This window comes from Malaclemys terrapin, chromosome 7 (assembly GCF_027887155.1).
Source record: "Malaclemys terrapin pileata isolate rMalTer1 chromosome 7, rMalTer1.hap1, whole genome shotgun sequence".
Taxonomy (NCBI): Eukaryota; Metazoa; Chordata; order Testudines; family Emydidae; genus Malaclemys; species Malaclemys terrapin.
The window spans coordinates 56,189,016-56,259,985 of record NC_071511.1 but is presented as its reverse complement, the minus strand read 5'-3'; the positions used below and the strand labels follow the sequence as shown (position 1 = coordinate 56,259,985).

General features: G+C 49.9%; 2 protein-coding genes across 2 annotated transcripts in view; one reads left to right on the top strand and one right to left on the bottom strand.

Moving 5' to 3' along the window:
* The window catches only part of SCD (stearoyl-CoA desaturase), a 21,398-nt gene extending 19,800 nt beyond the window's left edge, over positions 1-1,598 (bottom strand). The window contains exon 1 of the mRNA XM_054034504.1: positions 1,141-1,598. Within this exon, the coding sequence (XP_053890479.1) occupies positions 1,141-1,167 (27 nt within the window). The 5' untranslated portion in view covers positions 1,168-1,598. The remainder of the gene's footprint in view (positions 1-1,140) is intronic.
* A 33,282-nt stretch (positions 1,599-34,880) lies between these two features.
* Positions 34,881-61,780, top strand: PKD2L1 (polycystin 2 like 1, transient receptor potential cation channel). Its single transcript, XM_054035572.1, has 15 exons — positions 34,881-35,175; positions 42,037-42,150; positions 45,271-45,398; positions 46,447-46,700; positions 48,434-48,658; positions 49,802-50,030; positions 50,405-50,575; positions 51,857-52,038; positions 55,360-55,480; positions 56,536-56,634; positions 57,687-57,808; positions 59,359-59,476; positions 59,732-59,868; positions 60,740-60,887; positions 61,562-61,780. The coding sequence occupies exons 1-15, from the start codon at positions 34,881-34,883 to the stop codon at positions 61,778-61,780; spliced, it is 2,562 nt and encodes an 853-aa protein (XP_053891547.1).
* Positions 61,781-70,970: the final 9,190 nt, after the last annotated feature.

Below are 70,970 nucleotides of genomic sequence, written 5' to 3'. Positions count from 1 at the left end.
GTGCAGAACAGATGTTCCCACCCCCCACCCCCAACATTAAGCACCCAGTAGGCGAACCGGTATACAGCCAGACCAGACAGCCTACTAGAGTTTATGTGCTCTGTAGAGCTGGACGCAGGACCAGACCCCAGTAATACAATTTCAGGCCAGTATAGGGCAGCACCCCACAAGCGACATAGCGCGGGGCCATTCACAACCTTGAGAAAAAGAGAGAAGGCAGATGTGTCAGTTAAATCTAGTCCCTAAATAAATATTTAAAAACGAAAGGAAAACATCAGTCCTGGCATGCATTTCTGCTGGAGAGAGGGCAGGGCTCTCCACATCCCTGCACCTCGTGTAGTCCTCCACACCCTGCCATTCTGAGCTGGTAGCATTTCCCTCCCACTTTGCACAGACGGGCTGTGGATAGGAGGCGTTAGATGGGAGAATCAGCTAAATCCGTCTAGAACGGAAACTGCCCGGAGATCATTCATTTTTAAAAGTCTAATTTTCCCCCACCCCAGGTTATTATTAAAAGCTGAGGATGACTGAACACTGGACATTTGCAACCTCTCATTTACTCTTGCCTTGTTCACAGCATAATCAATTTCACTTTGCTTTCTAGTCAATTTCACCTTGAGTGTCCTAGGCTAGCACAGTGCTGCAATGTTTGGGTTACAAACACTGCAGGAGAACGTCGGTTTAAAAACAGGAAAAGATTTCCAGTGGGAGTTTTAATAAAAACCATCGGCCATCTGCACAAGAGACTCGCATGGAACCATTTCTATGGTTCTGAAGGCTTTGTTCAAAAAAATTCCCCGCAAAACCAGCAGTTGATGATTCACTCCTCTCTCCACACACCCCCTTCCTTAAGGAGATTTCAGCGGCATACTTAACTATTTAAGATCTTGCGCCACCTCTGTGGGCTCAGTCGGTCTCAGGTTAGCAGCAAATTGCGTTTGTTAATGCTTTGAGAGTAACACAAAAGCAACGAGATTTTAACCCCGCCCCCCAGAATTTACCAGTTCTAGTTAACTAAACCCCCTGTGAAAAAGAAATGATTCGAGCTGGTGGCATCAGGGATCTATTCAGCAGAGCTCACGTAGCAGGTCTCTAGAAGTTAGAGGACACAGCCAGGGCTCTTTCTTGTGATGAGCTTACCTCCTCTTGGAGCACGCTGGCAGGCATCTGGGGACTGCGCGCGTGTGTGTAGAGCTGTATGTATAGCTACTGCCGGCGGCTTCCTCTGCGGAGATCCGCTTGTGATCCCCTCAGGGAGAGCTGCGTGCTGCTGCTGGCAGAGCCGCTCTGCGCTTCAGTGAAGACGCCGCCTCTGCTGGTGCCCGTGGTAACGTGATCCCGGGAGATGGATCGTGCTTTGCCGCGGGGAGCTCTCGCAGCACTTCAGCAGCGTCCCCCTCCTTGGCTTAGCAGGCTGCAGCTGCCAGGGCTGAGGTAGTAAAGCTTTCCGGTGCCCTGCGCCTGCTGCTGTTGTTATTTTCTTCTTGGGACTGGCAGAGCAATACCAGGTGAGGAGAAGGATGCTGATGAAGAGGATGAGGATGGGAGAATCGCTAATGATGCCTTTAGACTTGCTGAGGGAATTCTATTGGTTGGCGGAAATTTGGTGCCACCTAAGGCTGCCCTCGCCATTGGCTGTCAGCAATCTGCTGTTCGCTTTGCTGTTGGACTGTAGCGCTCTGTCCTAGGCTCAGCTCCGCTGCAGGCTGGGAGCCGGGGCCCTCCCCCAGTGGGAAGAGAAACGCGCAGCTGCCAGCCTCAGCTGAGCGAGATGGCGATGACCTAGAGTTACCTTGCCCTGGAAAGTGGGTCAGGAGGTCTCGCCTGTGCTGGCTCCTAGAACTGAACCCTCTGCATCCCTCTGCTTGTGGCTGGTGGAAAGGGGGCTGCTGGGGAGTGGGGGTGGGGGGCGAGTGGCTCGTACGAGGGGGCTTCCCTGGGGGGATTCCCAGGAAACAGCTGCCAGTGAAATGCCATGAGTTGCCTGGGGGGTGTTTTTCGTGCTAACCCTGCCAGGTAGCTGGGCTCTCAGTATCTCCCACCGCCCTTCTTCCAGCGCCTGGGCAGCATCCCTCAGCTGCCTTCCCTGGCAAAGCCCAGCCGGGGGGAGCCGGTTTGCATCCTCTCTGATGCGCCATCCTTTCTAGCTGGTTTGCAAAGAGCTGCCTCCCGCTAACAGGGCCGCTGCTAAAGGCTTCCTGCGCCCCTGAAGGGGCCACCTGGGAAGCAATGGACACAACCTAGGCAAGGGCAGCTGGCAGACACGGGTGATGGGTGGGCGTGTAGCTGGAAGCCTTGGGTCTCTAAACTGCGCTGATCAGGGTGCAAAGCTGGCTAGGACATTTGGAGCCAAATTTTCCATAGAGCCCAGCTGCATTTAGTCACCTGATACCAGTATTGCTGCCTTTCCCAAGCCGCGAGTCACGCCTCCAAATCGCGAGATTGGCTCTAAAATCATGAGAGGCTTTTAAATGCTATATTTGGGTTTCTTTGTATCTGTCTCTGGTGTTCGAGCCTTGGGGGTCCCATTTCTAAGCTTTCCTCAGCAATCACGAGGGCTGGACACGTTCTTTTAAAGAGGAAGGCTGGGATTCTTTTGAAATCACCTGACTCCAGGAGCTGGGGCTTTAGGAGAAAGCCCAAACATCATGACATTTGCAATGGAATCACAAGCGTTGACAATCATGAGATGTTAAAAGCTTGCTCCACACCCAGGAGCTCCCACTTATCACGTTTCTCAGCTGCTGTCAGCAGGCGCTGCGGAGCGAGGAACAGAGCGAGGCAGAAAAGGAGTTGGAAAGCAGTCTGTTGAAAATACCAACTTTGCCTCAACAAGAAAAACAAACAAAAAATACACAAAAGTTCTTTTGGCTGAAAACTGGAAATTTTCATTTTTTCAACAACAAATCTAAATGTTCCATGAAAAGGAGACATGTTTTGTGAAAAGTTTTGTTTAATCCAAAAAGACAGTTTCCAGGGGAAACTCTCAACCAACCCTAGTATAAATAACAATGCACTGCTTTTATCTAGCATGTGTCATCTCTAGATCTCAAAGTACTTTACACAGGAGGTCAGTATCATTATCCGCATTTTACAGGTGGGGAAACTGAGGCACAATCACCCAGCACCCCAGAACGGTGGAATTCATCACCTGACATGAGTGACAACACAAGTACAGGGTGACGGTCAATTGGGCCCATCCAGGATCTGTCTCTGCCTGGGCTGATCTCTGCTCAAACTCAAAGGTGCTGGTTCCTAGAAAGACAAAACCAGATTTTCTTCCCATGTCCTCCAAAGAGGAGCTGTACTGAACTCTTTGGGGGAAAGTGACAGGAAAATAACAGCATTATTATCTGGCTTTACATTGAAAGGTGACCTGCAAAGGGGGAAAGACTTGGGCCTGTGTCCTTTTTCCTTTCATTTTGATGGGGAACAAGACCTGAGAGAAGAGTGTGTTGGTTTTTTAATGAGAATTTCTGATCTCATCTAGCCTGGAACACTCTGTGGTTCACAGAGAACTAGTGAAATTGTGACATCCCAGGAGACAAGAGAGCGAAAGCTAAGCTGTGGGGGTGGGGGGAAAAGATACCTTTAATCAGAGTCTTTAAAACTCTTTGTTAATTTTTTCAACAACAACTTTGATGGCTAATGAAGGAAAGAAGTCTTTGTTAAAGATTCAACAGCCTCACCCCTTGTGAGGTGTCAGCACTCACAACAAACATCTAAAAACTCTCATAAGTCCTCCTGGAAAAGCAAGGAGATCTGACTTGACCCTTCTGGCATTTCAAAGATAAAAACAAGAAGGAAATTAAAAAAAAAAAAAAAAAAAAAAAAGCTTTCTGGTCTCCTTTATCCATTGGATAGAAGGGAAAAAAGGGAATATGTTTAATTTTTAAAAATTATTTACATCTGTAAAATGGGGGGAAGTAATACTGACTTTGGTGGCTAGAGACAGAATTAATGAGTGTTTGTGGGAAGGGCTTGGATCTCTGCCTAGTAAATGGCATACAAGTGCAAATCTGAGGCTATTGGGACCTTGGTGTTAGAAATGTCTTTGTGACTTGGTGGTTCAGATAACTTTGGAATTGATCCTGGATTTGCAACTTTGCAACCACCTGAGTTTGCTGAACCCCCTTGAACTTCTCAATTTCCTCCTTGGACACCTTAATCACAAAGAAGCAATTTAAAGTGTAGATAGTGACAGTGACTCAAAAAATGATAACGTATTTATCATCTCTCAGCAGTTCCCAGATCACATGTGCTCAGTTATACATCAATAGATAATTTTCTAAGTGCTCCACTACAAAATCACTCAGGGATCAAGCAGGTATTCTTACTGTTTCCTACACAGCACGCAAAAAGGTATTGGTCATCTGTCAAGTTCAGTCCACTACCCAAGCTCCACCCTCTTCAATGCCAAAAGGAGACACCATTCACAGCAGATAGTGCAGATCTTCATAATATGATTCACCCTCTTCTCTAGTATGTGCTTTGATCAGCTGTGAAATAATTCTCTTCACACTATATTGAGCATCACTATGCTTCAGAGTTAATACCACAATGTGATAAGTGGGGCAGTTTGTTCTCTCAGAGCTTTGTTGCAGGCTGTCTGCAGTCATTGTTGTGTTAATCACTTAACCTTCAAAAAGTGACATGAATGCATTCTCCACAATAGTCTGCAGTATTGTAGTCGTGTTGGCCCCAGGATGTTAGTGAGACTAGGCTGGTGAGGTGAGATCTTTCATTGGCCCTACTTCTGTTGGTGAGAGAAGCTCGAAAACTTGTCTTTCTCACCAAGAGAAGTTGATCCAATAAAAGATATTACCTCACTCACCTTGTTTCTCCACAACTGTAAGGGCTGGAAATGTAGGGTCGGATCCTCAGCTGGTGTTAAATCAGCAGAGCTCTGCTGATTTCAGGGACCCCCCATCCTGCAAGCTGCTCTGCTGGGGTAGGCCCCATAACCCACAGGGAGCTGTTTGCCTGATGTCACAGGGAGCCGTATTACCCAGATTTCCTCTTGGGAATGAGAAGTGAATCATAGAGTGTATCCCCTGACTTCTAGCCCTCTCTCCTGACTCCTCTGGGTAAACTGATCAGGCAGTCTATGTCTGGTGACTCCTGCCTGTGGATGTCATGGGGTTTTACACAACAGGGCCTGATGCAATCTTCTGGGTTGTGTGGCAGTGAACAGATCTCCTGTTGCTGAGGGGCAAGGACAAAGTGGCCATGCAACAGAGAGCTGCTCATCCCAGCTTTCAGCATCCACTTTCCTCCACTTAGAAACGTGTCCAAGCTCATTGAAGGCTGGTCAAAGCTGCCCTGCGTGGGCTCAGCCTGGGCAGCTCCAGGACAACAGTAATAATAATCTGTAGCTCTTCTATAGCACCTGTCAGCAGTAGCTCTCAAAGCACTTTATAAAGGAGGTCAGTATCATTATCTCTATTTAAAACATGGGGAAACCGAGGCACAAGGAGGCAAAGTGACTTTCCCAAAGTCACCCAGCAGGCCAGTGGCAGAGCCAGGAATAGGAATCAGGTCTTCTGAGATCCAGTCCAGTGTTCATCCACACTGCCCCCATGCTGCCCCAGCAACATGCCCCACCTCTGCCCTGGAGGAACTCATCTAGGTTTGGTTGAAAATTTTTCATCAAAAAATGCATTTAATTAAACCAAAATTTTTGTGGGAATGTTTTAATTTGCATTGACATTTTTTGGCGTTTTCAATGACCCCTCCCCCGCAAACACTGAAATAGCTGAGAACTGAAATGATGTTGGGTGTCAAGGTTAGTTTTGCATTGTTTGGGCCCCCCACCTGACCCCTTTTCTCTCCTCTTTTCTCCTCTTTTCCCATCTTTTCTAGTTTCCATTTTGTCAGTGGAAATGGAAAAAAGGCAAGGGGAAAAGACGGGAAGTGGGGAGGGAACTGAAAACCCAAAAATAACAATTTTTTTTTTTTTAAAACAAAAATCTCTGCAGAAAATTTTCAACTTTTTTTTTTCTTTCTGCTGAAAATGCACCCTTGTTTTCACCACGTCCAGGAGCCATCTTGAGGAAAAAAGGGTAAACAATGAGGTCGCAAAATTTGCAGATGATGCAAAATTACTAAAAACAACTAAGTCGCAGGCAGACTGTGAAGAGCTACAAAAGGATCTCTCAGAACTGGGTGACTGGGCAACAAAATGGCAGATGACATTCAATGGTGATAAATCCCAACTGTTCAGATAAAATGAAGGGATCTAAATTAACTGTTACCACTCAAGAAATAGATCTTGGCGTCATTGTGGATAGTTCTCTGAAAACATCCACTCAATGTGCAGTGGCAGTCAAAAAAGCAAACAATGTTGGGAATCATTAAGAAAGGGATAGATAATAAGAGAAAATATAATATTGCCTCTATATAAATCCATGGTACGCCCACATCTTGAATACTGTGTGCAGAAGTGGTCGCTCCATCTCAAAAAAGATATATTGGAATTGGAAAAGATTCAGAAAAGGGCAACAAAATGGTTAGGGATATGGAACGGCTTCCGTATGAGAAGAGATTAATGAGACTGGGACTTTTCAGCTTGGAAAAGAGATGACTAAGGGGGGATATGATAGAGGTCTATAAAATCATGACTGGTGTGGAGAAAGTAAATAAGGAAGTGTTTTTTACTCCTGCTCATAACACAAGAACTAGGGGTCATCAAATGAAATTAATAGGCAACAGGTTTAAAACAAACAAAAGGAAGTATTTATTCACACAATGCACAGTCCACCTGTGGAACTCTTTGCCAGAGGATGTTGTGAAGGCCAAGACGAAAACAAGGTTCAAAAAAGAACTAGATAAGTTCATGGAGGATAGGTCCATCGATGGCTATTAGCCAGGATGGGCAGGGATGGTGTGCCTAGCTTCTGTTTGCCAGAAGTTGGGAATGAGTGACAGGGAATGGATCACTGGATGATTACCTGTTCTGTTCATTCCCTCTGGAGCACCTGGCATTGGCCACTGTCAGAAGACAGGATGCTGAGCTAGATGGACCTTTGGTCTGACCCAGTATGGCCATTCTTGTGTTCTTACTTTATGTTCAGTCTTCATGGGCCAGTCAATCCACCCAGTTGCAATGGTGGTTTCTGTGATGTGGATACTTGCCCACTAAGACGGGGTGGGCAAACTATGGCCCGGGAGCGGCATCCGGAAACTTCAGATGTTTTAATCTGGCCCTTGAGCTCCAGCCGGAGAGCAGGGTCTTGCTCCGCTCCATGCATGCCATGGCTCTGCATGGCTCCTGGAAGCAGCGGCATGTCCCCCCTCCGGCTCCTACGTGTAGGGGCACAGGTGGCGCTGGACACTTCCCCCGCCCCAAGCACGGCTCCCGCAGCTCCCATTGGCCAGGAACTGTGGACAGGGCAGCGCGCAGAGCCGTCTGGCTGCGCCTCTGCGTAGGAGCTGGAGAGGGGACATGCCACTGCTTCCGGGAGCTGTTTTAGGTAAGTGCTGCCCAGAGCCTGCACCTCTGACCCCCTCCTGCATCCCAACCTCCTGCCCTAGCCCTGATCCCCCTCCTGCCCTTCGAACCCATTGGTCCCAGCCCAGAGCACCCTCCTGCACTCCCAACCCCTCAGCCCCACCCCAGAGCCCGCATCCCCAGCCACAGCCCTCACCCCCCACCTGCACCCAAACACCGTGCCCCAGCCTAGAGCCCCCTCCCACACCCTGAACTCCTCATTTCTGGCCCCACCCCAGAGCCCACATCCCCAACCAGAGCTCTCACCCCCTCCCACAGCCCAACCCCCAATTTCATGAGCATTCATGGTCCTCCATACAATTTCCATATCCAGATGTGGCCCTCAGGCCAAAAAGTTTGCTCACCCCCTGCACTAAGAGATGTGCCGAGACCCACTGAATCATTTCACCCAACCCTCCAAACAGCCATCCTACAGCATCTATCTATCCTGGGTACATCCTGCCATCCCCACAGCATCTGAATGCCCCTTGGGTCCATCATTCTGATCACATACCAGCAGTTTGGAGTTTATTGGCTATGTGGTTTTCAAAGGGGTTGATTTCTTTGCAAAGTTCCCCACTGCATACAGCCTATTCCTGGTGCCTCTTTTCACAGGTGAGGAAACTGAGGCACGGAGAGGTGAAGTGATTTGCCCGAGGCTGCACAGTGAGTCAGTGGCAGAACTGGCCTCAGACCCCAGAAGTTCCTGGCCCCTTGATGTTTCATGCACTACTCAATACTGTCACTCAATAAACTGTCCCTTCCACGAGCAATAGATACCTATCCACACACCATGAATGTATCTCCATGACATAGATGCACATCCACTAGTATGGCCAACTCACCCATTCACACATCATGAGCCAGGTCCCACAAAAGCATGAGCTTATTAAACACAATACAATGCTGGGGGCTTTTCATGGGCTTTCTGGGTTTTGAGTCTTTGGGGTGGACTCGGGTCCCATTTTCCAGATTTTATCTGCAGCCACGAGGCCTAGAAACTAGCTTTTTAATAAGAGATGAGATTCTCCGGGATCTCCTGACTCCAGGAGCTGGGGCTTTAAGAGAAACACCAAATATCATGAGATTTTCTATCAAATCACAGGAGTTGGCAACATGGCTCCTGCCGCTCTCTCCCATACCACATGTGTGCTTCCCCACTAGACAGAACAAACAGCTGCCCTATTAACGCCCTGGTCCCATAGATCCATTGGGCTCCAATGAGCCATGAGCCAACTTCTCTCTGGCAGCGTGGCTGCACTGGAGTTGTGTTACTAACTAGGGCTTCCCCAGCAGACTTACTAGGGCTTCCCCAGGGACCACCCTTAATGGAAGCTCCCCGAGCAGAGGCTGCCTGTGAGGGGCTTTGCAGGGCTGGTGCGGGGGCAGGAGCTGGTTCCCATCTCCCCCAGCCTGCCCACTCCTCTGCAGGATCCCAAGGCCGCAGACTGGCTTGGGATGCAGCCCAAGGCTCTACAGTTCTCTGGCAAAGGGCTGCCAGGTTTGCAGCTAGATAAGGGATGACTTAGAGCGGATGAAATCATCAGTCCCACATTGCAGGGCCCTGGGGGAGTAGCTCTGACCCAGGTGCCAGGCTGTCCCTAGCCAATGTGCCCGATGTGTCTAAAGTCCCCACGATCCACCCTGTTATCTTATCAGCACCTATAATGTGCAGCGCTAACAGACGGGTTATCAGAAAGGACCTTTATCTCTCTGCTTTCCCCTGGCTCATTCCAGTCCCCGCTGCCTGACTCCCTTCCAAGCCTCCCGCCCCGACTGGCCCCGCTCCCAGCCCCGTTCTGGGAGCAGAAATAACCCTGCCACGGTGGACAAGCACAGCTCTACAATGGGTGGCATTGTTGACACTGCATTTCTGCTCTCATTAAGGATGACCTCACAACCCACCCTTAGCCGCTTCGCCCAGCCCCGCAGAGCAGCGAGGCTGTCTTTTGACTTGGGCACATGAATCCAAGGGGAACAGTGCGCTCATTGTAGAGCCTGGCTCTGTCCCTCTGTCCGGTGTCTTTCTACCCCCAGCACGCACATCAGGATGCTGCCAAGGACCCAGCGTGCTGGGCAACCACCAGCAGCCGCCTTTGGCCTTTGCTGGGAACCAGCATTGCATTGACTGCTCCCAGGCAGGGTCCTGTAGCTCCGGGAAGATGCTCACAGGGCGGTGAGCGGCCCCTCAGCTGCGGGCCAGGCAGGGCAGGGCAGGGAGCAGCCCAACACACGCCAAACTATCTCTTAGAGCAGCGTCTGCCTCTGCTGTCTGGCAGCACTTTTGGTCACCGTTGCATTTGCACCTGCAGCACCAGCACGTCCTCCCTGCAATTAGTCACAGTCCCCAGGACGTCTGGATTGCTGCTAACTGCCAGAGCAGTGCCCATGAAGCTGCCTCCTGCACCAGTTGGGCGCAGGAGAGGGGAGCATGAAATTAATCTGACAGGTCTATTTCACAGTTATGCTCTTATGCAATTGTACTTGGATTCTCTCTTCCGCTCTGGTAAACCAATACCCTACACCCGTCCCAGCTGGAGTTGGGGGGGAGAGGCGGAAGTGCGGGATCTGCCACGGTGGGGGAAGAGAGAAAGAGGCTGGTAGAGAAGAAGAGAGAGGGGCCTTCCCCAGCCCTAGAGATGCTCCACTGAGCGCTCGCTGAAGCAGCGGCCCTGGCTGACACCAAGCCACACAATCTGCTATGCCATCCCAACCCAAGGCTGCAGGGCCGACATGGGGGAATTGAGGTGTTTCTAACTCCAGCCTGACCAGATATGTTTTAGTGGGATCCTGCTCAGTATCAGGCATCCACACGTCCCTCCAGTGCCCTTGAGAGGAGCTCCCTGAGAGAACAAGTCCTAGCACAGCATGGGTGGCAAGTGCAGAGGGAGCTGTTGAGTGCTGTATGTGACAAGCTCACCTCCCTGCTCTCCCTGCAGGGATCGTGTGTCATGGATTCACTGGGGTCTGTGCTATGCCCCACCCTTTAAACAGTCTCCTGGGAGTAGCCTTTAGTGCGCCAGACAGACCCACAAGGGGCCATGCTGCTTCACGAGGGGAGGCCACGCAGCCTCAGTGTCTTTCAGACTGGGCCTTCAGCCTGCCACACACCTGTGTCACACCCTGAGCTCTGAGCAGCAAGTCGGAGACTGATCCCGCCTTGCAGGTGCATATGTGCAGGGACCCCAGGCAGCCCTTACAAGACAGATGGTTTCAATAGGCCCCAGGGCTACAGTGCTGGAAGCCCCAGGGTAGCTCAGGGAATGGTTCAGACTGGCGGTAAACGGGGTGCCACCAGCCACACTGCTGTTGTAACCACCTCGCCTTTCTCTCTCTGTCCCTGAGTGAGATCTCGTGTGTCTGTGAGCCCAGCTCTGCTCCCAGGCCCCGGACCCCTCTGGTCTATGGGCACGTCTACACTGCAGAACTCACCCATGGTAGTGAGTCGCAGAGCCTGGCTCAGCTGTCTCTGGCTCACAGTACAGGGCTAAAACTAGCAGAGTAAGACATCTGGACTTGGGCTGGGACCCTGGCTCCCAGCCCCTCCCCCTCGCTGGGGTTCAGCGCCTGGGCTCCCAAACCTCCCCCGCCTTCGCCAGGGTTCAGCAACCCGGCTTCAGCCCAAGCCCCAACCTCTACACTGCGATTTTTCAGCCCCGTAGCGCAAGCCCAAGTCAGCTGACTCAGGCTCTGAGACTTGCTGTCAGGGGGGTTCTGCAGTGGAGACATACCCTGGGCTCTGCAGACACAGCCCTGCTGCATTCACAGGTTCAGCCTGTCTGAGGTCCTGCTGGGAAGCGGTGCAGTTCGGGTGCAGGGATTCCCATTGTCTTTGCCAGATCCTTCCCTGCCAGGCCTTCATTCATTGCATCCATAGCACCCCGGGACCCAAATGCCTCCTGCTCTGGCCAGGAGAAGCATTTTAACCCTGCTCCATCCAGCAGGTAACAACACTCAGGCCTGTCTACACTACCACTTATGTCAGCAAACCTTATGTCGCTCCAGGGTGTGAACAAAACACATAAGTGGTAGTGTGCACAGTGCTATGTCAGTGGCCAAGTTTCTCCCACTGACATAGCTACCACCGCTCGTTGGGGTGGTTTAATTAGGTCGATGGGAGAGCTCTCTTCCGTCAGCACAGAGCATCTACACGAGAGATCTTACAGCAGTGCAGCTGCATCGGTACAGCTGTGCCCACTGTAAACTCGCTAGAGTAGACATGGCCTAAGGTGAGGGGGAGGGACCAGCTTCTGGAGGAGCCGTGAAGCCAAGGCACTCACCACTTGTGATCGTTACAGATCCCTGGGCAGACCCATGAGAGAAGGGGTGTCTGTCCAAACCCAAACTCCCCAGTGTAGGAATTCCCCCTTCACTATCAGGAGGACATGCTCTTCCTTTTCACATCCTACCTCAAGCTCTTACAGCATGTTGCAGTGCGTTGCTAAACAGCTGCCATGTTCCTCCCCAGAACTGACTGCAGGATGGTGGGCTCAGGCCTGCTTCCTGGTGGCTGCAAACGGAGCATCAGGCTTTTGGACACGGGCTCTGGAACTGGCACCCACAGGCCATTCCACTCCTGCTCTGGTGCACACAGGCCAAGCCTGCAGCTCCTGGCACCCACTGCACGGAGAAAGCAGGCAGGATGGGAGATGGGATCAAGCCGATCAGCAGCTCAGACTCTTGGTTTAAGTAGATAACGAAGCTTTAGAGCTGCTCACCTCCTTGTAACCCTTCCATTTCCCTAGTCTGCCCGCTTGCAAACTGAACTAATGTAGGAGGCAGGGCACCTCCCTGGTGCCCTACCTGGGAATCTGTGAGGGCCACACACCAGGGATTGGACAGGAAGATTCAGAGCTAGCAGCATGAACTGCTACAGCATGAGCTAAGCTATGTAGCTGGGGCAGTGACAGACCCTCGCCTATGTGGATCCGCAGAGGAGCCCTGTAACATGCCCACCAGGGGGTCACAAGTTCACAGCCAGAGGGACTGTGGTTGGCTGTGCCTCAGTTCCCTGGGTGGCATCATCCCAGCAGCCACCTGCCAGGGGAGGAGAGAAGGGATGTCTCTGAGAGGGTTGGGAAGCAGCTAAAGGCGTGCACCCTCAGTCAGGGAGTGGGCAACTCCCACACTGCAAAGCCCCCCAGCACCGGGGAAGTGACTGGCCCCTGGTGACAGGGAGCTGACTGATGAAAGCAAGATTCGATATTAATGAGGCTCACAGCCAAGAATGTTATTGCTCACATCTGCAAGGCATGGATCCAGCCCTGACTCTGTTCCCGTAGTCCTGTCCTATCATGCACTGGGCTCATCTGCCATGACCCCTCCCTGGTTGTTCCAAAGTCCTGGGGGCAGGGTGGCCTCACAGCACTGCACCCTCATTGGCAACTCACCAGGAAGGTCAAGGAGTGACTGAGCCATGAATTATAGAATCATAGGATTAGCAGGGACCTGGAGAGGTCATTTAGTCCAGTCCCCTGCACTCAAGGCAGGACTAAGTATTATCTATACCATCCCTGACAGGTGTTTGTCTAACCTGCTCTTAAAAATCTCCAATGATGGAGATTCCACAATCTCCCTAGGCAATTTATTCCAGTTCTTAACCACTCTGACAGTTAGGAAGTTTTTCCTAATGTCCAACCTAAACCGCCCTTGCTGCAATTTAAGCCCATTGCTTCTTGTCCTTTCCTCAGAGGTTAAGAACAATTTTTCTCCCTCCTCCTTGTAACAACCTTTTATGTACTTGAAAACTAGTGTGTTCCCCTCAGTCTTCTCTTTTCCAGACTAAACAAACCCATTTTTTTCAAACTTCCATCATAGGTCATGTTTTCTAGACCTTTAATCATTTTTGTTGCTCTTCTCTGGACTTTCTCCAATTTGTCCACATCTTTGCAGATATGTGGCACCCAGAACTGGACACAATACTCCAGTTGAGGCCTAATCAGCGCAGAGAAGAGCGGAAGAATTACTTCTTGTGTCTTGCTTACAACACTCCTGTTAATACATCCCAGAATGATGTTTACCTTTTTGCAACAGTGTTCCACTGTTAACTCATATTTAGCTTGTGATCCACTATGACCCCCAGATCTCTTTCCGCAGTACTCCTTCCTAGACAGTCATTCCCCATTTTGTATGTGTACAACTGATTGTTTCTTCCTAAGTGGAGCCCTTTGCATTTGTCCTTATTGAATTTTATCCTATTTACTTCTGACCATTTCTTCAATTTGTCCAGATCATTTTGAATTTGAATCCTATCCTCCAAAGCACTTGCAACCCCTCCCAGCTTGGCATTGTCCGAAAACTTTATAAGTGTACTCTCTATGTCATTATCTTTATAAGTGTACTCTCTATGCCACTGATGAAGATATTGAACAGAACCGGACCCTGAACTGATTCGTGGGGGATCCCACTCGTTATGCCCTTCCAGCATGACTGTGAACTACTGATAACTACTCTCTGGGAACAGTTTTCCAACCAGTTTTGCACCCACCTTATAGTAGCTACATCTAGGTTGCATTTCCCTAGTTTGTTTATAGAAGGTCATGTGAGACAGTATCAAAAGGTTTACTAAAGTCAAGATATACCATGTCTACTGCTTCCCCCCATCCACAAGGCTTGTTACCTCGTCAAAGAAAGCTATCAGGTTGGTTTGATATAATTTGCTCTTGACAAATCCATGCTGACTCTTACTTATCACCTTATTATCTTCTAGATGTTTGCAAATTGATTGCTTAATTATTTGCTCCATTATCTTTCTGGGCAGAGAAGTTAGCTGACTGGTCTGTAATTCCCCAGGTTGCCCTTATTTCCCTTTTAATCGATTGGCACTATATTTACCCTTTTCCAGTCTTCTGGCATCTCTCCTGTTATCCATGACTTTTCAAAGATAATTGCTAGTGGCTCAGATATCTCCTCAGTCAGCTTCTTGAGTATTCTAGGATGCATTTCATCAGGCTCTGTTGACTTGAAGACATATAACCTGTCTAAGTAATTTTGAACTTTTTCTTTCCCTATTTTAGCCTCTTCTGATCCTACCTCATTTTCACTGGCATTCACTGTTAGATGTCCAATCACCACCAACCTTCTTGGTGAAAACCGAAACAAAGAAGTCATTAAGCACCTCTGCCATTTCCACATTTTCTGTTATTGTTTTTCCCCCCTCATTGAGTAATGGGCCAACCCTGTCCCTGGTCTTCCTCTTGCTTCTAATGTATTTGTAGAATGTTTTCTTGTTACCCTTTGTCTCTAACTAGTTTGATCTTGTTTTGTGCCTTGGCCTTTCTAATTTTGTCCCTACATACTTGTGTTATTTTTTTATATTAATCTTTTGTAATTTGACCTAGTTTCCACTTTTTGTAGGACTCTCTTTTTGAGTTCCAGATCACTGAAGATCTCCTGGTTAAGCCAGGGTGGTCTCTTGCCATACTTCATGTCTCCCTTTGAAAAACTGCCAACTGTCTTCAGTTGTTTTTCCCATTAGACTTGCTTCCCATGGGAATTTACCTACCAGCTCCCTGAGTTTGCTAAAGTCTGCCTTCTTCTGAAGACAGACACAACGGTGATGGGTACGGGTGGAGAACCAGAGCAAACTGCTGGCCCCAACAGGGCCCTTCTAGGCCAGGGCTGAGGCATGCTGGAAGCTTCTCCTGGCACTGCCTGCACTGTACTGTGTCTGTGCAGAGAGACCTTCGGGCACTGGGGCTGCCAGGCCAGCAACATGTTCTTACTCCCCTAGCAGCAAGGCCTCCCACAGTGCTTGAACTCAGCACAGACAAACACAGGACAATGGGACCCAGCCCCGAAGGCTTTACAGCCTCACGCTACAAAGAGGTGCAATCTGCACCAGTCAGCACAGGGAATGTGTGGGCATTAGGATGCCCTGGCCTGGGGGCTCTAGCACTTTCCTTTCATCAGGAATCTCTAGTACAGTCTATGCAGGAGGGGTTTGGAAAGGACAGAGGAAAGTAAGGGTTGCTAGGAAGGGTGTCCCAAGCTTGGAAGTGCCATGGAAAGAAACGTGGGGCCAGGAGGGGCTAGGAGGATAGAGGGTTGGGCAGACACTTGGAAAAAGTGAGCTCAGAGGGAATGACACGGCTTAGCAAAAACAGAGTGTAATTTATAGAGGGTCACCAGCTGGAGCTGTTCCAAATGGGTTTACAAAGTGTGCTGGTCTGAGTGTGTAGGCAGTTAGTTCATTGTAGTTCTTTAGAGACGCAGTTCTGTAGACATCAGTAAAAGTTTGTTCAGTGCCTGAGGCCTGGTCTACACTAGTCGGTTATTTCAGAATTAGCCGAGTTAATTTGAAAAAAAAATGATTCCATCCACACGACCAAGCCGGTTTTTTCGATTTAAAGGGCTCTTTAATCCAATTTCTGTACTCCACCTCAGCAAGTGGAGTAGCGCTTAAATCGAGATCGCAATCCCGGGTTAAAGGTATTGTGGACTCAATTCGACGTTATTGGCCTCCGGGAACTATCCCAGAATGCTCCCTTGTGACCGCTCTGGACAACACTCTCAACTACAATGCACTAACCAGGTGGTCAGGAAAAGCCCCGGGAACTTTTGAATTTCATTTCCTGTTGGGTCACCATCAGCACAGGTGACCGTCAGCACAGTCCACTATCACAGGCGACCATGCAGAGTCCACCATCACAAGAGATCACGCAGTCCCGGATTTGCAGATGAGCTCCAGCATGGTCTGAATGGAAGGTACTGGATCTCATCGCAGGTTGGGAAGATGAATCTGTTATGGCAGAACTACAATCCAAAAAAAGGAACGCAAATACGTATGCTAAAGTCTCCAGGGCCATGACGGAAAGAGGCTACTCCAGGGACACAGAGCAGTGTCGTACAAAATCAAGGAGCTAGGCAAGCGTACCAAAAAGCCAGGGAGGCGAACAGGCACTCTGGGTCACAGCCCCATACATTCCGCTTCTACCATGAGCTGCATAATATTATGGGGGGTGATGCCACCACTACCCTACCACTGTCCGTGGACACCTGCAAGGGGGGAGTTGCACAGAGCAAGGAGGAAGAGTCATTGGAAAATGAAGAGGAGGAGGAGGACAGTGTACAGGCGGCAAGTGGGGAATCCGTTTTCCCCCCTAGCCAGGAACTATTCTTAACACTGGAGCCAATAGCCTCCCCCCACTCCCAAGGCGGGCTCCCGGACCATGACCCTGGAGAAGGTACTTCTGGTGAGTGAGAGCCTGATTGGAGCCACCCGGTGGGGGGCCTGGGGGGGAAACCCAGCCGCGCTGGGCTGTTCGCGTTTAGTTTAAAGGGCTCATCCCTGCTCAGAGTCTCATCGGAGCCACGCGGTGGGTGTTGTGGGGGTGTTGTGTGAAGTGATCATCTCAGAGAGCCCACAGGCCCTCCTTTTATATGGCAAACCCACCAGGCATTACCTGCTATGGAAAAGGGGGCCCGGCAGTTTGAAAGCACTGAAATGAATGTGGAAGAAGCAGAACCCCGCGTGCCCCTAGGGCTTACCATGGCTGCCTGTAAGCTGAATTCTGTTGCCCGGCCGTGTGTGATAGCTTACTCACACCAAAGTGGCAGGCACTTCAGTATAAAAGGCAAAATGCTAACTTGTACTGAAAGAACATGTGCTGTGTATTATGAATTGCCTGTTTCACTGAGAAAGAGTGTCCCCTTTGTTCTCTGAAATGTATCTTTTAAAATACTACCCTCCCTTTTTCTTCTCCCGCAGGTGCAAATGTTTCAACACAGCCCCTATCTACTCCGTCCCAGAGGCTGGTCCAGATTAGAAGCCAGAAAAAACGAACTTGGGACGACATATTCGCCGAGCTCATGCAGTCCTCCTGCACTGATAGGCCCTAGCTGAATGTGTGGAGGCAAACAATTACGGAGTCCCGTAAAGCATTACAGGAACACGAAGAGAGGAGGGACGCGCGTGATGAGAGCAGGCAGGATGCTGTGGTCAAGCTCATGGGGGAGCAAACTGACATGCTGCACTGTATAGTGGATCTAATGCGGGAAAGGCAGCAAGACTACAGACTGCCACTGCAGTCCCTGTATAACCGCCCTCCCTCCTCCCCAAGTTCCATAGCCTCCTCACCCAGACACCCAAGAACATGAGGGGGGAGGCTACGGGGACCCACACACTCAACCCCAGAGGATCGCCCAAGCAGCAGAAAGCTGGCATATGCGAACTTTTGATTTGGTTTCTGGACTTGTCCTTCCCTCCTCCTCCACCCCCCTAACCCAATACTCCCCCCCTCCTCAGTCTACCTTCTGATTTCTCTCAATGTGTTGTGCAACAAATAATAGTTTTTAAACAATTGTGACTTTATTTCTTTTCTTATATATAAGGGGCGGGTAACTTCAAGAGAAACAAACACAACTGTCACACCATATCCTGGCCAGTCCCACGCTGATGTCGGTGAAATGTCCCTTGTGATCCACCAGTGCTTGCAGCACCATGGAAAAGTACCCCTTGTGGTTTATGTACTGGCTGCCCTGGTGTACCAGGGCCAAGATAGGGATATGCGTTCAGTCTATCGCCCCGCTGCAGTTAGGGAACCCCAGCACAATAAAACCATCCACAATGGTCTGCACATTTCCCAAAGTCACTACTCTTGATAGCGGCTGGTCAATGATTGCGTTGGCTACTTGCAGCACAGCAGCCTCCACAGTAGATTTGCCCACTCCAAACTGATTCCCGACTGACCGGTAGCTGTCAGGCGCTGCAAGTTTCCACAGTGCTATGGCCACTCGCTTCTCAACTGTGAGGGCTGTTCTCATTTTGGTGTCTTTGAGCTTCAGGGCAGGGGACAGCAAGTCACAAAGTTCCATGAAAGTGGCCCTACGCATACGAAAGTTTCGCAGCCACTGGGAATCATCCCAAACCTGCAACATTATGCAGTCCCACCAGTTTGTGCTTGTTTCCCGGGCCCAGAATCGGTGTTCCACAGCATGAACCTGGCACAACGCCACCATGATCTCCCCATCGCCACATGCCGTGCTTCTAGGAACGTCTGTGTCCCTGTCCTCATCAGTATAGTAATTGTGCTGTCGTCACTTCCTCACCCGGTTTTGCAGGTACTGTACATACTGCTGAATAATGTGCGAGGTATTTACAATGGTCAAAACTGCAGTGGAGATCTGAGCGGGCTCCATGCTTGCTGTGCTATGGCACCTGCATGGGTAATCCTGGAAAAAGGGCGCGAAACTTAGGAGAGCTGTTCGGTTCAAGATGGCCGATAAAAGGAGGGAAAAGGTTGTCTTCTGTAGCTTTCACGGAGGTGGGAAGCTCATTAGTGCTGCAAGAGCGGGAGAGCAGAGTTTGCGGCAGAAGCTGTGCTGCTCAGTTCACGGTGGCCGAAAAAAGGGGGGAAATGGTTAGATAAAAGAGTAGATAGAAAGACGAGAGGACATGCGAGATGGATTCATAGTACCAGGAGACAGGCGGTGCACCACACTGCACCTTCTGCTGGCAGGATGGCATCTGCTGTAGTTTTCATGGAGGGAGGAGCAAGTGATGACACACACCCAGAAACACCTGCGAGAATGTTTTTGCTCCATTATGCACTGGGAGCTTAACCCAGAATTCCAATGGGCGGCGGGGACTGCGGGAACTGTGGGATAGCTACCCACAGTCCACTTCTCCGACATTCTATGCTAGCCTCGGTACTGTGGACGCATTCCACCTAATTCACGTGGGGACACACAACACTGAATGTATAAACTCGCTTCTGAAAATTCAAATAGAATAATTTCAAATTAATTTCATACTGTAGACGTACCCTGAGGCTCTGTGACTGGATCATTACATAGCTAGAGAGCTGTTGGCTACCAAACACAATCACATGGTGTCAGCAGCGTCTTGCACAGTGTTTTATAGCTCTCCAAACAGTCCCTTATGAATCATCCCATGCACCTGGGAGTGGGCTCAGGATTATCCTCCCCATTTTGTGTAGGGGGAAAATGAGGCAGAGAGCAGCAAAGTGACTTGCCCAGGGCTCTAGAAGAAGTCAGAATCACAGCCATGATTACACCATAGGCGTTCCTGGCTTCCAAACCTTGCCCTCAGTAAAAGGGAAGCTTGACCTGATGGAGAGAGAGGGGGAACAGCCAGTGCCCTGGGCGTTGGCAATGGAAGGACTGACGACAAGAGTAACTCGCTTATATGTGGCATCCTTCAGCCAGCATCCACCCCAGACCTTCACAAACCGCACCCTACCTGTGTGAGAGTAAGAATTGACAGATGGGAATACAGAGACTAAGGCCTGACTTTTCACAAGTGGCTCCTGATTTTGAGTTCCTGGCCTCGGCCACCCTCTGCTGAATTTTCAGAGGTGACAATGTTTGTGAGAGCTGCAGGAGATCAGCACTTCCTGCAAACCAGGCTCCAAGCATTTCCTCTCAAGCCCACAGAATTAGAGGCTACTTGTGACAATGTGAGTCTGATTGATGTACTACCAGGTGAGTGCTCAACTGGTTGAAACACCATATCCAAAGAGTAATTATTAAACTGGGAGAGCATGTCTAGTGGGGTCCTGCAGGGGTCAGTCCTGGGTCTGATACCATTCAACATTTTTATTAATGACTTGGATAACAGAGTGGAAAGTCTGTTTATAAAATCTGCAGATGACCCCAAACTGGGAGGGGTTGCAGCACACTGAAGGACAGGATTAGAATTCCAAACAACCTGCAGCACTTTAGAGGACAGGATTAGAATTCAAAACAATCTTGACAAATTGGAAACTTGGTTTGAAATCAACAAGATTAAATTCAATAAAGACAAGTGCAAAGTACTTCACCGAGAAAGGAAAAATCGAATGCACAACTACAAAAAGGGAAATAACTGGCTAAGTGGTCGTACTGCTGCAAAGTTGATCAAAAGCTGAATATGAGCCAACCATGGGATGCAGCTGCAGAAAAGGATCATATCATTCTGGAATGTACTAACAGGAGTGTCGTATGTAAGACATGGGAGATAATTGTCCTGCTTTGCTGGGCACTGGTGAGGCCCCAGCTGGAGTCCTGGGTCCAAGTCTGAGCACCACGCTTTAGGAAAGATGTGGACAAATTGGAGAGAGTCCAGGAGACAGCAACAAAAATGATAAACAGATTTAGAAAACCTGAGTTATGAGGAAAGGTTAAAGAAAATGGGCATGTTTAGACTTGAGAAAAGAAGGCTGAGAATATGTGAAGAGCTGTTATAAAGAGGATGGTGATCAATTGTTCTCCATGTCCACTGAAGGCAGGACAAGAAGTAATGGGCTTCATCTGCAGCAAGAGAGATTTAGGTTAATTAGGAAAAGCTTTCTAACTATACTGATAGTTAAGTAGTGGAATAGGTTACCAAAGGAGGTTCTGGAATCCCCGTCCTTGTTTTTTTTAAAAAACACGTTGGACAAACATATATCAGGGATAGTCTTGGTATGTTTGGTCCTGCCTCAGCGTGGGGACGGGGGAGAATGGTCTAGATGACCTCTCGAGGTTCCTTCCAGCCTTACAAGTCTATGATTTTGCAAGCCAGTGGGAGATCCGGTAAGAGAACCCAGGAGTCCTGGCTTCCAGGCCTCTGTTCTAACCACTAGGCAACATACCTAAGGAAACAAACAACCAAAACTAATGACTATTTTGAAACTCTGGGCACAGTTTATGGTGTAACTCCTTGGGGCTTCACCAAGGATGGATTTAGCTTTGGGTATTATTGCAACAACTGAACTACAGGGAGTGGTGAGGAAAGTAAGGACTATTTCCCTGTTTCCAAGCATCTTTCACAATACCTGATACCTCTCACAAGCTGCTCTTTAACTTTTATCACACTTTGTAAATCCATGAATCTCCTGGCAGGCAGATGAGTGACTTTCATTAACCCCAAGATTAAGTGATTTGCTCAAGGCCATGGAGGGGGCGTGACAGCGCCCGGGCCCCTGGCTCCCAGGCACGTGCTCAGATCACTAAGGCACTGCTACCAAATTCCCAGCACCGGAGAGTGTGAACTGCAAACAGCTGAGCAGCCGGAGAACATGAGTGCACTAGGGATGAGCGGAGCATGGCACTGAGGGGTTGAAAGGCAGCCAGGGAAAGATTGCAGCAGCAAAGGAGTGCCAGCGTGTGCCCCAAGCGCTGGTCATTCCCTAGTTCCCTGCAAAGGGGTGGGCATCCTGTCTCTGCTCTCTTGTAATCCCATGTCTGGCAGCCTGTAGAAGAGATTCTGCAGCTGTTGGGGCAGCTGATTGATTGGAAGCTCTGGGGCACTATGGGTCTGCATAGCACCTAGCACGGTGAGGCCCTGATCTTGCACCTGTGACCTGTCAGCTGATCCCCCCCAGTTGGGGTTAAGGGAGGGCAGCTGCCCCTGTTAGGCTGGAGTTAGCAGAATTTCTGAGGGAAGAAGCCTAAGGAGAGCAGCAAGTGGGAGCAATGGGGGAGAACTGATCCAAGCTGGGGAGCCCTGATGAGTGCAAGGCTCAAGCAGTGACCCCTAGGGGCAGGGGTGAACCAGCTGGGTCAGGGGACACCATGCCCAGAAGCTAGAGGGTTGTTTTGGGAGGGTGGACCCCCATGAGCGGGAGGCTGGGAGAGCGGGATCTGGGATTGCAGTGCTGCTATTGACTCTTGGGTGGTGTCTTGGAGGGGGTGTTCCTGGAGAGGGGAATAGGAAAAACCTGCTGTTACTCTCGGTGTGTATTGTAGGAATGGGAGAGGTGCTTTACCACAAGGCTTTTGAGGCAGCACAGAATAAATTATGCCCAGAGATGGGCATTGTATCAGACACTTCCTTTTGTGGGTGGAAGAGAGGGGAAACTGAGGCAGGCACACCTGGGTTCTTCTAGAGGCTGCCTAGGGTGGTGCCTTGTCACGGGCCCTGTTGAAAAGGCTGCATCCCTCTGCTGGTGGCGGATCCGACCGTAGAACTGTCTTTGCATTTGTCTCCTCACACAGGGAGCAGCTCACGCCCTTTCCCTGCAACAGGACTTTCAGTTGAGGGTGTGGGGAGAAGGGCAGTAAACTCCCAGGGAAAGCGCAGGGTGTGCATCACCTGCAGCAGCTCTGAGTACCCAGTGGCTGCTGCCCGCATGCTCAGACCTTTAAATGGAGGAGCCCAGAAAGGAATAAAAGGCCCCACTGGCCAGGAGAAAACTGCTGACTGGTGCAGTTGTTATGGGACGAAGGAGCCGGTAACATGTATCTTGGAGACGGCCAGACTTGGAGTCAGGAAGGGATGTCCCTCTAGAGCACATGGGCAGGGACTGTGAGGGGCTGGCCTCCCTTGTCTCTCTTTACTGTGGGGGGATGATCCACCCCCCAACCCACCCATACTGTCTCTTAGGGCTGAGCTGAACCTCCCTCCATGTGGGCCCATAGATTTCAAGGGGGCTAAACACAACCCCAGGAAGGGGTAGGCAGAAGGGGGCTCCAAGCAACTAGGAGCACAGGAACTTCCCAGGTGGATCGGAGCCAGGAGTCCAGCTCATCCAGTATCCTGCCACCATGAGTGGCTGGTGCCAGCTGCTCTAGAGGAAGGGGCAAGACTCCCCGTAGAGCCCGATTATGGGGAAATTTGCTCCCAGGGACAGCGCCTGAGCACATTTTCATCAGCCCCGTCCCAGCCCCCGGTTCTCTCTCCGCTCTGAGATTGGAGCGGCCTTTCCCCTGACAGCCCGGTGATGGTGCGCAGGGCTGCGGGGGAGCATTGGCTGAAGCCCCTTGGGATGGATTGGGTCTCACAGGGGGTCAACTTTGCAAAGGCACTTTTGGCCACCGTTGCATTTGCACCTGCAGCACCAGCACGTCCTCACCGCAGTGAGTCACAGTCCCTATCTGTTAGGCTTTTATGTGGGTAACCCCCACAACCAATGACTGCAAGGATGGGGCTGCTGGGGGCACAGAGAGGCTGGCAGGGGGCTGGCAGGGTGGGAGGCCCTGCTGGATAATCTGTTCTTTCTCTCTTTCTGTGTCCTTTGGTCTGTATTCATAGCTGGGGGCACATGTAGCTTGTGCAGACCAAGGAATGCCCCTGCCAACCACTGTCAGCCTTGCCCATATATGTATCCGTGTGGCAGGGACTCACTCAGGGGCAGAGCATCCCCTGGGGATCTTTGTTCTTCAGTTGCTCTTCGGACAATGATGGCGGCAGTGCAGAGCTGCCCTTGTACTTCCAACAGGGCTGGCCTGCCATTCCCCTTCACCTCTTTTTTCCTCTCACCGCAAACACCAGCTGAGGAACTGCCAGGGAAGCCATCCGCAGGGCATACGTTTAATTGGTGCTGCTAAGCCCAGGGACTCTGCCACGCAGGCTTGAGCACCATCTACCAGCATGTTATCTATGAACTGACGGTTTACATATCTTCAGCCTCTCTGGTAGCAGGAAATCAGGTCACATGGCATATGAGATGGTTTGTATCAGCCATGCAGAGTCTGGGTCATTGCACTGCAGAACCTAGCCAGAGCTGGCCCACTCCTGGCCCTGGCCAAAGAAGATGGGCATGCAGCTCTCTGGCCCCTGGACGTACTGTGGCTGCTATGCTGCATGGAGCGGTGGGTCGCCATGCTGTGCAAACCGAGAGCAGCAAGCCGCACTATCACCACAACCCTGCTATGACCCTGCGAACCAGGGGCCCCAAAGCTTTGCGTTACAGGGAGTGCCTGTCTGAGCCTGTGCAAGGTCCCACCCCCTGCTCCACAACCCACACTTCTGTAATAGACCCTTAACTCTGGCTGAGTTACTGACATCCTCACATCATGGGTTAAAGACTTCAAGTTACAGAGAATCCACCATTTACACTAGTTTAAACCTGTGAGTGACCCATGCTCCACGCTGCAGAGGAAGGTGAAAACCCCACAGGGTCTCTGCCAATCTGACCTGAGGGAAAATTCCTTCCCAACCCCAAATATGTTGATTGGTTAGACCCGGAGCATGTGGGTGAGACCCACCAGGAAGACACCTCGGGAAGAATTCTCCGTAGTAACTCAGAGCCCTCCCCATCCAGTGTCCCATCACTGGCTGTGGATTAGTCACCTGTCACCAGGAAGAAGGGGCCGTTGCTGAGACAGGAGTCCTCGCCGAGCACAGCATGCGAGCTGGGCTGGGTGGGTTGTCCCTGCCTCTGTTGCACACCTGGGGGCTCAATCCCATTTTTACAGCCCCCACACCTACGTTGCTGTGCTAATAAAGGCCTAGGAATGGACTAGAACCGGGCTCTGCCTGGAGGTATCAGACTGTTGCTCTTTGCTGCCACTGTGAGGATAGAGTGGGGAAAGCGGTGTGGGTGCAGAGTAGTAAAGAAAGAAAGGACTTGACTGCCACCTGCTGGGCAACACTCTTGTGTCGTTTTAAGCCAGGAAGCGCTGACCATTAGCTGCGTCTCAGGGAATATGGACACTAGGACCAGGGCCGGCTCCAGGTACCAGCGCAGCAAGCAGGTGCTTGGGGCGGCCAACGGAAAGTGGTGGGACGTCCGGGTCTTTGGCGGCAATTTGGCGGCAAGTCCCTCAGTCCGCCGAATTGCCGCCAAAGAATGAAGCAGCAGTGGTAGAGCTGCCGCCGAAGTGCCAACGATCAAGGCTTTTCCTCCCACCCACCCCCCCCCCAGCCACTTGTGAATTTTTCCCTGACTACAAGCGCTATGGCAGAACGGCAACACTGCGTCGCTCTGGAGTAGATACTTGCTACAGCGATGGAAGAGGTTTTCCCATCAATAAAAAGAACAGGAGTACTTGTGGCACCTTAGAGACTAACAAATTTATTAGAGCATAAGCTTTCATGGACTACAGCCCACTTCTTCGGATGCATATAGAGTGGAATAAATATTGAGGAGATATATATACACACATACAGAGAGCATAAACAGGTGGGAGTTGTCTTACCAACTCTGAGAGGCCAATTAAGTAAGAGAAAAAAAACTTTTGAAGTGATAATCAAGATAGCCCAGTACAGACAGTTTGATAAGAAGTGTGAGAATACTTACAAGGGGAGATAGATTCAATGTTTGTAATGGCTCAGCCATTCCCAGTCCTTATTCAATCCTGAGTTGATTGTGTCTTGTTTGCATATCAATTCCAGCTCAGCAGTCTCTCGTTGGAGTCTGTTTTTGAAGTTTTTCTGTTGTAAGATAGCCACCCGCAGGTCTGACATTGAATGACCAGACAGGTTAAAGTGTTCTCCCACTGGTTTTTGAGTATTATGATTCCTGATGTCAGATTTGTGTCCATTAATTCTTTTGCATAGAGACTGTCCGGTTTGGCCAATGTACATGGCAGAGGGGCATTGCTGGCACATGATGGCATATATCACATTGGTAGATGTGCAGGTGAACGAGCCCCTGATGGTATGGCTGATGTGATTAGGTCCTATGATGATGTCACTTGAATAGATATGTGGACAGAGTTGGCATCGGGCTTTGTTACAAGGATAGGTTCCTGGGTCAGTGGTTTTGTTCAGTGATGTGTGGTTGCTGGTGAGTATTTGCTTTAGGTTGGGGGGTTGTCTGTAAGCGAGGACAGGTCTGTCTCCCAAGATCTGTGAGAGTAAAGGATCATCTTTCAGGATAGGTTGTAGATCTCTGATGATGTGCTGGAGAGGTTTTAGTTGGGGGCTGAAGGTGACAGCTAGTGGTGTTCTGTTATTTTCTTTGTTGGGCCTGTCTTGTAGGAGGTGCCTTCTGGGTACTCGTCTGGCTCTGTCAATCTGTTTTTTCACTTCAGCAGGTGGGTATTGTAGTTTTAAGAATGCTTGATAGAGATCTTGTAGGTGCTTGTCTCTATCTGAGGGATTGGAGCAAATGCGGTTATATCTTAGAGCTTGGCTGTAGACAATGGATCGTGTGGTGTGTCCTGGATGGAAGCTGGAGGCATGTAGGTAAATGTAGCGGTCAGTAGGTTTCCAGTATAGGGTGGTATTTATGTGACCATCGCTTATTAGCACAGTAGTATCCAGGAAATGGACCGCTTGTGTGGATTGATCTAGGCTGAGGTTGATGGTGGGATGGAAATTATTGAAATCATGGTGAAATTCCTCAAGGGCTTCTTTTCCATGGGTCCAGATGATGAAGATGTCATCAATGTAGCGCAAGTAGAGTAGGGGCGTTAGGGGACAAGAGCTAAGGAAGTGTTGTTCTAAGTCAGCCATAAAAATGTTGGCATATTGTGGGGCCATGCGGGTACCCATAGCAGTGCCGCTGACTTGAAGGTATATATTGTCCCCAAATGTGAAATAGTTGTGGGTGAGGACAAAGTCACAAAGTTCAGCCACCAGGTTAGCTGTGACATTATCGGGGATACTGTTCCTGATAGCTTGTAGTCCATCTTTGTGTGGAATATTGGTGTAGAGGGCTTCTACGTCCATAGTGGCCAGGATGGTGTTTTCTGGAAGATCACCGATGGATTGTAGTTTCCTCAGGAAGTCAGTGGTGTCTCGAAGATAGCTGGGATTGCTGGTAGCGTAGGGTCTGAGGAGAGAGTCCACATAACCAGACAAGCATGATGTTAGCCAATGCCTGAGATGATGGGGCGTCCAGGATTTCCAGGTTTATGGATCTTGGGTAGCAAATAGAATACCCCTGGTCGGGGTTCTAGGCATGTGTCTGTACAGATTTGTTCCTATGCTTTGTCAGGGAGTTTTTTTAGCAGATGGTGTAGTTTCTTTAGGTAATCCTCAGTGGGATCAGAGGATAATGGCCTGTAGAATGTGGTGTTAGAGAGCTGTCTAGCAGCCTCTTGGTCATATTCCAATTTATTCATGATGACGACAGCACCTCCTTTGTCAGCCTTTTTGATTATGATGTCAGGGTTGTTTCTGAGGCTGTAGATGGTGTTGTGTTCAGCATGGCTGAGGTTATGGGGCAAATGATGTTGCTTTTCCACAATTTCAGCCTTTGCACATTGACAGAAGCAATCTATGTAGAAATCCAGTCTGTTGTTTCGACCGTCCAGAGGAGTCCACGCAGAATCCTTTTTTTTGTAGTGCTGGTAGGGGGGATTCTGTGGGTTAGTATGCTGTTCAGAGGTATGTTGGAAATATTCTTTGAGTCGGAGACGTCCCATCAATGTAGTTAACCCACATCTTCAAGAGGTGGTAGCTAGATCGCTGGAAGAATTCTTCCATCGACCTAGGGATGTCTTCGCTGGGGCTTAGGTCAGCTTAGCTACCTCTCACAGGGTTGTGAATGTTTCACACCTCGAGCGATGTAGTTAGCTCAGCTTAAGTTTTAGGTGCAGACCGGACCATAGTAACTTCTTGGGATAAGAGAGAAAAATTCAAAGTTAAGGCTACCTGGAAAAGCCCAAGCAAACCTCCATTGTCAACTGGTGATGCAGTGCTGATGCTCCCCAGATAACCTTAACACTGACCTCTTCACCCTGGCGGAAAGAGCAAAGGGGACAGGCAGCATCTCTCTGCGGTGTAACAGATTTTGAGGACTCCTGTGAGAAATTCACTGACTGTAGGTATAGCTGAGCACAGAGTCGGGTCTATGAACTCCAGCAAGCATGCACAAGTATAGCTCACAGCAGAGTCAAAAGAATCTGATCTTGAAGAATCCCTAGAGCCTGCAGCTGCCGGGTTGACCCCAGGGCGTGAGGAGATATTTAAAGGTACAGCTGCTCTGCAGCTGGAGGTGGAATTTCCAGCTTTGGGTGAAGGTACAAGCGCTAGTCTGATCAAGCTAGTGTGCTAGAAAGATCAGCGTAGCCCCAGCAACATGGGCAGAAAGACGGGCTAGGCCTACATACCTAGAGTATCCGAGGGGTTTGTATGTGTGGGGGTAGTAGCCCGAGCCGCCCCAGCACTGCTGTAGCTTTGCTGCTATTTCTAATAATCTAGGTCAATTGGAGCTGGTGCGTGTATGTCTATCCGAGCTGGCCATTACCCCTGCAGCTGCAGTGTGGCCCTACCCTAAGATACACGGGACTCGAACCATAATGGGCTTTGTAGCTCATTGGGCCCACAGTGGGCACTGGAGCCTTGTGATGTCCTCAGAACCGAACAGGAAGTGGGAGCAACCCATGGAGCTCCATGTGTGAAACCCCACAGAGCCAGGCAGCATGGAGAGGTCAAGTCCTAATCTCTGGGGGCTCCTCAGACTAGTGCCCAGCAGTTATCTAAGCCAAGGAGAATGAGGCGTATTTCCCCATTTCCATGTGACATGCACAATTCCCCACCCCTCTCACAAACTGCTCTTTAATCTTTATCACACATTGTAAATCCATGAATCTCCTGGCAGGCAGATGAGTGACTTTCATTAACCCCAAGATTAAGTGATTTGCTCAAGGCCATGGAGGGGGCGTGACAGCGCCAGGGCCCCTGGCTCCCAGACCTGTGCTCAGATCACTAAGGCACTGCTACCAAATTCCCAGCACCGGAGAGTGTGAACTGCAAACAGCTGAGCAGCCGGAGAATACGAGTGCGCTAGGGATGAGCGGAGCATGGCACTGAGGGGTTGAAAGGCAGCCAGGGAAAGATTGCAGCAGCAAAGGAGTGCCAGCGTGTGCCCTAAGCGCTGGTCATTCCCCAGTTCCCTGCAAGCAGGTGGACATCCTGTCTCTGCTTTCTTGTAATCCCATGTCTGGCAGCCTGTAGAAGAGATTCTGCAGCATGTTGGGGTAGCTGATTGATTGGAAGCTCTGTGGGGCACTATGGGTCTGCACAGTGCCTAGCACAGGGGGGTCCTGCTCTTGGCTGGGCTTTGTCACAAGGTGGCACCTGGCCCTTTAAGAGGGAAGAGGCTAGTGTCCCTGTGACTAATTTGTTGACCCTCCAATTGGGATTAAGAGAGGACAGCTGGGTGAGAACTGCCTGAGATTAGAGGAGATGGGGAGCAGCTGGAGACAGAGGAGCGCTGGTGAACAGTGTTTGGCAGAGACACTAGGGTAGTACAGGGAACCTGGGAGAGAAAGTGGGGACCTGGTGGGAGCTAGAAGAGAATGGTTGGCTGGAACTGACCAAAGCTGGGCCCTCCTGAGGAGCAGATGTCTTGGGAGAAGGCTCTGGGAAAAGGGGAAGAGCAAACTTGGACTAGGGAGGCTAGGACAGATACCAGAAGCAAGAGGGTTGTGGCTGGAGGGTAGATCCCCTGATGCAGGTGTAGGGCTGGCAGGCAGAGAGGGCTGAGGACTGGAATGCTGTGGGGAGCTCTCTCCTAGCAGACCTGACTTGGGGCTGTGGGAGACGAGTCCTGAGACTGGTCTCCCTTGGCTGGAGGGGTCAAATGGCGTGCTGGTAGATGCTCACATGGGTGACCTGGAAGTGATCATAGAATCATAGAATATCAGAGTTGGAAGGGACCTCAAGAGGTCATCTAGTCCAACCCCCTGCTCAAAGCAGGACCAATTCCCAGCTAAATCATCCCAGCCAGGGCTTTGTCAAGCCGGGCCTTAAAAACCTCCAAGGAAGGAGACTCCACCACCTCCCTAGGTAACGCATTCCAGCGTTTCACCACCCTCCTAGTGAAATAGTCTTTCCTGATATCCAACCTGGACCTCCCCAGCATGGGAAACTGCTGTGGTTCAGGTTACTGTGGGAATTGGAGACTGGTTTTACTACAAGGGTTTGGGGGAACTACTGTGCTGGTGGAGATGAATAAGTTGTGCCCAAAGGTGGGAGGTTGTACTAGATGCTGTGAGACTTTGCTCCATTCATGGATGAAGGGAGGGAAAACTGCGGCAGACACACCTATTCTGCTGTAGCCTGCCACAGGAGGGCACTCAAGGAGGAGCCACCAATGGCAGGGCCTCTAATCTACTGTAACACAGCTAATAACTTTGGCCTGGGTCTCTGGCAGACCTTTAAATAGCAGTCGTGTCTTTTTAGCCTCCTGCACAGCTGCATAGAATGAAAGCTACCTACAGATCTCACACTCATGCTTCCTGACCACCTGACTGTAGGTAGCACAGACAATTAGCTAGACAAGGGCTTGTGGCTCAGGGGAGGGATCCATTCATGCAGTTTGCTTAAAAACAAACCAACATTTCTCTTCAAGGTAAAAAAAAAAAATGCATTAGGGGCAAGAAATGGCCGGCTCCTCCCATCAAACCTCAGTGGTTCTGCTGGCATTATACAGTCAGCAATCCTCCTGTGCCAGCCAGATAGCTGGGCTGGGGAAAAGAGCCCTGATTGCTGACTCGCTCTTTGTATTGTGAGGGGGAGCTGCCAGATGTTTGCAGTTGATACACCGGGGTCCGGTGTACATATACAATGGGCATCACAGCCCCTCTGGCTGCGATAAAGCCTGTGTGAAAGGAATGGCAGCATGGCATGTGGGCAGAGGGCTGGGGTGCAGATCAGTCACTGACAGGAGTCTGGCCTAGTGGACAATGCTGAACTGAGCACTTCTTTGGAAGCAGCTCCAAGATTTTCCAGTACCTGTTTGCTAACAGCATGGTAAAACCCTGCCCTGGAGGTGGGGCTGCCCTGGGGTGAATCATGGGATTACCTACCAGAGCCATCCTGCTAGCAGAGGGCAGGAGGGCTCCAGTTGGGCACTGGGCAGGGGCATGTTGCTTCCCTAAGACAGCAGCAGACGCATGTGCTGGCTGGAGGGGATGGCAAACCATGCTCCTTGGGGCATGGTGGGCCAGCCAGCTTGGTGCCCATCCCTACAGGTGTCTTGAGCACTCGGCTGGATTCCTGCTTTGCTGGAGCAGAGGACAGGAGGGACAGAGTCTCTCTCCCCACCAACGCACCTGCTCATTGAGGCAGGGTTGGCACAGATCCGGAAGGCAGGGCAGTGGTTCACTGGGGCTGATTCCTGCTCTACCAGGGTAAATCAGGACTAAATGCACCAAAGTCTATGGGTTACACCTCAGTGGGAGCGAGAGGACAGCCAGGCCTGGGTTTAGAGAGGGAGTGGGGTAGGGGGAAAGACCCATGGAAAACAAACGCCTCTGTGTGGTGCTGAAGTCCCAGAGTGGGTGCTCAGTGCTGGCCTCACTCTGCTCCCACTGAAGTCAATGGTAAAACTCCCCTGGCTGTCCATGGCAGCTGTGCTAGACAAGTGCTGAGGACCCCACCCTATTGTTAAACCAGAGCCATCTCTCCTGCTCATGGGGCCTGATCCAGCCCTGCCTCCCCGAGAGCCTGGGTGCAGCAGAAGTTGTGACAGTTTTTGTGGCTCCCAGGGAAGGGGCACCTCTTATGCACTGATGAGCTCAGCTCCCTTGAGACTCCCTGCACTTCAGGGCCTGGGACTGGGAGGGGCACAGCTGGTGGCTCTACGCCAATGCACACCCCTGCAAAATCCCTGCATGGCCAGTTCCACTGACTAGCTAGTTCCACCCTCCACTGTGGAGCTAGTGGGATCTCTATGGAGACATGAAATGTGTTAACCCTTTGGAGCCTGGACACCCAACACAGCACTGACTTGCCTGGAAAACCCGGGTGTTTCTATGGTTGTGGTCAGTGTTGTAGCCATGTTAGCAGAGCCGACTCTAGGCACCAGCAAAACAAGCTGGTGCTTGGGGCGGCACATTTTTAGGAGCAGCATGGCCGGCGCCAGAATGCCGCCCTTAAAAATGTGCCCTGGCCGCCCTAGCTCACCTCCGCTGCTGCTGCCATGGCGCGCGAAACAGCTGATTTGCGCACCGCTACTCGCCCTCCCTCCCAGGCTTGGCACCTGGGAGGGAGGGGGAGAAGCGGCGCCCGCGCCGCGGCCACTCGGAGTCTCCCCCTCCCTCCCAGGCTCTCAAACCAGGGAGGGAGGGGGAGATCCCGAGCGGCCGTTTCGCGCGCCGCTGCTCCCCCTCCGTCCCAGACTTGAGAGCCTGGGAGGGAGGGGGAGAAGCTGCGCCCGCGCCGCTGCCACTCGGAGTCTCCCCCTCCCTCCCAGGCTCTCAAACCTGGGAGGGAGGGGGAGACTCCGAGTGGCCGTGGCACGGCGCCGCTTCTCCCCTTCCCTTGCTCCCTCCCTCATAGGCTTGAGAGCCTGGGGGGAGGAGGCAGGGCTGGGGATTTGGGGAAGGGGCAGAGTTGAGGCGGGGCCGGGGGTGGGGTAATTAAATAAGGGGGGGGGCAAAATTGTTTTTGCTTTGGGCGGCAAAAATCCTAGAGCCGGCCCTGCATGTCAGTCCCAGGATATTAGAGAGACAGGTGGGGGAGGTAATATCTTTTATTGGACCAACTTCTGTTAGTGAGAGAGACAAGCTTTCGAGCTAAACAAAGCTCTTCCTGAGGAATCATTTTGACTTTCTCATTTCATTTCAATAAGCTAAAAATGTTTTGACTTTATCCCTTGTATGATAGTAATTGTAATACATTATTACATTATGCTGCTTATATTCAGTATTTTATACTGGAATATTCGTTTTAATGCTATCTTTATACAGTATGTTGAAGTGTAAATATAACCTGTAGATGGTATCAAAACAAAATGATTCAATGTTATTTAAACAAAATGTTTCTGCATTATCCAAATTAAACTTTTCAGTGTTTCTGAATCAAATTTTGGGGGGAGGGAATTCTGTCTTGTGAAAACTTTCCAAACTTTGACTTTTTGTTCCAATTCAAAATGAAAACAAATGTTGGCATTTCCTGCAGATGGAAGTTCTGTTTTTCGGCCAGTTCTACTAAGCATGTTATTCTGGGGGATCGACCAAATTCCAACCAAAGCCAATTCCATGACCATTCCCTCAGTCACAGGAATCATTCCCTGGCCTATTTGCTCAGGCCCTTGTGGAGGGGGCATGCAGTTGGACTAGGAGCATTTGTCCATGGAGCCGGACAGCTGATTGCATGGGGAACTGGCCTATCCGTGGATCCCCAAGAGGGTTAGTGCAAGTGCTTGGAAGGTTACACAGGGGAGCAGCTAAACAGTTGGCCTGTGTTGGGGGAAATGCTCCCTGCCAACTTCAGCTCTGCACTTGACTGGCTTTGTCAGAAATAAATCATGAAAGGGGAAGTAACGAGTCAGGAATCAGACTGTGCTCGATACGGAGAATCTCTTGATCAAAATGCCCAGATTGCTTTGTCAGCAGTTCTGCCATCACAGCGCGAGAGGATGCCTTGTGGCAGCGCATTGCCGTGCATGAGGGGGCAGATTTGCTTTTATGTCTTTAACATCACAAGCTAATGGCCCATCAGTGTTTCACAGCCTGCCCAATAAATTGATTCCTGCACTTTTAGGCACTCTTTGAGCAACTTTAGTCTGGGGGAGGGCCTGGGGCTATTTGTCTTATTAAACAGGAGACTCCTGCAATGTATCTGACACCAGGTCATTTGTTTGCTTGTGTGGATATTACCTGCAGGTAGTAGATTTTGCACCTAAGGAATGATTCAGCCAGGACTTTTTACACTAGAAAGCTGTGCTACTGATATAATATAACCCCTTACATGGCACAGTAATATCAGTATAAAGGTGTTTCATACTGGTATAGCTATTCCAGTATATGTCACTCTATACCACTATGATTGCATCCCCATTAGAACTCTTACCAGTATAACTATTTCAGTAAAAAAAAACAAATCACATTAGTAACTGATATATCTATGCCAATAAAACTTTCAAATGTAGATTAGGCCTTAGGTAGTGAATATATTTTTACTGGTGCTATGCACAGTTTCTAAGAAGAATTGCACAACAACTGGCAACAAGCATTTCTTCAAGATCTAGCTGCCTATGCATTCTGTTAAATAGACTTTGTAAGACTACTTGGGATAGCACTATCTAGTGACTCTCAGTAATGATATACCTCTGTCTCGAGGGGCTTTGTGTTGTCTATTCACCCATTACAGAGAGCATTCATGGTCCACTTTGTCTCAGTCACCCAAATTTGACAGCTCATTGAACATTTGAAACTTCATGGATCTCCAAAGTAATTGTTCTCTGCCTTGCTCCATGGAGCTACCCAGCCCTCTGTGGCCTTCCTTCTGCAAAATATATCCCTCCTCCCTGGTCCCTATCTCCCATGGAGTCCCACATACAAAATCTAAACTCCCTCCTCCACTCTAAAGCCCAGCCCTTAACACTTGGGCAAGCACCAGGTGCTAGTCTCAGCTGCCTGCAGCCTTAGGTGTCCTATTAACTCCCTATCCCCTCCCTCCCGTCAACTCCTGCAGTGAGATTCAGTCTCCTAGCAGCCTCCTCTCCCCACTGTGGCATTCAGAGCTGTTATCTGTGCCGGGAGGCAGAGAGCATCCCCTGGACTGTAGTTGCGCTCCCAGAAGAATAGCATTTACAGCCATTCCCAACAATGGGCTGTGCCACCCTCTGAGCCATGTCACCAGATGAGCTAGTATAAAAGAGAGAGAGAAACTGAGCCTACATGCATCCAGTGCTCAGCCACTCCGGACTCCCCTGGCAAAGGGGCTCCCTGACTCTGACAAGTTCCCTTCAAGTTATTCATCTTCTCCAGCTTTGAATTTCTGTCTCCAGGCAGTTTGCACCAGTGAGTGAATTAAAAGCACATCGTTCCCTGGTGAACCGCCATGAGCTCCTCCCGGTTAAACAACAGAGCTGAGAGCCACTTTCGAGCCCAGGAGGAGCACGAGCTAGAGACCCTGGGGAAGAAAGCGTGGGACAATCCTGTTTACAATGGCTCCCCCTCTGCCTCTCTGAAGATCCGAGCCATCTACAACCCCAAAGCCATTCTGGAGAACCCCTATGAGAACATTGAGAAGCTGGGAGACTCCCTTCCCTACCAAGAAGAGAGGAAAAAGGCGGAGGATGTGAAGAAGAAACCCTTGCCCAAGTGCTGCTTCTGTGTCTTCAAATGCATCCGAGGTAAAACTTTGGGGGTCTGGTTAGAATGTGTTTATAAACCCATGTGAAGAGCAGCCCTGGGAGCCAAGAGCCATAGAGCAGCTGTGTAACATGGAAAGCTGCACATAGCTATACTGAGCACTCCTCTAACGTATTCTGTCTGAGGTCACACAATGAATCTGTGTCAGCTCCAGGGACAGAACCCAGGAGCCCTGATCCCACACTCCCTGCCTTATCTCTGAGGTGTAGCTGTTGTCCCCATTTTACAGATGGGGACACCGAGGGGCAGAAAAGCTAAGGGGCTTGCTCGAGATCACAGCCTAGAATAGAACCTAGGCATCCTGATTCCAACCCCTTACTGTAGGAATTAGACAATACGCCCTCCCTAGATGTTTTTTATTCTAGAGGGGGAAATAGTGACCCCATATCAACACTTCCTATATATACATATGTATATAAAACTGGAAGATGAAAAGCCACCACACGATTGGGCTGTGGGGATTAATCTATAGGGAATGAGCATAAGAGTTATATATACTGTACATGGCTTTGCTAAAAGATAACTGGGGTGGGGGGACGTAGGGAGAGGGGAATTGTTTAGGCTGGCACAAGGGGCTAGATGGAACAGTAAGGGGGCTAAAAGGTAGAAACACTAAGTTAGGCTGCATCTTGGGGCAGCTTCCCGCAGTGGGATCTAGTCGATTTCCGAGTATCTCCCAGCAAAAGCCTCATGGGTTGAGGAATTAAACACCAGGCTGGAGAATGCATTAAACTGTAGGGAAAAACCCGGCACTGGTGGCCAATGAATTGGCAACATAACCTAGTAATTTTTTTCCCCCAACTGTAAATTCTGTGGCGTTCTAATCACAGTTTCTAATACAACCCTTGTGCAAATGTACCCACTGTAACATGTATGTAAATCATGGATATGCAGGGCTGGAAGAGACCCCAAGAGGTCACCTAGTCCATTCCCTGCACTGAGGTAGGATTGAGTACATCTAGAGCATCCTTGACAGGTGTTTGTCTAACCTGTTCTTGTCTAGACCAGCTGTATGATGTCTATAGTTTATATGATCAAAGATTTCTGGGCTGCCATTTAGAGCGAGATCCAACACACATTGAGTCTTCCCACTGATTCTGATAGGAGTTGGATTGGGTCTCTAGAGCAATTGATGGCATCCCTCAATAGCGCTGAGATGTAGACCTCCCCTGGCCCAGTAGCACAACTGGAAACAGAGACTGAGAGAGGAGGAATGTGCCTACAGGGGATGATAGGCTAATGCATTATTTACTTTGTTTTATTCTGAGGTCTGCAGTCCCCACAGGACTCCTCCTTTGCTCGGGGTGCTGTGACATAATTACAGCGTGATGCTTGTGTCGGAGAAAAACTCTGCTTCCACACTTGAAAACTGAGATCAATAATTCAAAAACAAAAATCCCTTTCCAGATACGATCTCTGTGTAGTGCTGATGTCCAAGAAATGAGACTGAAAACCCCTATGGTACCATCATGTCCTTCCCTCCCACCCTGACTAATCCACTACTGCCCCCTGTAGGCAAAGATTACCCGTGTACAGAGCAGTGTCATCGGGATCTGATCCAAAGCCAGAGAAAGTCAATAGAAAACCTCCCATTGATTTAATGGGCTTTGGCTCAGCCCTTAATGTATAGTCTAGTAATGACACTTGACCTGCAGCAAGCCCTTTGCATCCTCACGGCACTTGCAGATACTAATTAATTAATTAATTCTCAGTGCACCTTATACATGGAGAAACTGCTTATAATGCAGGGCTCGCCTGGTCTTGAGTCTCCTTCCATCCTGTCCCCCTGGAGGATGCTGATGGTGTGGAGAACAATTTTAAACAATTTATTAAATCTAATGTTTAAAAAATATATATAATACACAGGTTGGGAAAAGAGTGTCTGTACATCTGGGTATAGTGCTTAGATTATCCACAAATATAAAGTTAGTTTTTAAAAGTTAGATGATACATAGAGTACATAATCAGCAATAACCCAAATTTAGGTGACTAGATTTAACAATGCAGTTTAGATATTAGAATCCGAATACTCGGGTACATCACTCATGAAAAGTTGTGCAGGGATTTGGTTGTGGAAAGCAAAATATATCAAGGAGTGGAGATTGTCCTTCAGTAATTGAGAATTAGGTGGGTTGTCTATTCAGAAAATACAATACACGGGAAAACAAAGTCCTGATAGAACTCAGTTCCTGACACAGCCATTTCGGCTGCTTTCCAGTCAGCAGAAGGGTCCAGGGCAGAGCCAGGCAGTGGGACAGGCCAGGTGGTGGGTGACTTTCCTGCATCTGGGGAAAGGCATGTTTTCTAAGCCATAGGTTAAAGTCGAGGCTTGGCTTGGATGGCTTTAAAACTTGGGGAGAGGCCATGTCATTGAAGAACAACATTGAAGTGCAAACATCGTGTGGGAAGGAGTTCTGCTATGTGGGTTTGTTCCAGAGAGGGAGGATGGGCCAGTGGTTTGGGGGCCAACCTGGAACTTTTGAGATCCAGTTTCAATTCCAGGCTCTACGACATACTTCCTGGGTGACTCGGGCAAGCCATATCGCCTCTCCAGGCCTTAGTTCCCCATCTGCAACGTTGGGAGGGTGGACCTGCCCACCAGGGAGGGGGAGGATTGTGAGGTGCTTGGACGCTGTGCTAATGGGAGCCTTGGGTAGGTAGATCCCTGGGGATAGGAGCTGAGGCAATCTCCAAATCCTAGCTCTTTGATTGCACTCATCTTTGTCTTGACGTTTCTTTTTCTGGGCCATATCCTCAGCTGGTGTAAATCGGTGTTGTTGCAATGACTTCAGTGCCAATTGACCCCTGCTGAGGAGCTTGTCCTCTTTATCTCCCCACCTCTGCCACTCTTTCCTTGATACTCCTCTGTCTCTTCCCCCTCATTCCCCACTGCCCCAAGAATCAGCAGACTCCTGCAGGATCTCTTAGCTGATAAACGGGCACAGTGTTATTGAACTTCCCCACCCAAACACGCACCAGAACGTACACCATCCTGCCTGGGAGTTAGCTCAGCTTTTCCCCGTTGAGGGCCCCTGGCGTGCGTTCTCATTGCAGCTGCCGTGTCCAGTGCACCCGGAGCCCAGTGTTGGTATAGTTGGTGGTGGTGTTTGCAGATGTATTGTGTTGCTGAAAGGGGAGCTTTAGCGGAAGAATTACTGAGCAGTGCACAACCTGCTCTGGGATGCCAGGGAGACAAGATCCCCAGCTGGGCTGAAGCAAGGTAGCTCCAGTGAAGTCAATGGAGAGGTCCCAGTTTACATCAGCTGAGGATCTGGCCCATTGACTGAATGGGTTTTGGGGGGAGGTGAGTAGCAGGCTTTTGGGATCCTTTCTCTTTTACCCTGTTCTTAAGCCCCATGGTCTGTGCCCTAGCCTGTGTTCGAAGCCATGGCCACAGCTCCATACTGGACCCCTCAGGATAGATGTGATCATTGGCTAGGGTCCGGTCTCTTGAGAGCAGTGCAAAGTGCTTCCATTCCCTGCTCTCCAGGGATGAAGCAGCCCGCTGGCTTCTCCTGAACGCTCACACTGCGACAGGTCCATTTTCCATCACACCATCCTTTTCCATGGAAGTCATTGCACTTCACGGAACCACAGAGGTTTCGCCAAAATTTCATTCTGGGAGGGGAAAAGAGAGCAGGGTGGGAGAGTTTGGACAGTGTTGAAATGTCACGTTTCGATGCTTTCAGAGTGAAACACTTTGATTTTTCAGTTTGCAGAGACCTTTTGCTTCAATTTTTGTAACGGGGGCCTTGTAGCCTACATTACAATGTAACAATTTTTAAAAGGCAACATCAAACCAGAACATTTTGATCAACTCGAAACGATTTTTTTTCTGGGCATTTGGGGGTTTGTTCCTAATTGCAACAAAGACAAATGTCAAAATCTCAATCCTTTGGGAAACAGGGTATTCATGTCCTCGCAGCTCTATTTGCTCCTGTTATTAACATTACCTGTAGCAATCCTTTCGCCTCTGGCATCCAAAGATTTCAAAGTAATTGATAATCATTGATGATTAAGCGTCACTTCCCTGTGAAGCAGCTAAGGGAGATATATATAGGGACTGACACTTGGAACGCAATCCAGAGCCCAGCATGGCAACTCAGGAGCTATCTCAGAGGAAAGACCAATCCTGTAGTCCTTATTGCAGCCCACACTGGTTGGGAGCGGCGGGGGGGGGAGGAGGTTTTTTGCAAACCCCACGTCCTGCGCACAGGAACCTGTTGTTGGTTACCAGAGCAGACTGAAATGCACATCAGCCCTGGCTAGGGTGCCCAGACAGCAAGTGTGAAAAATCGGGATGAGGGTGGGGGGTAATAGGAACCTATATAAGAAAAAGACCCAAAAATCAGGACTGTCCCTATAAAATCGGGACATCTAGTCGCCCTAGCCCTGGCTGACCCTATTGCACCTCTTCACATGTGCAACAGAACATTAGGACAGCAAGCAAGGGGCTGGTGGTGAGATGAGGCCCCATCTGCAAGGTGGAGATCCAGCCCTTTAACCCTTTACTGCCTGGTAGTTGTTGTTGATTGTTATAGTAGGGCTTAGTGGCCTCACTGTGCCAGGTGCTGCACAAACACAGAAGGTATCCCAGCTCGAGGAGACATACCCATGCTAGCGCAGTGAAAAGGGAGTGTGGCCACTGCAGTCCCAGGGGCTAGCTACCCTGAGTACATGCCTATGGTCTCGGAAGGAATTGGAGCAGCTAGCCTGTCCTGTCACTCAGGCTGCTGCAGCTACACCCTGTTTTTAGGGCACTAGTTCCATCAGAGCTAGCACAGGGAAATTCCAGCTTGAGGAGACGTACGCTCCCAGCATAGATGTACCATTAGAAAGAGCCAGTCCCTGCTCTGAAGAACTTGTACTCTAAATAGACAAGACAGACACAGGGAATATTGTCCCTATTTCAGAGATGGGAAACTGAGGCACAGAATGATTTGGCCAAGGTCACACAGAGAGTTTAGGGCACGGCCAGGAATTGAGCCCCGATCCCTTGAATCCCTCTCCAGTGCCTTAAGTGCATAACCTCCTTGAGGCTGAGCTCCTCCTCACATCCAGGGTTTTGTTTGACCTGGTAGAGCTGTGAAATTTTGCTCTGGCTCTAGATTTGGCTTCCACTCCTTCCTCCACCCCCATAGCTCAGGGGCGTTTGCATGCAGGGTTTTGATGTGAAACCCATCTCTGGTTTGAAGACACCTCAAGCCAATGTTTGCCTCACTGGGTCACTCACACGAACAGTAATTCAGCTGGTCTCAAAGTGCATGTGACCCAGAGAGGCAAACAGCAAACTGTCTGAATGCTCTCTGCTCTGCTTAGCTGCCCTGGGACAGCAGGGAGCGAGTGCACGCCACTGCACCATGTTGGCACACTCCAGACCGAATGCCCATCCTTTTTCTGTCAGAGAGCACTCAGGGTGTTCAGGCTTTGATCAGGCAGAGCTGTGCCCATCTCTCTGCCCCAGGTGTGTACCAGGGCTGGGACCATATGAAAGGAGTGAGAACCATTGTGATTACTGATGTGGATTAAGCCGCCCAGCTTTCAAGTGGAAGTTTAGACATGTGTGGGTGAAAGTTTGAGTGATCACACAAAGGAGCCATTAGAGAGAGAACGAGCAAGCACTTTAATGGACTCAGGCAGTTCATTAGCTGCGCGCTGTCAGGGTCCTTGGAGGAAAAAGCTCCATTCTGCCTGATCAAGCATTAGGCGATGCTCAGTGAGCTGCTTCTACTATGTCAAGTGCATAGGGGCTCAAGACACAGAATTAGCTCCTTGGGGCTGGCCCCTCTGGGGTGTAAATTGCATTGAAGTCAATTGAGCCACATCAACTGACATCCGAGGAGGAGCTGGGCCTCGATTTCCTGCAGCCCCAGGATGTGGGGTCAAGGTGTTTGATTCAGGATCATCTCCTCCAGGGGCTCCTCAGGGTTTGTGCATCGCCCAGGCCCAGAGATTTTGGGTGTCGTTGGAGAGACACAGGAAGGCCCATGCTGACCCTGGAGCACCCGGCCTGGATGCAGCTCAGCTAGGGAAGTCCTGCCTGGATGGCCAGTGTCATCACATGAACATGTGAGACTGCCTGTCAGGTATCCTCTTCCCACTGTGCCAAGCACTTGCTCTTCCACATACAGAGACCTGGCAGGGCCAGCATCCCACTGAGCTGCCACCGCTCAGACTGATGGGGCTTGGTCTGCCTCCTGCCAACCCCCATACCTGTGCGCTGGCCATCACACAGGGAGAACGTTCTCCTGCGGCCTTTGCCGAGCCCTGATGGGAAGGGTGGAGGACAGAGAAGGAGGCAGGAGGGAGGGACTGACGGGGCCTGATGGAGACAGGCAGAGGGGGAGGGGAGAGGCACCGAGGGGCTCAGTTGAGAGGGCAGGGGAGTGGTGTTGTGCAGACTGATGGTGCAGACGGGGATGTGATTACCAGCAGGGAAGAGAGGGTGACTGACTAGACATATCCTGCTGGATCAGGGCTGAGGCGCGCTGTCAGCATGGGATGGACAAGCTTGTCAGATGGCCCCTACTTGTCAACAAGTAGGGCCTCAACCAGGTCCCTTCAGCATGAAAAGCATGAGTGTCCACCACCTGAGCTAAAGGAACAACCCCTTTCAGCTGGCACTTTAGTAGATTCTTATCCTCTTATGTGGACCAGCTACTAGCTGAGCACATGCTCTGCTGGGATGAGTGACCCTTTCACCGCCCTGCCTGTGCTGCATCACTTTAGTCAGTGGGTCTGTGATGCCAACAGTTTCCAAGGGCTTTTCTATGGGCATTGAGCAGCTAACTCCTCTGACAATTTCACCCTAAATTCACCTGGTGCTGCTTTATGCGTAACAGGCCTCTGGGGGACAACTCTGACTGAGAATACTGCTGAAGACCGAGAGCTGTATGTAAAGACCACACTGCGAGAGCTGCTTGTTTATGTCATCTTCTTGGTGGATATCTGCCTACGTGAGTAGCTGTCCGGATGGCTCAAGGGTGGGTCTGTGTCTATGTGTGTAACTCTGTTTAGGAGGGTTTATGTTTTGGACATCTTGGCTCTAATTTATGGGATGTTTAATATCTCGTATGTGCACCCAGAGCTCTGGAGGGCACATTCTTAACTAAATCAGTAAAATAGCAACATCACGTAACAGCAGAGGGAAAAATACACTAATTTATTACACAGCTGGTCAATGCCAGATCTTGGTAATCTTTAGAACAGCTTGGAATGTTTTCATCAAAATGGTCAGCATACACATTTTCTTGTGAATTGACCTTTTCCAGGTTTTTTTTGTTGGGTGGGGGGGAGAGCGAAACATTTTTGGCTTTCAAAAAAATGTTCAATTTTTGAAAAAAATCCTCACAGTTTGGGGTTTCACAATTCAGTTTTTCACTGACAAAAAAGTCCATAGGAAATTTTGGGGGGGAAATGAAGAAAAATGTTCAAAATATACGCAGGGGAGGGGAGAGGGTATTTTTGACTAGCTCTAGTGGTGATTCTCTACGCTCCAATGGCACCGTCCATCCAGCATTCCGTATGGCCTCTGCAGACAATTCCTGACCCTCACCAAGCTCCCTGCAAGGGAGTTAAGTACCGCCAGACCCAGTTGGTAAGTAGTTATGGGGTCTGAGTTTCAGAAGGGCTGAGACCCACATCTCCAGTTGGCTTCTGCCGGAGCAGCGGTTGCTCAGGACCTCTGAAAATGATGGCCTAAGTGCCGTGTCTGAGTTCAGACAGCAAATTGAGGGCAGAGAGCCCAGGAATCCTGGTGGCCACTGCCCCACTCTACAACTCCAGTGCATTCACTGATGCTTCTTTCTGGGATTGTGAGAGAAGCAAACCCCACTAGCTGGCTCCTGAGAGAAGAACACATCTCGGAGGAGTCCTGCACAAGATGAGCAGAAAAGTATTTCTTCACTTCAGAGATGTCAAGGCTCTTACTCAGGTGTCTCCCCTAACTCCCATCCACACATAAAACCCTTGCACCCGACTTTGGTGGTGCTTTCAGCTTGAGCTAACTGCCCCATCCGGGGCTATCGGCTAAAACCCCGAGTGAGGCTTTCATGTGGGCTGGTAACCCGCTCACTTTGCAGTGTGGACACAGGCTAAACCATTGCAATGCTGATAATCCTTCCTTCAGCGCCTTCCCATGATTCCCTCTATCTAGCCAGAAGGACCAACAAGTTCTCCCACAATTCTCTGGGAAAGAATCAGAGCAGCTCAGATAACTGCAGAACAAGAAGCTACGGGTTGTGCTCACAGACGTGCTGACGACACACCCAGGGGAGCACAACACCCATGAGGGCATAGAGTCCCAGGTATGGCTTTGCAGAGTAACTGCTCACACCCAGGTTCCACTTGCCCAAGAAGACATCTCGGCATCTGAGACGTCAGCACAAGGCCTCTGCACTAAGTGACTTGTCATCTCCTGCTTTTAAGCCATGCTTCCCAGACCTCAGCACAAGCTCTGGCCATTAACCTCTATCAAGCCACTGCAGATTTGCACAAGAGCCCCTCCTCAGATTTGCACCAGGAAGCTCTGTAAGAGCAAAGGACAAATGCAAACAGCCAGGTCTCGAAGCTTCCTGGAATCTGAGCCACATTGTTCAAACACACGCAGGGAACTGACGTTTCCCCTTTAAATCTTGATGGGCCATGCGGGAAGGGTGGTTAGGATGATAAGGGGGATGGCAGCTCACATTGTCCTCGGGGGTGGATTTAATGCAGCTCTGTACCGAATAGTAATGTACTTTGTGTGGGCAGAACAATTGCTGTTTGCTTTGGGAAAGTTCATTGTTATCTCAAAGGAGCACCTGTGGCATTGCATGGTGCAGTGGATTATATTTCATGCACCCCGTGGCAGAACACATACACAAAGGTACCAAACGGGGTGGTTATCGCTCAGGCACAGGGGGATGGCATCCCAATCAGTCTTCCAGCATGACTGAGACACACACCTATTCTGAGTCATGCAGAACTCAGTTTTTGAACATTGGTTGCTTTTTCAGGAAACCCTTTCATTGAGGGACAGGTCTTAGGATTTGCAGTGTTTGATTCTTTGCCTGGGAGAGAAGTGTGCGTGTGTCATTTGTGTTAGATCCCACTCAAAGGTCTGGATCCTTGTTGAGTGAAAACTAATCTAAAGCTTCCCACCAAGGGAAGTCCCTTGAAGTCTTCAAATCCAGACTGGATGCCTCTGTAGCCAAGCACAAGTTCTTGGGCTCAATATCGGGGTACTGGGTTGAAATTCTCTGACCTGGGATATGCAGGAGGTCAGAATAGATGTTCGAACAGCCTTGGAATCTATGCACTTATGAATCCTAGGACTTGAACAATGGCTATGCATGGCAAAATGCCTGTGTAAGACAGTGGACGAGTAAGCAGAAAGAAACAGAGCTGTAATCGGCAAGGTTTCTTCATCAACTTATAACCACCATCAGTTTAGTCATCACCAGGGATTAAACCCTGGCTCCTCAAAAAGCTTAGACCATGAACATCTGCAGCTGGTGCTAAATGTCTATGCCCCTGGTGCAGAAAAGCACTTGGGTGCATGTGTAACCCTAAGGAGCTAAGGAGTCCCATTGACTTCCCAGGTCAGAGGGTGGAGCAGGTCCCTGGAGCAAGGTGGGGGACCTGGAAAGGAATAGTGACTTTCCCACATTTCCTTTCCTGGGCCCTGTCCCAGCCCTGCCCACACAGAAGATAGGTACTTGGCTGCTGTTGTTTTTAAGCATTGTCACCCTTTAAGAGCTCAGTTTAGGTGCTTCTGTATGGTAAAAAGGAGGCCCTTTTAAAACTGTCCAGCTGGGCTGCTTGCATACAACCTGCTGCTCTGGAGAAGCCCAGCAAGCCAAGCCACTGCAGCTCTGAAATAGATTTCATCCCCAGTGAGAGAGGCCCCTCTGAATTCAGAAATACTTTTGCTGAGGACTTTGGAGAGTCCCTGAGCATCAAATTCTTCTCTTCCTTCTGCATTCTCTCCTCTTTCCTCCCAAACTCACCTCTGCTAAGGTAGAGCTGATATTAATGTTAGTCTCTAATATTCATGTGCAAGGGGAACCATCCCCCTCTCTCCTGTTTTCTCCTAGTGACTTATGGAATGACCAGTACAAATGCCTATTACTACACCAAAGTGATGTCCGACCTCTTCCTGCACACCCCTTCAGACAGTGGGGTCTCCTTCCAGTCCATTGGGAGCATGGCTGAGTTCTGGGGGGTGAGTACAACCAAGTACAGTCCCCAGGTTCTGGGAAATGGAAATCTTCCCACACTGAGCCCTGTGCTGGCCCATGTCCCTCTGGGCAGTGTGTTGTTGCTCCATTTGCTTCTGCCTGTTGATTGACTTCTGTGACTGTCAATTTTAGTTCCCTTCCTGTGTGAACAGTAGAAATTTCACTGTCATTTGCACACACAAAATTCACTAGCCATATCTAGCTATTTGAGCACAGGATTTATTTCCATTACTGTGTTGCCTAGAGGCCCTGATATCCCTCTAGGCGCTGTACAGACACACGGTGAGACAGTCCCTGCCCCAGAGAACTTGCAACCCAAATAGACAAGACAGACAAAAGATGGGAGAAAGGGAGTGCTATTATTCCCATTTTACAGATGGGGAACTGAGAAGCTAAGTGACTTGTCCAAGGTCCCACAGGAAGTCTGTGGCAGAGCTAGGAATTGGACCTAGAGCTTCTGCGTCTTTCTCCAGTGCTTTAACAAGAAGCACCTTCTGATTTATGTGTGATAACTGCATGCCTAACTGGTGTGAAAATCAGGCCCTGGCTCTCAGCCTATGTAGACTCCTGAGGGAATTTGATTGTAAGTCCCTGCAGCTTTCATCAGAGTAATGAACAATGATGGAACAGGTGCATAGGATCCATCGGATTTCTGCTAAAGAACAAGCTGAGAAATGATATGGCACAAGCAGCATGAATGCTGGTGAGACACCACGACCTCTTGTGCTGATCAGACAGCTATAAATAGCTTGTAACGAGTTGCCTTTGTCTGTCTCCGCCATTTAAAAGCCTACCATGAGCTATAGATTTGCCTTTCTCCCACTGCACCTGGGCATTGGTTCACCATTTTCCATCCCATCCTCCCCTTTTCTAAAGGCATCCCCCTTCCATCTAGCCACGATACAGCAATACGGGGAGGGCAAGGGCATCATGACAAGCTGACACCTGGTTGTGACAAGTCCCTGCAGCTTTCAGGGGCATCCCATTGGGTAGTTGTCTTGAGCCAGATGCCTGATTCCTCTTCTTTTGCAGTATGCCCAAGGCCCATTGCTGGATAGCTTGTACTGGACCAAATGGTACAACAATGAGTCACTAGCTCACAACACCCAGTCCTACATCTACTATGAGAATCTGCTGCTCGGTGTCCCACGTCTGCGCCAGCTGAAGGTGAAGAACAACTCATGTGTGGTGCATGACAACTTTAAGGAGGACATTTCAGGTTGCTATGATGTGTACTCTGAGGACAAGGAGGAAAGAGTTTCCTTCGGGCTCATCAATGGAACTGCGTAAGTGTGCCCCTCTGACCAAACTCCTTTGCACGGAAAATCTTTGATTGACTTTTGCCGGAACTTTGGCCAACTTTTGCTAAAATACCATGTGAAAGGCTAGTCCCATGGGTAACAGGATGTTGGGGGTGAGAATCCCGTGTAGGCCTGCAGAGTGCTTTCCCTCTGACTCCCACTGGCAGCCAGACCAGATGGGTCCTATTGGCTCCAGACCAAGGATATTAAAAAAGCTTCAGTGTCTCTCTGAGGCTGGAGCAGAAGAGGTTCCTGCTGGGGAAAACTCTAGGAACTGCCATGCTCAGAAGAAAGCTTAGGTTGAGACTCTTGTATTTGTAGTTTAAGTTGATGAAGACACAGTCCTGGGAGAGAATATTTTTGGACCAGATGCAGTGAGGGCACAAAACCCGCTACTTCCCCTATAATATCTGTGACCCATGAGAAAGAACCAAGTCCAATAGGTCTTGATAGCCTGTTCTCAGCCCAACCCCAGATGTTAGGATCATTCAGTTAAGAACTGTGACTTCTGGATGTTTATCTGAACTGAACCAAACCTGCAAAACATTTTGAAGTTCACCTGTTATTAGACTGTCTGATTTCCTCACCCTTGGTTCATATTAGGATACTGGTTGTGGAGTTGCCATGTTATAGTCAGAGAATATTGAGATGTGATCATTTTGATTAACACTGTATGTGACTAGGTCAGTAAGGTGAACTTGCTGTATACTGGGGTTATGAGACTTGCCTGTCTGAATGCATTGTTCTATCTTAAGACTGTGGGAGAAACAAGCAGGGAAGCCACTCAGTGGACCCTGGTAAGCAACCTCTGAGCAAACACTCGCAGGGCAATTACAAGACAAAGGGGGAACCTATTAGTTTTGGGGATTCTATATCCTGTCTCCAGCAGTTGCAAGGCTTGTTCTGCCAGTGCTGGGATTAGCAAGTCAGTGAGCCAGACACAGTTAAAAAGTAACTTGGTCTTTGGGAAGCAGAGTGATCAAAAGGACTTGACAGTTTTTAAAGAAATCTCTCCCTAAAGGGGAGGGGTCGGGGAGAGAACTGGTTTGTGAGTGACAGGAAGAGACTGTCACGCACACCTGAACAGTCTTGTGTGGCTCTGCTGGAAGCTTAGCTCTGCCAAGGTCCCGGTGTGGAAGATGAATAGATCCCTGGCACGCTGGACACGCGCATCGTCTGTTCATTGTTTTCAAGTCTGTTCTCTCTATAATGTTGTAGTTCTACCTAAATCATACTTTGCTTTAAAGAAGGCTGCCTGGTCACTGGGCAGCACCACTGTCATTGCTGCTGGAGGGAATAGAATGGCAGGCGCTGAAGATAAATGAGGCCTGCTGCCTAATCGAGGGTAATCACAGGGGACTGCGGCCAGGGCCCATGCTGACCATGGGAGAATCGCATGATTCCACCCTGAGAAAGGTGACAGGTAAAGGCCAGCAGGGGTCAGCGGCGTGGCTAGGCCTGTGACGGCCAATGTCTTGTAGCAGTGGCTGTGACTGGGGGCTCCTGTTGTGCTAGGCGCCAGATAGCAACACAACGCGAGACAGCCCCAGCCCTGAAGAGCTTACAGTCAAAATACTCCAGTGCGGCAAAGGACAGGAGGAGAAGTGGTTTGCCCCAGGCCACCCAGTGGGACAGCTGGTCCCCTGAGTCCTAACTCTGTGCCCTAGCCATTGGGTCACGTTGCCTCTCAAGGGTGGCTTGTGGATTTCCCTGTGCAGGTGGAAGTACCATTCTGAGGAAGAACTGGGCGGCTCGTCCCACTGGGGTCGACTAACCAGCTATAGCGGGGGAGGATATTACATAGACCTCAAGATGACCCGGGAGGAGAGTGCGGAAGCCCTGCAAGTCCTGAAGGAGAAGTTGTGGCTGGACCGGGGCACCCGGGTGGTCTTCATTGACTTCTCGGTGTATAATGCAAACATCAACCTGTTCTGCGTGCTGAGGTAGGTGGAGAGCAGTGGAGACCCTTTTGTCCTCAATCCCATCACATAGCACTGAAAACATGACATTCGCACCCTGCCCTGGCCTTGATGCCTTTAATCCAACGCTCTCCAAGCACTTTACCACATTAATGAATTCAGCCCCTGTGCCCGACTGTGGGGTAGGCCCTTATTGTCCTGCGAGCCTGCAGCAGAGACATTAAGTGACTTGCCCTAGGTCATATAATGAGCTAAAGGCTGGGTTGGGGAGAGAAGCCAGGAGTCCTGGCTCCCAGTCCTCTCTAACCAGAAGGGATGGAGGAGGCATGAGTTCTGACTTTTGAGGAGGGGGTGACATCTCCTTCCCTGAGCCCCGTCACCTTTGATGCCAGCTACTGCCATGATTTCAAGCACCATAAAGACCCGCAATAGATCACTGTGTGTACGATGAACCGAGCTAAATCTCTTCCTGGTGGCTGGGCCCGGGGCAGGCAGAATTATGGGTCCCTAATGTAACTATTGCCTAAGGAGAAGTATCACGTAGCTGGTAGTAAAGCACAGCTAGGGAAGTGCTCCCGGGTCAGCAATAAGTAAATAGTCCATTATTCAGATGAAAATTGGACACAATCCAAATAAACTCCTGTTACGTTCTCGTCCAGTCTCCCCAGGAGATCCTTCACCTGCCCAGATCCCACTCCCTCCAACAGACCAGCGGCTCCTCATTTTATCAGATTGGGGCCCCACTGTGCTAGGTGCTGTACGTATCCCTCATGAGAGGCAGTGCCTGGGAGCAATGGGAGCTGCTGCATGTGAAGCCATTTTGAAAGTCTGGGCCCACCCAGGCTAGGGACTCAGGCCCCGGTCTTCACAGGTGTTTAGGGACTGAATGCCCATTGAGGATCTGAGCGTCAGTATTATTGGTAGCTGCCACATGGTTAATAAGGAGCCTTTATCTTACCACCATAACCACCGGCATTTCACTGGTCCCTGGTTCCCTTCTCCATGCGCAGCGAGGCAGCGGAGATGATTGAAAAAGCCATATATATGTGCCTGACTCTCCCACACCCCTGGGTTGGCAGGTGCATCAGAAGGAGGGGATGAGCCCAGTGCATCTCAAGAACATACAACAGTCTCATGGTCATTCTGGGTTTCCTTCTCGCCTTCCAGGTTAGTAGTTGAATTTCCAGCCACCGGTGGTGCAATCCCTTCCTGGCAAATCCGTACGGTGAAGCTCATCCGATATGTCAGCACCTGGGACTTCTTCATTGTGGCCTGTGAGATCATTTTCTGCATCTTCATCTTCTACTATGTGGTGGAGGAGATTCTGGAGCTGCGCATCCACAGGCTCAAGTACTTCACCAGTATCTGGAACATCCTGGATGTGGTGGTCATACTGGTAAGTGGGGGTGGAGGTGGGGCAAAGATGGAAAAGCAAAAGGAAAGTTAAGAGCAGGGGAACTGGCCCAGATAAAACCAGAACTGGCCCAGACCTTTGCCCTAATCTCAGACTGAACCGCTAGAAGGAGACAATCGCATGCACTAAGGCTGTGACTTTCAATAGCAGTTCGGTGCCTTTGCAGATCTCCCCCTTGAGCACGTGCTTGGCTGGATGAGGGGCTAAGCCAGTGTGTTCCTACCACCCACCTGTATTGCCAGTCCCTCCAGTGAAATAGCCCCATGGACCAATACCAAGGAGTTCTGATGTTTTTAGCCCCAGTCCCCAGTGAACCTGGAGGCCCAGCGGTAACACAGGCCATTTCCTCTTTTCAGCTGTCCATCGTTGCCATTGTGTTCCACATCTTTCGCACCATCGAGGTGAACAGGCTGATGGGAGAGCTGCTGAGACACCCTGACATCTATGCAGACTTTGAGTTCCTGGCTTTCTGGCAGACTCAGTACAACAACATGAACGCAGTCAACCTGTTCTTTGCCTGGATTAAGGTACCGCATGGGCTCCTGTGAGAGACTCTGCCATCTGAACAGCATGTGGGGAAAGAACCCAGTGGGCCACAGTTCAGGGGCTCTAATCTCCCCTCCCCTGGTGTGGACAGAGAGGAGCAAATGCAGGTGGGAATGGGGCAGACTAATGGAGAGGAATATCTCTGCCTCGGGTCCTGCTCTCCGCATGGAAGCCCTGCACACCACGGAGTCTGTGCTCTGGAGAGATGGGGTGAGCTGAGAGCTGTGGCATAGAAAACGGGACATTATGGTGTTGAGCACCACGTAATTTTATCCCAACACTACAGAAAAAAATCCCACAAAGTGGAAATGTTTAATTCCAATTGTTTTGCAACAAAAGGTTTCGCGTCTCGATTCGAAACGACTTTTGCTTTTGAAATTTCCTTCAATTTTATTTTTGTAAAAAATTAAATGTTAAGACTCCCCCACCCCCACCCCCAAAAAACCCCCACTCGAAATCTGCCCATTAGAAAAGCCAATTCCCAAGGGCAGGGGCTGGATGGAGAAATCAGAGCCCAGCCTTCTGCGTGCAGTGCTCCTGGAAAGCTTCGTATCTACAGCCCTGGAGAGACGTCGTCTTATCCGCACAGCAGACAAGCCGCACAGCACAGAAAGTTTCTCCAAGCAGCCCGACCCTGCCCTGCTAGGACCCCCTCTAGGACAAAAGGGAAGGCCAGTTTCCAGACCCACTTGATCTTGGCACCTCTGCTAACGTTGTCAAAAAGAATGATAATTGGAGCTGATTTTTGTGGTGATTTTCCTGACATGGACACACTAGGAGCTGGGCTGAGACAATCAGCTCCTTTCACATTGGTCACATAGCCAGCAGCTGATAATGACCATCAGTCAGTGCTGACCTTGCTGAATGACCATTGCAGACTCAGGCAGCGACATACCTTTGGTACAAAGCCAACAGGTTGGGCTCTGTATTCTATGCTTATCTGGTCCTCGTTGCCTCAGTCTGTAATGCATTTATCCTCACAACACCCTGGGAGGTAGGGCAGGGCTACTATCCCCATTGCACAGATGGGGAAACGGAGGCACAGGGATATTAAGTGAGTGGCCTAAGGTCACACAGGAAGTCTTTGGCAGGAATTGTACCCAGTCTCCCTCCTGGACACCCTAACCATTGGACCATCCTTCCTCTCTACCTTCTCTTCTGCCCTGCTGCATTGTTTCTTGTAGTGATACTATTAACTCAGTGTGTGCATGTATATGAGAGATGTCCACATCTTACCTTACCCCTGTCTTTTTTCCCCCTAGATATTCAAGTACATTAGCTTTAACAAAACAATGACCCAGCTTTCCTCCACGCTGGCTCGCTGTGCCAAGGACATCCTGGGTTTTGCCATTATGTTCTTCATTGTGTTCTTTGCCTACGCCCAGCTGGGGTACCTTCTCTTTGGGACGCAAGTGGAAAACTTTAGTACCTTTATTAAATGCATGTAAGTGTGTTTCTCTCTCCTTTTCCCTTCCCCGCTCACTGTTTCCCGCCACCCTTTCATTCTCTGGCATCAAGTGCAGTCCTTCCCTGTGCAGACACAATGGGCAGTATCTTCTCAGCAGATTCGTCCCTGGGTGGGTTCAGAGTCACAGCTGCTCGTTTTAGTGAGACCCCTCCATTGTCACTGCATGCCAGTCCCTGCAGAGCCAACACAGCTCTTGGAGAGGGAGCTGGCTCCTATTCCTTCTCATTTGTTGTCAACAGAATTATCAACTGCATTCCCTTTAATGGAAATGAAACTATTTTTTTTTTACCTTCTTGAAAGGAAGCATTTTGGTGGCCCTGAACTGAAGTTGTTTGCAATTTTCAATCTTTGGGAAATTTCATGATTTCAACTTTTCAGGGCAGAACGAAAACAGATTTAGAGATGTTAGACTTCCCCATGGAACGGAAAATCCATTTTCCAACCAGCTCTGACTCTCCCCAGCCCTGCTGGCCCCAGTACACCCAAGCACGGTGGGTAAATTCACCTCTAGATCCATACTGAGCAACTCCGCTCCAGCTCCAGGTGGTGTGCACTGAACATCCTGGCTGTGTGGGTTTTGCTGCAGGTGGATCATTACTTGCCTCTTGGCTACGTTATTAGGGAAAGACTCAGGGCCTGATCCAACGTCCGTAGAAGGGAAAGACTCCCGTTGACTTCAAAGGGTTATGGATGAGACCATTAATGAATGATCTAACTGCACTAATTCAAATGAGAGAAACTCTTTCCTATCCCTCCCAGCAGGATGATCTGTGCTGCACATGACATGCAGAAGGGCAAATTCAGCTCGGTTACACCCATACAACCATACTGCAGTCATGAGGCCGGGAGGGTGCAAGTGACAGCAGTCTGCAGCTCAGTGTGTGGGTGATCACCACTGGGATTAGACAGGGAGCTTGGGAACTTGTTTGTGTGGCGGGGAGAGAAAGAGACCCAGTGATCACAGAGTAAATTCCCTCCTCCTCACACCCCCTAAATAAAAGGGGGAGGAGAAATCGCTGATCCACACTACAGCTGGAAATCCAAGGGGTTATTCCTATTAAAATTACTCAGGAAATGAGGGAGGAAGTGGGATATTTCACTTATATTAGGAAAAACTAACCCCTCCGAATGGATTCCTTTGCATCCACCTTTTCTACGTCCCCTCTTGCTGTGGCTTGAAGACTACAACTCTGTAGCTTCTAGTTTAAAGCAAAAGTCACAGCTTTCACCTCTAGGGCTCCACTCCAAATCCACTCCTGCCAGCGGCCTCTGTCAGGTGTGTCCATCTCACTGGACAGCTGCTCAGCCTGTGTGAAATGCGTTTGAGGGCCTCAGTTCCACATGGCCACAGGAGAAAATCCCCCAAGCAGACTTGCACTGACCCCCTGCTGGCTCCGGGGTGGGCTTGGCTAGCACGTGAGATTGAGTTGGAACATGACCTCAGTCATGTTAATTCACATGATGTTTGCAGTCAGTGTAGATGGAGATGTGTCTAACATCGTAGCAGCTGCTCACAGTTAGCTCCAGTTCGAGTTGGGCTTACCCAGGAGCAGACGACACGATGCTAGATAGGATGGAATTGTAGGTGTTACTTCACTTGACTCTTCAAAGTCATATTCTAACACAGGGGTTCTCAAACTGGGGGTCAGGACCCTTCAGGGGGTCACAAGGTTATTACATGGTGGGGTCATGAGCTGTCAGCCTCCACCTCAAACCCCGCTTGCCTCCAGTGTTATAATGGTGTTAAATATATTTAAAAGTGTTTTTAATCTATAAGGGGGGTCGCACTCACAGGCTTGCTATGTGAAAGGGGTCACCAATATAAAAGTTTGAGAACCACTGTTTAACACTAATGTCTAGTGAAAAGCTTCCCCCTGTGGTTGAAATTGTAGACGGGATTTCTACACAGAGCCATGCCATGATAGCCAAACACTGCTATGGACTCCCCCTTCAGGGGCGCATAGAAGAGTTTTATTCCACAGACCTCAAGGGAGGGGAAAACCTTGTCTGTAGCTGTTAGGGACCCAGGGCTGCCTGGTTGTGGCTAGTGAAATTTCATCTGCATGTTGGATGGGACCTCACTTGGCCTCTTGTCGGTTGCTTCAATAAGCCCAGCTGTAGGAGACTGATCTGAATTGTCTTTTGGCTCACACATCATCCACAGCATTGCTAATCACATTCCTGTTGCAAAATCTCTGAGCCACAGTCTACAGCTCAGTTGCACCTTAATTGCTGTCTGCGGCGGGGCGAAGACTCACCGGTGCAGCGCCTCCTGCTGATCGTCCAGGGAATTAACTCTTTCCAGCCCAGAGCACCCTCTGCAGGCCGGTGTCTTGCCTGCCGCTGGCCCCCGTGTCCCTCCCAGACCTTCTATGTCAGGGTTCTGCTCCCGCAGTAACCCACAATCTGGGTCTCCCCACCCAGGGGAAACCCCAACCCTCTATCTCCACCTTGCCTCAGTAGCTACTGCCAGTCATCATCTAGCCCCTGCTCTCTGGGGCAGACTGCAGTCTATAAATCACTCATCACGGCAAGGGGGGTTGGACCAGCTGCCTCTGCCTATCTGTGGGCTGCCCCTTTGCAGCCCCAGTACCTTTTGTGGGCCCTTAACTCGGCCTGCAGCCTTGCTAGACTGGAGCTCCCCAGCTCCCTCTACCCTTCCCAGCACTGCTCCACCCAAGATACCCTTCTCAGCTTCCCAGGCAGCCAGGCTCTCCTCTCTCTAGGAAGCTAGAGTGTCTGTCAGTCTCTGGCCTTCAGCCCTCTTATAGGGCCAGCTGTGGCCTGATTGGGGCATGGCCCCACCTGTAGCTGCCTTGTGCTTCAGTTTCCCCATCTGTAAAATGGGGGTAATGGTACCAACCTCCTTTGTAAATCACTCTGAGATCTCGCGCTTTTGAGATGCAGCTCAGGGCTATTATTATATGTACGTAAATCCATCAGACAGCTTTGATAATCTCAGGCCAATCATAGCCCTCCATTCACCCTACTGATCAACACAGCGTGGGCACCTCCTGCAGAGCAAGGCTAAACTCAACGACTAATGTGCTGTCAGAACAAATGGTATGCTCAGCTCTAGTGAGCACAGTAGACCCATCTCATGCAGAAATCGAAAGGCAGGAAATGCATGGGCAGCCAACGTGATGGAAGGCATGCAGGTTGGTACGTTTCAAGGACTCAGCCCTGTGAAAACGGCCAGCGAGTTGTCTCGAAGTGTATGACTCTCTAATACGTGTCAAGCTGTGTTGTCGATACACTGCAGGCGCCGTGCTGACCTTGGGCTCTTTCTGTTCCTAGCTTCACCCAGTTTCGGATCATACTTGGCGACTTTGACTACAATGCCATCGACAATGCCAACAGGGTGCTGGGGCCCATTTACTTCGTCACCTATGTCTTCTTCGTTTTCTTTGTGCTGCTGGTAAGCGAAAGGGGCTAATCTGCCTAGAATGAAGATTATTGTTCTGTGCGTTGCAGCAGCGCAGACCAGACTGAGATCAGGGCCCTGTGGGGCTAGGTGCTGGACAGACATACAGAGGGAGATAGACAAGAGCACATTATTAACGTGCTCATTTTGCACATGGGGAACTGGAGCCCAGGCAGATTCAGGTCCAGATCCACAAAGGGACTTTGGTATTGCCAAGGTGACTTGGCAATCGCTGGAATCCATGAACCCTGGGCTGGGTGTCTAGGCTCCCTATGCAAGGCCAGGGGGAGAGATCCCTTCTCCTCAGCAGGTAGAGGGGGAATTGAACCAGGGTCTCTCACATGCCCTAACCACTGAGCGAAAGGTGCTAGGGGAGGCTGCCAGCTCCTTGCCTCCCCAGACCTTCTGTGTGGCGTTAAGCATGCTCAGGGCACACCTATCAGATTGGGCCCCACAGGTGAGATCGGCAGGAGTGCACCTATCTTCACCTGGCCTGAGGCTCACGCTGGGGCCTGGATGTAAGAATGGCACCCAGGCACCTGCCTGCACCAGCAGTGTGCACACCCAGAGGCAGAAACATAGGCACCAGCAAGGTCAGGTGGCAGCTAAGTTGGGGCTTCGTGCATCGCAGGGCTGAGGTGCCTATGTCTTTGTGGATTTGGGTCCAATGCCACACAGGGAATCCTGCAGAGTCTGGAATTGAATCTGGATGTCCTGGGTCCTAATCCAGTGCCATAAGCACGAGCCTCCTTCCTCTCTAGAGAGCACTGTGCTGGTCTATGGTCACTGTCCCCTCGCCCCGGGCCCTGTGTTTTCAGTGGGAGCATCACCGGGTGGGAACGGCTTCCTGTTTGTCCGAACCCTGCTGACAGATACTGTGCTGAGAGGCAGTGTTGCTGTCTGACCGTGGAAAGTCACTTACAAATTGCTCCTTCCGTCCTGTCCTCCCCGAAACACTGCCACCACCCCGGGGCCGTAAGGGAGAAAAAGAACTGGCGCGGGCTGGCCACATGGCTCAGTCTGCTTCAGCTAGTTTCTCCTTTCTCTAGAACATGTTTCTGGCCATCATCAACGACACCTACTCAGAAGTCAAGGAGGAGCTTTCAAACCAGAAGAACGAGCTGCAGCTCTCAGACATCCTGAAGCAGGTTGTATAGAGCCCCATCACCCCCAGCTCGCTTTGTCCTAACACACCAGAAAGTGAATGCAGCACCACAGGTCCCAAATTCACATGAAATGTACTAGAGAGGGGGCTCCGCCAAGCCTCCAGATCCGTCCTGGGGGGCAGGAGGAGTTCCACATCTGGATCCAAACATGGTTGGCCCTGTTGGCCAAACTTCCAACATCCCTGAACTTTGGGTCTGCATTTTGTGGCTTGAGCCTCTCTCCCTCCAGACTCCCAAATTCCCAAGTAATAGCTGCCACCAGTGCTGATCTTTCTCCTGTGTAGCATGCTTATGGCCACATCCCGAAATCCACAGCATGTTTGTTTCATTCCAAAGGAAAGGTGGTTTTCTTCCACCCAAGTGAAAGAGAAGCTTGGCAGTGGAAACAGGGACTGTAAAAAGGGGCCAAGAGAAACTTATTCCTCAGATAAGGGCAGGCAGGCACACTCCAAAACCACCTTCCCTCCAGTGCCCAACTGCAGTCAAAATGTTTCCAGATAGCCTTGACGTGATGCCCTCTGATCAGAGCCAGGGGAAGGGGCAGACTCCAGACAGCTGATGTGAGCAGGGTTCTCCCCTGGGGAGGCAAATCCTGAGGTCTTATTCAGATTCCACCTGGGCAGAACCATCCTCCCCGCCATTGGAATCAATGAAGTGGTGCCCCTTTCTGCCTATGCAGTGTCTGCACTGGGCGGGCACCCTGTGAGTGATCACAGTCAAGATCCTGACTTGGATGACTGCCCATCAGCAGCTGCGACTCTCCCAGCCGAATCAGATGGAAGCCTCCCCTAGCTGAGGCCGTAGGAGGTGTGAGGAGTCTGCCCCCGCTGGAGCTCTGTGTTAGGCAGTGATGCTTCTGGCTTGGGAAGGAAGGTGGCTCAGTCAGTGAAGAAAGTCTTGCATACACGCAAGACTAACATATCCCAGTGTTACCTGTATCATCTGGCACCTGTACAGTGTTTTACAGCTATCTCTGCTTTGCTTCTGTCTGCCCTGCATCTCCATTAAACCTCCATGGGCATCTCTGACCCCAGGGCTACCACAAGACGCTGATGAGGCTGAAGTTGAAGAAAGAGCGGATTTCGGACGTTCAGAAGGCTCTCCAGAACGGGACAAAGGAGCTAGAGTTTGAGGATTTTAAGAACAGTTTGAAAGAGTAAGTTGGTCAGTTACAGGGCCCCGATTTCCCAGAACAACTCTGCTTCGCTCTTTGCGAGCTTCCCCTAACGTTCGTTACATTTCTGCTGCAATGCTCAGACGTGCCCTTTCCTTGGTCTTTCTAAACCCTAGTCATTTAAGGGCCAGATCCCTGTCTGGTGTAAATCAGCGTGAGCTGCACTGATTCAGACTGGCTGCAGATCCAGCCCTAAACACCAGGCAATGCAGAGTGATGGCTCCAGAAGCTAGCACGGCTGTGCTATGATGCATGGGCCAGCTCTGTATCTGAGACATGATTGGGTTGTGTCTGTGTCCTGTGCCTTTCCAAGCAGAGGAGTATCCCTGCCTGCTGGGGAGTGGGGTGAGGTGGTGGAAGGCAGCTGCCTCATTGTGTGTCAGTTCAGATGCAGAACGTTATAAAGCATGGTACAGTCTCTTTTTCGTGGGCTCTTTATGTTTGTTCTTTCTTTGTTGTTTTCCTTAATGTGCAGTAAATCTAGGTAGAGAGCTACCTATTGCATCTTTTATGTACAGGAAACATAACAACTTTCACATGAGCCCATATCCACTACCACCTCCCCTTGCTCCTCAACCAGCATGGCAGCTAATTCAAGCTTGCCATGCTGGTTTTCAGTGTCGTCCATGTGGACCATCTCAACCTGATCTGCCCAACCTTCTAGCCACCTCTTCCCCCACCCACTCACCTTGCTTCTCCAGCCTTGGCTTCCCCTGACTCTCCACATTGCCTTGATCTGTCCGGCCTATCCAGAGCTCACTCTGCTACCCCCATTAGCTATTACCTCACTACCTCTCTTCAATTAACCTGATGAATTTAGACTCTAAGCTCTTCAGCCTGCTCCCCATGAAGCAGTTAGCTCACTTCCGGGCACTGGAAAAGTCCAGCGTTAAATTCTCACCAGCAAACCCTTCCTTTCCCCCTCCATTTAAAGCTGCATAATAAATGGGATTTTGCTGCCATTCTCATTCCTGTTTCGCTGACTTTGGGTTGTGACTCACATTTGAGCTGTGCAAATAATGGATTTTTCAGCTCACAGGCAGTTCTGAAAAACTGGGGCAGGTGATTATTTTGGGTTGACCCAAAACTTCAAATTTTTGAGTAAATCAGAAGGTTGAAGAAAATTTGGCTTGGATTTCACATTTTTACATTAAAAAAAAAAAAACCTATAAAATGTGAACATTTCCAAACAGCCATTTTGACCCCAAAAAATCAAAAAGTTTCATCTGGAAAATGTCAAAACAAAACTTTTTCAGATTTTTTTTCCCCACCACAATTTGGCAAAACAGACACGACTTCTTGAAACATTTTGGGTGTTGTCAAATCTGCGTTTTTTTTTGCCAAATAAAAAAAAGTTCCTGACATAAAATGCCACCCAGCTCTGGTTCTTCTAACCTGCATTTACCCACAATGTGCTGCTCTTATCCCAAGGCAGGTACCCCAGTGACACTCCCTGGTTTAGAATCTAGTAACATACTGAACTACTCTACCTTGTGTCTTCTTGGATCCATTCTCTTTGCCTCCTGTCTTAGGCTGGGTCATGCCGAGCATGAGATCACAGCAGCCTTTTCCAGATTTGACAAAGACGGTAACCAGATCCTTGATGAAGAGGAACAGAAGCGAATGAGGCATGACCTAGAGGAGAAAAGGGTAAAAGATGGGGGTGTGGGCTGAGAAGGGAACCCTTTTTTGACACAGTTCAATCTCCTAAATTCCTTGGGTCCTGATCCTGGGGCAGGCATGTAAAATAAGTGGGGGTGCCATGTCTGCATCTCTGCATACACTGCAAGGGAAGATGAGGTTTTTGACAGCTTGTGTTGTTATGTATTAAATATACCCTGGTAAGTCTGGCCAAAACTACAATTCAGCTTTCCATGTGTGTGTGTCTCTCTCTCTGTCTTCTAGGTCGCTTTGAATGCAGAGATTGAAAACTTGGGCAAATCCTACGGTGATAACAAACTGGATGAGAATCTGACCTTTGCGGATGCAAAGAACAATCACGCCAATAAGTCCACCTGGGTGTCTGAGGAAGAATTCCAAATGTGGGTCACTGCTGGTGCTAGTCCAGTGTCTGAAAGCAAAGGGCTTGATTTCCTGCTGCCCTGCCCCCTCATGGAGCCACATCCACCTGTGCCTCACGGGTGTGAAACCTTTCCAGTGTGATCTAGTCATGTTGTTTTCCCACCGCGCACAGAAAGCCCAGGCCGCGTCTGGCCCCTTTTGTAATGGAGTTCGCTTATTTTGTGAACACCTTGCTGGAAAATTTCCTGGCATGTGTCTGGAATAATCTCTCCAGCTGCTGCTTCTGCAAGGGCGGGTCATGCTACACACCCAGGTCTCAGGTCAGAGGGTGGAATGGGCACCCTCAGCCAGTGGAACCAGAAGGATTTGTGTAGGAGTGACCCTGATTTACAGCAGCTGAGGATCTGGCCCTTATTCGTCAGGTGTGAGGATGTAGGCAGGGCAGGACTATTTCTCCCAAAGAGGGAGCACAGTCTAGGGCTTAATGCACAACACGGGGAGTCCAGAGATCCTGGTTCTGCCACAGCAGGCAGGATCCTGGGCCAGGCATGTAGGGCCATACTGAGACAGAGGTTGGAGCAGGACAAGGCTGCTCTGGGAGGCTCACCTAACCACGTGGGGAAATAGCTTGGCCCCATCCACATTACCTGGCCAGTGGTTAACCTGCCTGGGACATAATTTGTCTTAAGCATGATCACTAACCACAGCTGAAAGCATAGCCGCAGGCCCAGAGCCTCAGCTGGTATAAATCAGCAGAGCTTCATTGACTGGGCTGAAGCTCCGCCAGCTGACACCCATGGGGGATCTGGCCAGGCTCTGTATGTTCTCTGCTGCTGACCCTGTCCTGTGTCATAGGGGAAGGTTTACAAGGGCTCATGCTCTCTTCCGCAGCCTTCTGAGACGGGTCCTGCAGCTGGAGCACTCCATCGGCAGCATCGTGTCCAAGACCGACTCAGTGGTGAGCAAGCTGGAGGCGCTGGAGAGAAACAAACTGCAGAGGAAAGACCTGGTGGGCAAGCTGCTTGACAACATCAGCAAGGTCAGTTGTCCTCAGACAGACACCCCAGCCAGCTCCCCGGCAAGCAGGCCATGTCCCCGTCCGACTGGCCTGAGGGGTCTCTCCCTGCCTGAATGCATTGGGTCAGTTAGCGGCTTGTTTTCCAGGCTCTGCTCCTATAGTAGTGCTCAGTGCTTTGGAAGAACAACCCCTTTGCGTTAAGGGTCGATGTGACACCAAACCTCTTGCCTGCAGGGTTCCAACCCCAATGCCCAGACCACATCCACTAGTGGCACCTGGCCCATTAATTATCACCTGTACACAGACCTCTCTCCACTGCAGAGCACTTTCAGAACCACTGCCAATCCCACAAAGGACTCTCAGCATGGCCATGTGAACACAGCTGCTGGAAATGCTCCAGTGAATAGACATTTGCCTGAGCATTCCCTTGGAAATGTGCATTTGCGCGACATTCTTGCAAGCAGCATTTTGCAGAAAAGAATTGCACACGTTTAAAAAAGACTCTGATGAGGCTAATCCGCAAGCCATTGGTGGCCCATGGAAGGTATATGGGACTTGGAGAGGAGACCCCAATGAAAGTGTGCAGCCCAATCAGTGCATGGCCCCGGTTCTCTCCAACTGTGGCGATGGAGCCTTTGGTAGTATTCTTGGTAAATTGTTGACAGAGAACGTCCATTTCTTCCCCTCTGTAACAGGAGGAACAGCCCAGACAGGAAGAACTGCTCCAGCGGAACCTAGACCCACTGGTGAAGGAAAACCAAGAAGGCTGGCAGACAAAGCACATGCTGGGAAGCAACCTCAATGGGAGCTCTCCCCAAAATGGTAACAGTATCTACCCCAACCTGCCCAAGTCGGGGTTACCGGGCTCTCAGGCGCCCAAGAACACCCGGCCTCAGTCTAACGTGCACTTCTGACACCCATCGGAGTGCTCCCATCCCACCTTGGATCCCAGGGTACTAAGTCAGTCTCAGCTGATTCCCTGTTGTTAGACTAGCCACGAAAAAGACAGACTATAACAGAGATGTCTGTCTCAGCTGATGCGGTGCAGAATCATGGATGTTATTATTTTGTATTTGCAAGTTGTGTAACACCATAGATCTAGAACTCCAGGTTCAAACACCTCTGGGCTTCAAGGAAGTGTTCAGACCTGGATCCAGACTGTGTTGCTGGCTCCTATATCTCTAAATGGGCTAACCTTGTCCTATCCTTCCCCCCTCCCCCAGCTCCCCAAGATCTGAACACCCCAGCGCATTGAGGAAAATTTGGATCCAGAGTGAATCTTTGCAGCGCTCTCTCTCTCTCTCTCTCTTACTTACAGGTTACAGTTGTGGGGGGTCAATAGACAAAGTGGGATATATGTGTCTACTTAAGTTGCAAAGAGAAACGTGCTAATTAACCTCAGGCCCGCCAAGAGCAATTCCAGGCCCCAGGGCAGAACAGTCATTGGGCCCCCTAGAAAGGTCCACCTGACATTTGGGCGGTGCTGCACCTGCACTGGCTGGTGCCCAGCAAGCTGCTGGGCACACTCTTCTGGCATGGCCAAGGCTTCTACGTGTCTGCCCGTCTGCCTTCGCTGCTGCTGGTACCACCCCACGCGTGCCTAGGAGCCTTGTGGCCTGCCTGGGCGATTTTAAAAGGGCCCAAGGCTTCTGGCTGTGGCTACTGCAGTAGCAGCAGTGGTCAGGGGCCTCAGTGCCCTTTTAAATTGCCCAGGGCCCTGGGCAGTTGCCCCCTTTGCTCCTCCCATTCCCCCCCCCGCTCCCCTCCCCCCCTCGCCCCTTCCCCCCTCCCCCCCCCTCGGGCCTGGTTAACCTTGTTTGTCACTTCTACTTTTCCTCTGTCCCAGTACCTCACGGTGGTAGCCATGCCTTCACCCCCTCACTCAGCAGGAACAGAGCTGAGCTGAGAGGAGTCTGGCTGAGGTAAGGAGGAGCTCTGAGGCATAGGTGGACATTGGTTGTGTTTCTGAAGGCAGCGTTGAAAGTGGGCGTGGGGGGAGGATTGCAGGGGTTGCACACCATTGAGCAGGGTCGCTGAGTGGCACCTTTAAGCAATTTCTTACCAAAGCTGCTGTTCCCAGAATCTGACAGTGCCCCCCCCCCCTTTTTTTCAGATCACTTTAAGCACTGGCTGAAGGAGACCTATGGCTGGGCCATTAGCATGGTTTCCAACTCCCCTGTTAGCGCTAGAATTCCCACTGTTTCCCAAAATTTTAGATTGTGAAATTTCAGGGCACCAGCCATCTAGCTGTGAAATGACGACATTTCCCCTGGGTTTTGCCATGGAAACAATTTTGCTTGAAGTTGGGCTGAGAATGGCCATCCAGTGGAAATGTGGCGACGACAGGACCATTGACAGCATCTTGGTGCAGTGTGAAAATGCTCCTATTCTGAGCATTTTACACCTGTCTTGAAACTATTTTACACCCCTCCTCCCCCATCCCCCCTCAGAGTTGATGCCACCAACTATTGATGCTGGGCCAGATTCTCAGCTGGTGTGAAGTGGCAGTGAACTCAATGGGGATACGCTCATTTACACCAATTAAGAATCCAGCTGTTTCTAATTCCAGATCGTCCATTTCATTATTTTGTATGTTTCTGGTCACAGCAGTAAACTCTGACACCAGCAATTAAATATCTTTGATAAGTAACATTGCAGGAGATTGTTCAATGAAATCAGCCAGTATGAGATTTTAGATTTCAGTTATGTTAACTTACATTTTATATAGTAACTTTCATTCCAAAGTTCTCTACTGATTTTTTTACTATATGCAATATAAAGAAATCACTTCGCCCACCACTGAAATGCACCTCTGGTGTGGAAGATGGCAGTTGTTTAGTAGCAGTACTACACAAAAGTTCAGGACAGGAATAAAGGGATTTGAAATATCATAATCACAAATGCACCACAAAGGGGTAAACTGTATTAAACTCAAATGTCCTCTTCAGTCTGTGTATAAAAATGGTCTCTGATGTATTTGGATGTTGTTAGACCATGGTTACCCATTCACTGCAGGCTGTAATATTTATCACACTCTAAAGTTATTCTTCACTTATTAAAGTGCAAAGGGACCATGTCAGGGAATTAGAATTTCCCAGGATGAGAAATGTAACAGAGATCCTCTGTAAACTATAATCACACAATGATACACGTGCCTCTTTCAAACAGCAACTCTAATAACAAAAGCAGCATCCTAAATGTTTGAGAACAAGAACACAGAGCTTTGGCAAGCCCACTGAGGTCCAGCCGGAGTGATGTGTGCACAGCAGCAGATCCTACAGACCTTTGTAAATACATGTTTTACAGCTGCGTTTCATTGCTCAGATCAGTAGCTGACTGTGGGCGTGAAGGCTTAATTGTAACAAAAATGGTTCTATTTTTTAAAAGATCTTTTTCGGCTGCCTGTCATCTCCAGAGCTCAGGCTCCTGGATTAGCCCCTGAACTGATTTTCCTGCATGCAATTCAAGCATGTGTGGGGCAGCAGTTGCTGCCAGAGCTGGGGAGATATCCCAAACACCTAAAGACAAGCAGTCCGTTTCGAGGCCTTGATCTTGCTCCAATGAGAGTTATGTCATTTGCTTCTGTGGGAGCAGGACTCGGCCCCACAGGGGGGAAATGGAGGATCCTGAACTCAGCTCTTGGCAGGAACATGAGGGAAGAACAGATTTCCCAAGGTCTTTTTCTGTAAAGTGGTTTGTTTCTCATTCTGGGTTTATACATTTCTTGTTCTCCTTGGTGTGTTTGAATACTTTTCCGTTCACCTTCCAGGATGGTTTAATTCAGATGCATTAGGATGGGAATTCATTGCAGGGGAAATTCACCCAGCAGGGAAGGAGAAGACCTCCAAAGCAGCCACGGCTCCACTGCACTGGGGGGTTGGGGAGAGGGACTCTACCCTCACCCCGTGGTAGAGCTGGCTCCACTTCAGCCGCCACAGAGTGAGGGGTTGGGAGCAGGATCTTGGCATGGCCAGCGGATCCAAAAGCACACAGGTCACTGGTCCCAAACCCAGGCTCAGGTTGTGTGTGGGAATCCTGGCTCCTATTTCAACCCAGGAGTGGAGTCATGACCCCAGCGGGGCTGCAAGGGTTCCCTGAGCCCTACCTGTAGACTGGAAGGTGGATTCCTTTTTTCCTTCACCCCTGTGTAACTCGTAGCAGAAAGGCTGCTTCTCTGGCCTTGTGCTGTGGTTCTGGGTGTGTGAATTTCACCCACGGTGTAAAGCAATTCCTATAGCTAGTGTGTCTGCACCGATGCTTTATCTGTTCCCTGTATGACTCCATGCAATCGTCTCTTGTATGTGCCTTTGCTGAACATGTAATCATGTATGTGACACGTATGATAAACATCTCTCAAAGACAATCGTGTCCTAGGCTACGACGGATCAAAGCTATCGCGCATCCCCTGAACTCCGGTGTCCTTCCCCAGCACCTGTTTGTGTTTGATGTGTAGACTGTATCTGCTGACCAGCTGAGAAATAACATAAATTAACTGCACTGAATGGCAGAATCATTCCTGCTGTATTTTCAAATGTGGTATTTTTTGGCCTTCTGTCATAGCAGGAGGTGACAACACTGCCTGTGTGATAGAGGCAGCGTGGAGTGGAGGGTTTTCCCGCACAGGCTGTGCATGGCCTTATATCTCAGAATCTACAGAGCTGGCTGCAGCACATGGTTTGTTGTCCCTAATTGTTAAGGAGATGGCCATGCATCAAGCCTGTGAAAATCACCAGTGAGGTGGTTCAAAGAAGGGTTTAAATAAAGGCTGCTCTGATGAGATGTCCTTATGCAGAATCTCTCTCCTTCCTTTAGAGAGAGTATGGGCTGTCTCTGTGCTTTGCAGGTCTCCCACGCTAGGGACTGTGCAAGGCCCTAGGAGGAAAGTCACCAGAGTACACAGTACACATATTTTTCAGTGTTGTAGCTATGTTGGTCTCAGGCTGTTAGAGAGACAAGGTGGGTGAGGTAATATCTCTTATTAGACTAATGGGGGGCAAGAATCAGCGTTCACGTCGCATTCCCCATCAGTACCCGGCCCCGGGCTAGGGAAGCTAATGATCCAAACAGCAGCCCAAATTCGGTGATGAATCCTGGTCACACGCCACCTGAGGCACCTTGTGCATATGCTAAGAAGATTGGACCAACTTCTGTTTGTGAGAGAGATAAGCTTTCAAGAGCTTGTCTTCAGGTCTGGGAAACTAACTCAAAGTATCCCTGCTAAATGCAAGGTTTGAACAGATTGTTTAGTATAAGTGAAATTTTTCTTTGACATTTTCTAAAGGAAATATTTGGATTTTTCCATTCAAGATTACATATGAATTTTACTTACATTTTATTTGAAAAGGTTAAACTCAAAAATGAATCAAAATATTTAATTTGCGCCAAAACAACTCCCCCACCACCACCACCAATTTTTCAGTTCACCTAGGGAACAGAATAATCAGATACCTATACAGCTCTACTGCTGAGTGATCTTGAACAAGTCACTTCCCCACCCACTGCCTCAGTTTACCCATCAGTAAAGTGGGGCCAGTGATACTAATCTGTTGAGGATCTACTGGTAAAAAATACTAGATAAGAGCTAGGCATTATTGTAATTGTGGGTAGTGTTGGGGTATGTACTGGTGACACTTAGTGGTTAATTGGAGAAATGATTGATAGAATAAGGAAGGAGGACTCCAAAATGTGTGAGACAAGGTGGGTGAGGTAATACCTTTTATTAGACTATCTTCTGTTGGTGAGAGCCACAAGCTTTTTGAGCTACACAGAGCTCTTCTCCAAGTCCGGGAAACTAAGGCTTTGTCTACACTAGCACTTTTGTTGCTAAAACTTTTGTTGGTCATGGGTGTGAAAAAAACACCCTCCTCACTGACATAAGCAGGAGAGCTCTCTCCTGCCAGCAAAGAACAGCTACATGGGAGACCTTGCAGCAGCAGCTGTAGTGGGACAGTTGTGCTGCTGTAAGGGCTGTGGTGTAGACATAGCCTTAGTAGGTTACAGATTGTTGTAATAAGCCATGAATCTAGTCTATTCTATTCAGGGCAGGTCTACACTACAAATTTACATCACGCAGCTGTGCCGCTGTAGTGTGTCTGGTGAAGACGCTCTAAGCCGATGGCGATAGTTCTCCCGTTGGCTTAATAACAGCACCTCTGCAAGAGGTGGCAGCTATGTTGGTGGGAAAAGCTTTCCCACCGACCTAGTGCTGTCTACACGGGGTAGGGTGACCAGATGTCCCGTTATTCAGGGCTTTGTCTTATATAGGTGCCTATTGCCCTCCACCCCCGTCCCAATTTTTCATACTTACTATGTGGTCACCCTAACATGGTGGGTTAAGATCACTACAACTGTGTCGCTCAGGGAGTGAAAAATCCAAGCCTGAGTGCATGATTTTTAGTGCCTAGCAGAGTTATGAGGTTAAGCTCCCAGATAGAGTGACTAGATGAGAGATGTGAAATATTGGGACGCGGGGGGGGTGGGGGGGGGTGCCGGCAGAGCAAAAAAGAAACCCCAAGAGCCGACGGTGGAGGAATTGGTGGGAGCTGAGCACCCACCGGCAGCTCCATGCCCCGCCCGACCCCGCACCAGCTTGCCTTTGCTCCGCCTCCACCTCCCCTGAGCTGGCTGCTGCATCCTGCTTCTCCCCCCTCCTCCAGCACTTGCACCGCCATACAGCTGATTAGCGCAAGCCTGGGAGGGAGGGGTGAGGAGGAGGAATGCGGTGTGTTTGAGGAAGAGGTGGGGCCAGGGCAGGGATTTGGGGAGGGATCCAATGGGGCAGTGAAGGGGCGGAGCAGGACAAGGGTGGGAATTTAGGGAGGGATCCAATGGGGGAGGGAGAGGGCGGAGTTGGGGCAGGGGCGGGGCATGAGCCCCCTCTGCCTGTACGCCGAAGCGCAAAATATTGGGACAATTCGCGTCCCAACTGAACATCAGTCGGGACGGGGGACAAACAATTAAATATCGGGACAGTCCCAATAAAATCAGGACGTCTGGTCACCCTACTCCCAGAAGCATTTTTTGAAAGTGTTGTGCAAGTTTCCTTTGAGGCTGAGGACTGATCAGTCAGATATGGAGTGCTCGCTTTGTGAAAAGCGTTCTCCCACAGGTAAGGGGGGGGTTTGGTGTTTTATTTTTCTGTGCGAGTTCATTCGACAGCCTAGTGATTGTCTGCTTTCACCCGCATAGCTGTTGTTGGTGGGACATCTCGTGCACTGGAGGATGTACATCATATGTTGTGATAGGCAAGTGTAACCCTTCTGCCAGGTAGAGCCAGCAGCAAAAAGGGCAGGGTTCAGTATCTAGGAGTTCCTTTTCAACAATACAACACAAAACTGGCTCGAGCCCCATCCAGTGACCTGGGACAATTGCACACCGCTCCCTGGGCAACTCTAAGAGGCAATACTTCCCCTTTTGCAAGCCCAGAGTCTGAGTGTAGAAAAACCTTTTAATAAAAGAAGGGAATTAACTCAGCATTAATTTGGGAAAACACTGCAACTAGGGATCATAAACACAAACCATGAGCGAAAGACCCACCCCCAAGTAAGTTGGGCAGTGTCCTTTTCTCCTCAGGGTCTGAAGTCCAGCAACCCAAAAGTCCCTTTAACGTGCCCATCCCTGCTCTGTACCCCACTCAGACTTGCTGTCCTTGGCCAGTGCAGCCCCAGACTTCAGAGGTTCATTCGCAGAGTTCCCCTTCCACCCTGTGTGGCAAGTGGGGTAAGGAGGCACCTTACATGTTCCACTGCTCGGGCACTTGCTCATCGCCCCAATGGCCGATTGCCATGCCTCTGCAGGGCTCTGCTCTAGCCCTCTCCACCAGCCTCCCTGCTGGCCACGTGCTGTGCCTCTCCACCAGCTGTCCGGCTGGCCACTTGCCAAGACATCTTCAGGGCCCTGCACTTAACACAGCTCTCAGTGATTTTAGCTGTTAGTGGGGGAGCCTCACTGCTGGTGCACACTGGGAAGTCTCTTGCAATAGAGACACTGTCCCAAAGTAGGTCTATTATGTAGACCTACGTGTCATGGAGTCACCGGGTCAATGCTCTGGAATTACTCCCTACGAAGCCAGTCAGGACTCTGGGAGAACCTCCTCTCTCTGTGCATACTGTCTCCAGGGAAAGAAGCTTATACAGCTTTGACATTTCTGGGTCTGACCTTGGAGCATTCAGCATGCCCTTCCCCACCGTGCATTTCCTGCAGCAAGTCTGCCCGGGCAGGGCTCCTGGGGAAGCCAAAGGGCACCACACCCCAACGCCACAGTCAGAAGTGACTCTCAGGCAGCCGGTAAAAAAGGTTTATTAGTCAATAGGAACACAGCATAGGGCAGAACTTGTTAGCACAGACATCAGTGACTTTCAGCCAAGTCTATCTTGGGGGGAAGGGAGCCCAGAGCCAGGGCTCTGGTCCTCCCCTTGAGCCCCAAGCCTGCTGAGACTGACTTGCTTCCAGCTGCCTGGCCCCTGCCCTGCCCATTGCTCCTCCTGTGGCCTTTGTCTTGCTTCATGGGCCAAGAGTCCAACTTATTTGGGGGTGGGCCTTTTGCATCCCCTTCTTCGGTCTCAGGTTACAAAGGGGCAGCCATAGCATCTGTACAGGCAGTTGGAGCAACCCCCCAAGTCACATGCACTTATTCCTACCACTTAGACATTGGTGTAATATATAGGGAAACTGAATCACACACAGCATTCATGCAAAATAGTAAGACTCACATACAACATAATAAGGGAAAATCCCCCCCTCATTACACTACATATTAGTGATTTCAGGTCTACAGTATACAACAAGATTCTCAATTGAATCTAAAGTAGCTCTTTTATTATACCATGAAAGGTCAACTGATGTCTAGGCTCCTTAGACAAAACCCCACACCTTCTCTCAATATATTGGACTTTGGAACCCATGTCCCCTGCCTAGCGAGTGTCATTCAGTTCAGGGTGAGTCCCTCCATTGGGGTATGCCAGGTACAGTTCTGCTGCCCTCGATTCACACAACAAGGATAACAATCCTTTATTACTCCTGCCCCAATAACAAGGAGACTGGGGATCCGATACCAGCCACAAGTGATCATTTGGGCAAGCAATCCCATCATACTGAGCACCTAGGCAAGGTGGGTGTGTCCATGCAAATGAAATCAGCTTCTGAAGTCTTTTTCCACAGCTCACCACTAGATGTAAGGGGAGAGCTCATTCAGACCCTGCTTACATCCTCCCCCAGCCAAGAATTTGTCCTTCCGACAAATCACACTCCATATTATACCAACTCCATTAGTTTCCCACAAAGGGCCTCAAGAAACCCACTATGGCTTCCACAAGCCTGTGAACTAAGTGTATTGGTTCTTCACTAGCCACCCCAGGTACATTATAAGTTAACCGGCTTACCAGACTTATAACTCTGTCCCGCCTATTGAGAGTGGGCATTTCAGGGGCAGGGAGGACATCTTCTTGGGCAAGGGATGGTGAGGGTTCCTTTAAGGATCCCTCGGCTATGGGCATAGGTCCCTGCATCTCTCATTCTAATGGGGAAGGTCCAAGACATCCAGGACACCTTCCACCTCTATGTCTCCACTGTCCAATAACCTAGATGTGTCATCGCAGGGCAGTCTCATTGGTGGCACCGGTGTGCCAGCAATGGGTCTAAATACCCATAGGCTTCCAACCGATCTAGAACTTTAAAAAGTCTTTCTTCATGCTCCTCCAAGGTTCTTCCAAACATGATCAGGTCATCCAAATAAACGCACTAAATTAATGTCTCCCACAACTTTCTCCATAAGATGCTGAAACGTAGCAAGTGCTCCAGAAATCCCTTGGGGCATGCGCTCAAATTGATAAAACCCTAACGGACAAATGAAGGCCATCTTCTCCTTATCTTCTTCTCCTAGAGGGATCTGGTAGTATCCACTTCGAAGATCCAACACAGAGAACCACTGGTGCCCCATCAAACAGTCCAAGGCATCTTGTACCCAAGGCATGGTGTATTGGTCAACTACAGTGTGCCTGTTTAGGGCGCATCTGGATTTTCCCGCTCTTCTTACGGACCGCCACAATGGGAGAGGCATATAGGCTGCGGGACTCTGTAATGATACCATTCGCAATCAGCTCTTGA

Excerpts from the sequence above, each read along its gene's own strand:
- PKD2L1 (XM_054035572.1), top strand. The coding sequence starts at position 34,881 with ATGAGCTCCTCCCGGTTAAACAACAGAGCTGAGAGCCACTTTCGAGCC. Across the intron at positions 59,477-59,731 it reads ATGACCTAGAGGAGAAAAGG|GTCGCTTTGAATGCAGAGAT; the intron begins GTAAAAGATGGG and ends TCTGTCTTCTAG. Across the intron at positions 60,888-61,561 it reads TGCTTGACAACATCAGCAAG|GAGGAACAGCCCAGACAGGA; the intron begins GTCAGTTGTCCT and ends CCTCTGTAACAG.